This window comes from Alexandromys fortis, unplaced genomic scaffold (assembly GCF_014885135.2).
Source record: "Alexandromys fortis isolate MF-2015 unplaced genomic scaffold, M_Fortis_MF-2015_v1.1 scaffold_57, whole genome shotgun sequence".
Lineage (NCBI taxonomy): Eukaryota > Metazoa > Chordata > Mammalia > Rodentia > Cricetidae > Alexandromys > Alexandromys fortis.
The window spans coordinates 2,674,801-2,746,889 of record NW_026067941.1 but is presented as its reverse complement, the minus strand read 5'-3'; the positions used below and the strand labels follow the sequence as shown (position 1 = coordinate 2,746,889).

At 44.7% G+C, this 72,089-nt stretch overlaps 1 protein-coding gene across 1 annotated transcript; it reads left to right on the top strand.

Annotated features, from left to right (window-relative positions):
• The first annotated feature begins 31,269 nt into the window (after positions 1–31,269).
• Positions 31,270–54,375, top strand: Slc35b4 (solute carrier family 35 member B4). Its single transcript, XM_050148034.1, has 10 exons — positions 31,270–31,565; positions 38,681–38,794; positions 42,446–42,548; positions 43,661–43,710; positions 46,401–46,482; positions 46,699–46,759; positions 48,551–48,660; positions 49,787–49,862; positions 50,809–50,884; positions 51,625–54,375. Exons 1-10 carry the CDS (start codon positions 31,489–31,491, stop codon positions 51,869–51,871), a joined length of 996 nt encoding a protein of 331 aa, XP_050003991.1. The 5' UTR covers positions 31,270–31,488; the 3' UTR covers positions 51,872–54,375.
• Positions 54,376–72,089: the final 17,714 nt, after the last annotated feature.

Here is a 72,089-nt window from a genome sequence, read left to right as displayed (position 1 = left end):
ATAATACATAAAAATCAAACAAGCCTTTGCAAAATGGCAGAGGCTAGAGGCGGCACCCTTGTCCCCCTCCCCCATCCATGTAAAAACACCTACGAGAAAGCAGGCTCCTCCAAGATCCCTACTCTACCAGTGCCTTGCTCCTCGGGCCCCAGCCTCTGGAGCAGAGAGTGGTGCCCTTGTGTTGGTCACAAGCCCTTCAGGCTACAGCACGTTTCCAAAGCAGCCCACAGGGCCCAAGTCAGCCAGTGGGGAAGTTGACTCGGGGTAGGAGCTTTGCTGTAGCGGCCTTCCAAGCTTTGTTCTGATCTATAAAGGCCTCCTTCTCCTCCCCCTCATCCTCCTCCTCCTTTTAAGGAAGGTTGAACCCTGTGAGCTTCAGAAAACACAAAACAATACCATTCTCCATCTGCACCGTGCCTGGGAGTGGGCATCAGACAAAACAAAAGCCAGGTCCCCCGCTCTTTACACCAAGAGTGTCCATTTCCTTCTCACTAAATATTATTTCCTTCAAAGGCTTTTGCTAAATTACCAGCCACTTTACAGCCTAAACACGCCCTGTTGTAGTGTGTGTATTGTACTTAGCCATAAAATGTTTTGAGGTTTCTTGGTTTGGGAATAGGTATAAAATTACAGTCTATTATTATCATAAATTCCCTTTCATCACTACTGGTTATATTTCTTAGCTCTAACCGAAATAACTCTTAGTCTGCTGACTGTTTGCTGCCTTCAGATACAGGAGGATGGGCCCCCAGTTCCACCCCATCATCTTTTGCTGAGCTCTCTCTGTTCGGTTCTTTTAATCTCTCGCCATAAATCAAGTTGTCTTTCTCCATCACTCTTGCTGCTTCTCCCCAAACACTCAGCCCATTTGTCTGTACCTGGCTGGTAATTAGGAGCGCAGAGCGGAGTGCAGCCTTCCAGGTGGAGTCTCGGCAGAGTCATCCAGTGCTGCTGAGAAGATCCATTTCCGTTGCCTCTTGGGCCCCACATCTCACTCCAGACAGAACCAAACTGCAGACAGCACAAAGGAGAACAACAGAGGTTACCAAAGCCCAGCAAATGGGTATGGGAGGAGGAGGAGACAAAGCCAGGTTGCATCTTATTTAGACGCCAGAATAGTTGCAGGGACACAGAGGGAAGGGGTTAATTCCCTCCTCCATCTTCGGGGACAAGTGGTGCACGCAAACCATCATTTTGTCTATCTCGTGTAATGGTGCAGATTATGTACCTGAGTCATCAACTGTCATCCCTCCAACAGGTGGGTCTAAGGGCACACACGTCGAATGCCACAGAGGAGACATTGTCTGTTCAGTGTTATATGTGTGAGGCTCAGTTTCCCAGGGGTTCGCTCTTTCTAGAAGTAACGAGGGGACTCCCTTCATGGTCAAATAATAGGGCTGGCAAGATGGCTCAGCAGGTTAAGGCACCTGCGACTAGGCTTAGTGGCCTGAGTTCAATTCCCGGAACCCACACGGTAGGAGATCTCATTCCCACAAGTTGCCGTTTGACCTCACCATGAAAGCCTTGGCAAGGGTGTGTGCATGCACAAGAACATTCACACACACATTCACAGTCATACATACTCACACACACATATGCACTCACACACTCAAAAGATGTAAAGAAAGTATAAAGCAGCCAGTTAGTAGTCAAAGTGAGTGTCTCAGCTTGTCATCACGCTGAGGTCACAACCAGCAACTTGTGTTCTCTCTCCTTCCCTCCCTCTCTTTTCATTTGTATTTTTTTTTTTGAGACAGTCTTGTTATGTAGCCCAGGTTAGTCTCAAACTCAGTCTTTTGAGTGCCAGGCTCTATAATTATTCTTTCTACACTTGATCTTAGCCAACAGACTGAGAAGCAATCAAATTACTCTTTGTTACCTGCATTTCTCCCTTTCTCCATGATCCCTCACACACACCCCACCCTTGCTCCTGTCACAAAAAAGGGGCACTTTCCTAGCTCCTCACCCACAGAGACCTGGAATTAATTCATTTTCTCATTAGCAGCTTTAAGAAAGGAGAAAACCACACCAGGTAGATAGTTTGAGTGGATTTGAATCTGTCTCAGCTCTCTGGCAATTTTGCCAGCTCAGTGTTTGCCTGTCCTGGTACTTTTCTATTGTTGTGATAAAACACCATGACCAAGGCAACGTATAGGAGAAAGTGTTTATTAATAGAGCTTACAGTTTCAAAAGGCGACCGTGACCATCCTGGAGGGGAGCATGCAGGCAAGCAGGCATGGTGCTGGAGCAGTGGCTGAGAGCTTCCATGTGATCCACAAGCAAGAAGCAGAAAAGGACTAATTGGGCCTGGCACGAGCTTTTGAAACCTCAAAGCCCACCCCCAGTGACACGCCTCCTCCATCAAGGCCACACCTCCTGATCCTTCCCAAACAGTTCCACCAACTGGTGGCCAAGCATTCAAACATATGAGCCTAGGGAAGCCATTCTCATTCAGACCACCACACTGCCCTCGTTAAATGCCTGCTCCTGCATTATCCACCATATCTTGCTGTAGAGTCGGCAGGCGACAGACATTAGGGAGGAAGCCCCCAAAAGTACATTGGCAATGCTTCTGAATCATAAAACCCTGGGCCTGTCACTTGGTGCTCCTATTAGCTATGTGATTCGGTAGGTTATGTAACCACCTGTGCCTCTGTTTTGTCAAGGACGGATGAGAGGCCATGTCAAACTCCTGACTAAGAGCAAGCATTTAGACTTTGCTGGTTCTCTTCCCCTGCAAGGCAAACTCACACTGACAATGGGTTCTGGTAAACCTTGCAATCTCTCAAGCTCGTGGAGTTCCTATAACCATCCCTACATAGAGAACATCAGCATATGGGAGAGAATTCAAAGAATGCTGTTAGTCTAATCCATTAGCAAGACAGCATAGAAGTTCATAACCCAGCTTTGATCTGCAATTTGGAGGGAAAAAAATTTCCAAATACTTCTGGGATCATTTCTCCCCCTTGATGTGATATTGGAGTTTAACTCCCATTAACCATAACAGGCATAATGAGTCGGCAGCCAGGGGCAACGCACCCTCTAGTGCCTAATGAACACAAAATAAAACATTTCCTTTTATCTTCAACATCTACCCGAGTGATTTGAATAATGATATTCATATCTGTAATGCACAAGACCCTTCCATCAGCTCAGTATTGTCACTCAGGCTCCTATGGAATGCTGATAAGCATGGAGATCTTTCTGTGCTGATGTGGGCGTATGGACGGTACTGCTGCAGAGGAAAGCCTAGCAGCCAGGTCAGGGAGGCACAGGGGAGGTGAAGGACATTCTGCCGTCTTGCCACATTACCTTGCATCTTGCTCCTGAAGTCAATGGTACTGGGCAACCTGAAGTAAGAAACTCGAAATGGGGCACAAGTCACCTCTAGCAGAGCAGGAACACTGCCGCCTGATTGGGTGGCAGCGGGGCTGTGGTAATAATGAAAGCCATTTGCTCAGACTCGAGGATCTGCTGCGGATCCAGCTGGGATGCACAGATAGTTTGAGGAGTTGGTAAAGGAGGAACATTGTGCAAGGGTCAAGCTACACTGCAGTTCCCAGCGAAGGAGGGGAGAAATCTCAGTAGTCGTGTATGTTGCTGTTCTCATTGCTAAGATAAAGTGCCTATGGCAAGCAGCACTTACGGCTTCGGGAGATGGCTCTTGTCGTGCAATTGTAAGAACTGGAGTTCAGACCTCCAGCATCTGTCTGCCTAAAGCCAGTCAGGCATGGCTGCACACCCGGAATCTCAGTGCTTGGGAGGCAGAAACAGTCCCTGGAGCAAGCTGTGGGCTGAACTAGCCTAGCTGGTGAGCTCTGGGCTCAGCAAGAGAAAGTGAAAAGCATTCAGTGAAGAGACCGACATCATCCTTTAGCCTCCACACTCACACACACACACACACACGCATGCATACATACATGTGCATGCACACGTCCATGTGCCCACATACACATGCCCACATACATGTGCACACACACGCACATGTCTATGTGTCCGCATACATGTAAACACACGTGCACGTGTCCATGTGTCCGCATACAATGCACACATGCATAGTCCATGTGCCCACATACAGGGCACACATACATGTGCACACATATGTGTGCAATTCGCGCACACACATGTCCAGTGCCCACTACATACGAAAAAGCAGCAACTTAAGAGAGCATTTATTTTGGCTTGAGTTTAAGAGTGGACACGGTCCATCACCGCAGAGAAGCCATGAAGCAGGTGTGTAAGGTGACTAGTGATGCTGCATCTGTAGTCAAGATGACAGGATAGAGCAAACAAACATGGAAGCCCTTCCTCCACTGACTTACCTCCTCTATCAAGGCTTTTAAGGATGCTTCAACCCTGCACAACACCTCCACCAAGTAGAGGCCACGCCACGTTTTCAAACACGCAAGCCTGATGGAGACATTTCACATCCAAACCACAGCAGCGAAGCTGTCCCTCTCCCACACAGTCTCTGTGAGGTTCCAGAGCCGTGAGTCTTGTGTCTTCCAAACCTTTCTATCCCCACCTCTGAGCGAGTCTGGTACTGGAGAGTAGACAGGAGTGAGGCACTCACGGTGCTCTTGTAAAACACTTTCTATTGTACCATCTCACTTATCCCCTGCCACAAATCTGGGAGAGAGGTGGGGTGCTATACTCCATCACGAATAAAGAAACTGCAGGGCATGGTCACACATACACACTCATACACACACACACACACACACACACACACACACACACACACACCTGTAATCCCAGCAATTCAAGGTAGAGACAGAAGGCAGAAGGATCAGGAGTTCCAGGTCATCCTCAGCTACATGGTGAATTTGAGGCTAGCCTGGGCTACAAGAGATTCTGCCTCAAGCAAAACAAGAAACCAAAAAACAACAAAGAACTTGGATTTGGTTTCAAGAGTTTTAAAACTTGACCCAGTGTCTCCCAGTAAATATCCCAGCTGAGTCGTGAACCCAGCTCTATCTGGCACCGGAGTTTATGATCTGATGCCTGAGAACAGATTTGCTTAACAACACTGGCATAGGGTTAGGTGACTTGGGCAAAGGGTGTGGGACTTTTACACATTTCTATGAACCTCTCACAGCCCAGGAGTGCAAGCCGCAAGGACCTAAGACACTGGACCCTTAAAGTCATCAGTGATTAATCTCAGACAGTGGCTACAAGTTCTTTGTCTCATCGAAATGAAATTTAAAAAGTGAACAATCCTTGTGGGAGTGTTCGAAGTGAAAAGCAGGTTTTATTAAGAGTTACTACAGAAAAGTGAGAATTTGGAAAAAAAAAAGAAAGAAGAAAGGGAGGGAGGAAAAAAGAAAGAAAGAAAGAAAGAAAGAAAGAAAGACAGACAAAGAGAAACTCCTGAGAGTAGAAGGTGTTTCCAAGAGTGGGAAAATTAATTTCCTTTGTCTGGGGGTTTTATAGATCAACAGCAGAAACTAGGCAGAAACTGGCTAATCACTATGGAAGTCAGTTAATTCTCTGGACTATTCTGGACTAAGTCAAAGGATGGTCACAAGATCTATGAATGATACCCTGGCCCGATCAAGGAAATGACCCTGTTGTCCATGTGCAGCCGCACATTTGGGAAGGGCTGTAGCCTCCCTCTGTCCACCTCCAGCTCCAGCCCGACAGCCAGCCTTGACTTGGCTGTTAGTCACTTGGCCATTTACTACCCTTGGTTTTGTAGGTATCTCAGGGGCTGTGAATCACACAAAGCTGTCTTCCCTCACACAGGATCCGATTGTAGGTTTACCATGGGAGAGAGTTAAGCCTATAGAGCTTCAGGTTGGGTGGTGGGGTGGGGTTGTGGTTTTACTGTTGAGGTCATTAGCTCTTCCTCTCTGGGGCACCTGTGCTCTCTTCCCTCAGGCAGGTGCAAGCTCACTAGAAGCCATTCTTATTTACAGCTTAGTCTGTCACTATGAGCTTCATTAGCAAGGGTATATGACCACAGTGCCTTGAATATCCTCTTTCAAGGCTTCCAAACGGACTGCTAGCTATCCTTGGTCCAGTAGTCTGTTTCTCCTCCTACTTTCTAACTCGATTATCCCATACCCAACTACTAACTCTTTGTCATTTGAACCCAAACATGCCCTTCGGGCTGCAACATCTATTTCACTGTGTCAACAACCTGTAGTTTTCACCATGGGCCCCTTTCCTTTCTTACCTACAGGGATTGGATGACTGTTTCTTAGCAGTGTTATTTAGGAGACTTCTAAGAAAATGCGACCACGGTTAGGAGAATCAATTTAAAAATAATGAAACGTCGGGAGACAAGCAATGGTAAGAAGCAATTCCCAACCCTAGGCCCAAAGGGACAAAAAACAAAAGGACAGAGCACGATGCTGTCATGAGCGGAGCCTTCTATTGGTAATTATGTCTGCAGGTAGACGGATGCAGCCATTACCAGAGCCACGGCCTCAGTTCAGGGAGCAGGGAATAAAGACCGCAGGCTCTCTTTCTGCCATCTTACTTCTCGGCTCAGGCCTTCTATACTCCAAACTCACCAAGAAGCCAGAAAGCAAGCCAGTCTGGTGATGTGTGGATGCTCAGAACAAAACAGTCAAGGATGGGCTATGGGTTTGGGGAGAGCAGGCCACGCTGTTGTCAGTGAACAAGGGAAGCCTCTGCTCCACTGGGCAGTGGTTTTTATTAATTAGCTCTGGTTTTTTCTAAACCTACTACCCGCTTTGGGAGTTGGGAAAAGAACGAGACAAGGGCTGTGTTCGGGACTAACTACTAACAGTCCTGTGTAGTCGCTCTTTTCAGAGAGCACTCTGATCCTTGGAAACAGCACCTCCCACTCCACAGCCTTGTCCCACCTGTGAAGTGTGGCCTCCTCAAGGCAAGACAAAACTGAGCAACAAACACCCACAGAGGAATAATAATGGCATCAAAAACATCATCCGCCTCCAAGTGATGGGGAAATGCGTGCTTCTCATTTCATCTGATGGTTTCTGTATTATCATTATATTCCCTGGGGCGGGGGGCACGCGCATCCAAAAACAATCAATAAAAAGAATCTCCTGTGAGTGACCTTGGCTTAGCCATCAATCTCTCTGAGCTTCTCATCTGTGTGTGTGTGTGTGTGTGTGTGTGTGTGTGTGTAACAGCCGTGACTTTTGAGTAATGATGCCCCTTGGTGGGTGTCTGCAAGGGCGTCCAGGCTTCCTGCACTGGGGTAACTGTACTGAACTTGCTGGTTCTTTTGGGGTCCTCCAGACTGTCTTGTTAAGACTTAGCTCCTTGGGAGCATCTCCCTTTCCTCAGGTGACACTTCTACCTCTCCACAGAACTGCTCCTGCCTAGGTGGGGCTCCCCAGGTTGCCTCATGAAACTATGGGTGTTCCCGGCAAGGAAGAGACCAAGAATGAATCTAGAGAAGCTGAAAGATTTGATAGTAAATAGATGCTAAAATGTTTCTTTTTGATTTTTGGAAATACACACACACACACACACACACGCACTCGCGCACACACACACATTTTAGCTGATGCGTCATCATTGTAATTATTTATGAGAAATGTGATGACTTCATGTGTACACTACAGAGTCAGTCAAACTTATTAACATAGCTATCACCACACCAAGTTACTGTTTTCCCAGGTTTTTATTTATTTTGTATTTAATGGGCTATCACATTGCACATATTTATAAGATATGCTGTGATAATTTTGTACACGCATACACACCTATCAGATTAGAGTAGTTTGTGTGTCCATTACCTGAAACATTTCATCACCTTTTTATGATGAGAATATTAAACTTTTATTCTTTTAACAAATTTGAAATACATAATAATTCCGTAATTATTAACAGGCATTACAACAGGCAACTAAGACTTATTCTTTTGTTCTAGCGGAAAGTTTGCACCCTTTGATCAGCATCTCCCCTTCCCCACCCCCTCCCCTGCTCCCCAGCCTCTGTGAAGCTTTCTAGTTTCTGCGAATTTTCATTTTTAATAAAAATCCCAACCACCACACCGAGGCCTCGTGGGAGTCAGAGTCGATATTAATTCTGAGCCCTTTTCATTTGTGGAGAACTGCTTTCCTCCACCCTCCCTCGAAGAACAAGAGGAAGGGAGAACGAGGTGGGGTTGCCTGGTGCCCGCTGGTCTCTCTGTCATGAGGAGCAGCTTCCACCAAAAGGCTTGGGTATGCTGATCTCTGTCCAGAGCACCATGGTGTAGCCCCCAGCAAGCAAACCACGCAAGGACAGCAGCTAGAAGCACTGCATGCGGAAAAACAAAAGCCTGACAACACATCAGGGTTTCCGGGTGGGCTGGTTTCCGGGTGGGAGGGTTTCCCGTATCCAGACCTGAGCTGGATCCAGAACGCACTCACCACTGAGCCCGGAGTTATTTATTTCTGATAAGCCATCCCTCAGAATAAGACACGGCTAGGTGAGAAAAATCAAGCCAGGCTGTGTGGTTCAGACTCTGGCTCAAGCTCTGCCTGCCCGGGAGTGTGCTATTCAAAACTAGAGTTCCTTATCGCCTTCGTACAATCAAAATTATATATATTCATAGTGCGGGGGTAGAGTAATATGAGACCACAATGTGAAATATACAACACAGTGCCAAACATGAGACTGCTATTCAACACACATCAGTCAGATTAAAGCATTCTGGCATATAATAAAGGAATGTGTTAGCACAGGGAAGTATTGAATACCATGTGCCAGGCAGTGGTCTAAGCATAACAGGTGCACGCAAAATCATTTGCGTTCTAGCATCTACTACTGAATGGAAGAGACTGTCAATACAAACTAAATATGTAAAAGAGACTGGAGCTGGAGAAATAGCTCACTGGGTTAAGAGCATTTGCTGCTCTTACAGAGGACCTGGGTTAGGTTCCCAGTACCCATATGGCAGCTCACAACAGCCTCCGATTTCAATTCCAGGAGATCTGACGCCCTCTTCTGGCTTCTAAAGGCCCTGCACACCTGTTGCACTTAGATGCTACTGAAATATTCATATACAGAAAAATAAAATGAATAAAATGCTTTTAAAAGATCGTTGATGTCATTTTGGAGGATACAGAGCATCTTTGGGTGCTCAGGAAAGACTTTCCTGGGGGAAGGCAGTGAACACAGAATTAAAAAAAAGATGAAGCCGTGGACACACCTCTAGGAAGAGTATTCCAGGCTGAGATGATTCAAAGGCCCTGGGGCAAGGCTGAGCTGTCACAAAAGGAGCCCAGCAGGGTTTGAGAGCAGTTTTCTAAGAGTCGAAGATGGGTACTAGGGGAGAGGGACCAGGGACCAGGGACCAGGGACCAGACCGCAAGCTGGAGGACAGGGAGGAGTCTAGCCAGGGTCATGGGTGACGAGCTCATTGATGAAGCCACGGGCCTCTTGGGTCAGCAATTGAATGTAGTCTCTGGAATCAAAGAGACTTAGATCTTCGAGGGTTTCACAGTCAGCCGCCACTTTGGAAAGCTGTTAATCTCTCTAAGCCTCGTGTTCCTCATCCATAAAATTGAAGCGATGCATGCATGCATAGTGCCTCCCTAAGGAACGTAAGTCGGGTAGAAGGCCCGGCATAAGGCCGGCACACCTCTTCCACTATTTCCAAGGCAATGGCCGCATGCTCCGAGCCTTTCTTTTGCCTCTCAATAAATGTGCATTACGCTCTTACCAAGTGCAGCATTGATGCACACCCCCGTTTTTCCTCTCCCGGTGCTGGCCGCGTAGGCAGACTTTTCGTGAAGTTCGCAGACACACAAAATAGCAGCAACTTTTCACCTAGAATCCAGCTGACTGACAACTCAGTTCAGACTGCAAAAGCCGAGAGGGAAACCGAATATGCCATCAAATTCCCAAGCGACCTGTCAGAAAGAGTATCACTAAAGTTATAGGTGCAAGCCATGGAGACCTCTGCTTTCTCACTTATTTTGGAGCTCAGGCTGCAGAGAGATAGAAAAGGACAACGGCCAGAGGCCGAGAGGCTGACCATAAACACAGCAACAGTATGAGACAAGACGAAATAAAAGCTACAGAAAGGGTTAGAACTTAATGATGGAGCCCAGGAATCTGACCATGGCCTTTGTTTATTTGGCTAGCAATCCAGTCACTCTACAAGCGTTTATGTGTGAGCACCTCATTTAGGCACTTCTGCTGGAAACTGGGTGCACGGAGGGGCAAAAAGTCACCCTTGTCCTCACAGAGATGTAGTGGGAAAATGATTCAGGTCAATGCTAGGCTGGGGTGAGTAGCAGCCACTAGAGGGCAGTGGCGGAGCGCAAATCAATCAACAGCCTGCAGGGAAGGATTCCTGGAGGAATGGGGGCTTGTGGTGTGGGGAGCTTGATTCAATAGCTTAGTAAGGACCAGCCCACGAATAATGGATACTCACAGCCTCTGTGTTGAGAGCACCAAGTACTCAACTGTGCTCAGTATTTGACCAAACAGCGCATGCATGGGTGTCGTTCAAGGTGATTTCAATACAATGACTTTCAGTTCTAAAATGGATTCATTATCTGGAAATTCTTCCTCGGTTCACACGAGCCATTTCCTAGTGATATTCGGTCCTTAAAGAACCATTCATAGTCTATACTTTTCAAGGTATATGATGTGCAATATTTTTGTTGCGCATAAATATATTCAACTATTACTTGTTTGGTTTTAATTTTTTAAATAAATATTTTGAACATCTATTTTATTATTTTGTATGTATGAGTGCTTTTCCAGAAGCCATGGGGCTGTCATGTAGTTTCTGAGGATTGAACCCTGCAAAACCAACAAACGCTCTTAACCACTGAGCCAAGCCTCCATTCCAAAGACTGATTTTTGGTCGTTTTCTCGAGACAGGGTTTCTCTCTGTAGCCCCGTAGCGCCAGCACTCCTAGAACTTGGTCTGTAGACCACGCTGGCTTCAGACTCACAGATATCCACCTGCTTCTGCCTCCCGAATGTTGGGGTGAAAGGTAAGAGCCACCACACCTATCTTGTGTAAAATATCTCGAACTATGCTTGGCCTTGGGAGACTTGGAAAGACTTTGGGGAGATGGCTCTGTGGGTAAAGTACTTGCCCATGCATGTAAGCCTGAGTCCAATGCCCAGAGCTCACATGAGAAACCAGATGAGGCTGTTAGGATCTGAGAAATGCCCTCTCCAGCATCTCCCTACTGAGGGACGAGAGGCAGAGACAGGAGAGATCAGCAAAGTTCGTGTGCCATCTAACATGGCTACAGAAAGGGGACAAGAGAGACTGTGTCTCAAACAAGGTAGAAGCCAGGCACTGACCCCTAGAGTTGGCCTCTTACCTCCACAAGTATATCATGGTACATGTATGTCTGAACTCACACGACCATCATATACATACCCATATGTGTATGCGCGCGTGCACGCGCGCGCGCACACACACAGGGAGAGAGAGAGAGAGAGAGAGAGAGAGAGAGAGAGAGAGAGAGAGAGAATGCTATTAACGCTTGCAATGAGTACAAACGTAAGTCAGACAATTAACTTCACTTAGTTTCATCACTAAGTTACAATAAAAAATTAAATCGACCTCTAGGTGGAGATATGGCCTTTTCTCCAGTTCATCTAGGAAGGCAGAAATACTTCCCAGGAAGGGGAGTTCATCTTAAGACAGCATACACGTTCTTCCCAGAATTTTGCCCCCTGCAGGAGTCCACATGAGCCTTCATAAGGTTTTGGTGAGTCTGCATTCCACTCTCACCTCCCTCGACCCCCCACCCACAGAGTCCTTTTTCTTCTCTTCTGTCTGTTTCTTTTGGATGCTGGCCAGAGCCTGCATGTGTTCCCGGTACTCCTGCCCCCCACACCGCGTGGCACGGTCTTCGTTGTTGTTTCTCTGTTCTTCATACTACTCCTCGGTCTCCTGCGTCAGGCAACAGCGAGAGGCTTCCCTGCCCTGGGGTTTTTCCTTTAAACACTAATAAATTATGCTCAAGCTTCCTTTTGTCTGTCCTTAAACTCTTTTATTAATGAGACCAAGAACCTCAAGAAGAGACCCTGACTATCCTAGTATCACGTGAAGGGCAAGTTGGGATTCCCCCAAATTTCTGGTGGCATACCCATTTAGGAATAACCTAAAGCAGTGGTTCTCAACCTTGCTAATGCTGCAACCCTCTAAAACAGCTCCTCATGCTGTGGTGAACCCTCGAAACATAAAATGACTTCCCTGCTACTTCATAACTGTAATTTTGCTACTGTTATGAATCACAATGTAAATATCTGATATGCAGGATATCTGATATGTGACCCCCAAAGAGGGTCTCATGGGTTGAGTGTGGCGGCTTAGATTAATGCAGACAAATTGTAATAAATATATACACAACTTTAATGGAAAAATCAGACTCACAAAACCAAGGTTCCTGCGGAGCACAGAAAACAGGAAGGGGCGCAAGGCCTTCGCACACCCAATTTATCAGTAAACATTCGCCAGAGGCAAGCCCGCCCCCTTAGAGGCTGGCCTAACCCTACAGTTGAGAACCATTTCATTAGGGAAAGACACAGTTGTTCTAACTCGTAGTAGGTCACTTCAACATAAGCTAGAGTCATTTTGAAAGAGGGAACCTCAGCTGAGAAAGTGTTCCCATCAGATTGGCTGATGGACAAGCCCGTGTTGCATTTTCTTATAGTGTTTGAAGAATAGTCCCCGTAGGCTCATATGTTTCAAGACTTGGTCCCCAGTTGATGGAACTGTTTGGGAAGGACTGTGGGGTATAGCCTTGTTCGAGGCTTTAAAACCCCCTGGCCATCCTCAATGCATTCTCTATCTCTTGCTTGTAGATCAAGACGTGAGCTCTCATGTGTTCCTGCAGCCATGCCTTTGCCATCATGGATCCTAACCATCAGAAACCGTAAGCCCACTTAAGCACTCCAATTTATAACTTGACTTGGTTGTGATGTCTCATCGCAGAGGGAGAAAAGTAACTAGTGCAGACGACGCCGGTACCAAGAAGTGGAGTATTGCTTTGACAGACCTGACCATGCCGGGTTTTTAACTGAGAACTCAAGAACAATGGCAATGGGTTTTTGATCCTACTGCATGTATTGGCTTTGTGGGAGCCTAGGCAGTTTGGATGCTCACCTTACGAGACCTGGATGGAGGTGGGTGGCCCTTGGACTTCCCACAGGGCAGGGAACCCTGATTGCTCTTTGGGCTGACGAGGGAGGGGAACTTGATTGGGGAAGGGGGGAGGGAAATTGGAGGTGGCGGTGAGGAAGAGACAGAAATCTTAAATAGATAGATAGATAGATAGATAGATAGATAGATAGATAGATAGATAGATAGATAAAATATAAAAAAGAGAAATGTGGAATATTTAGGAATTTTTTGGACCAGGAAAGTTATTGAACGTCATAAGTGGGGTGTAACAGGCCACTCTAATAGGAGCTTGAGAGACAGTTCAAAGACTGAGCTCAGTGTGGACCATGGAGACTGAACTCAGTGTGGACTATGGAGAGCCAGCTCAAGAGGCTTCAGAGGGAAAGAATTGGAGCAACTAGGATACAGATCATGGTGATATTTTGGTAACCTATGCGACTGCTTTCTACCTTCCTCCTAAGAACTTGCCTGAGGCTAAATTGAAAACTAATGGACTAATTTCTTTGGCAGAGGTTTTGAAACAACCCGACATTGACTCTGCAGCATGGTTACTTGGCAATCACTTTTATGCAGTTCTGCAATGAAAAAGCATAAATGGAAGAGCGATAAACGCAAAACACACAGTTTGAAGAGGAAAAGAACACCAGGAAATTTAGTGCTGGAGTCAAAGCCCATGCTGGAAATGTTAAGGAGATGAGGGGAGGCCTGACTGGAATTGGAATAAAGGGAGGCATGCCCTCAGGGCAAGACCCCATCCACATAAGCTCCTGCTTTGTGGAAAGAAAAGATTTAAGGAATTTTCTATTCCTAAAAAGCATCAACAAATGACAACTTCTGCAAATGTGACTGTGAGAGGCACGACTCCATCCCCAGTGGGCAGTCAATGGTGACAGTGCGGTCCACGTGGCGGTAGCTTTATGGTTATGAAGGTTACACGGGTAAAGGTGTCATGGAATCTTCCCCCATGGTTAAATAGAGCCACTGAGGCCAAGAGTGTGTTGGTGGGGGGTGTCTCTGGGTGGAGGCCCTGAGAAGCCGTTGTGTGAAGCTACTAACGTGAAGCCTAGAATATGTTGGAGACTCTAAGATGTTCGAGATACCAGAGCTGTGGGATCCCTGCCAAGGAGATCTGCAGGCAGGGAGTGGAGGCAGTCCAGGAGAGAGGAGTGTGTTGTAACCAGAGAAGCTGGGAGCAAAGAGGCATCTAAGCCCTTTGACATAGATATGGAGCTGCAGGATGTCGGAGTTTGCCCTACTAGGTTTTGGTCTTGCGTTGATCCAGTATTTGCTCCCTGTACTCCGATTCCTCCCCTTAGGGAGGAATCCACTAGTATATTCTGTGCGATTGCATGCTCAAAGTGTGCAATTTGCTTTTGATCTTCCAGGGGGTTATAATTAAGAGATTTCCTTGAGTCTGAAGAGATTTTGAACTTTGGGTTTTTAAATTGTGCTGAAATGGTGAAAGGCTGTGAGGGCTTTTGAAGCTGAACTGAATGTATTTTGCATTGTGATATGACCACAAGTCTATGGGGTTTGGGGAGTAGAATGTGATAGTTTCAGAATGGCCCCCATAGGTTCATAAGTTTGAATAACTGATCCCCACTTAGTGTAACTGTTTGGGAAGGATTAGAAAGTACGGCCTTCTTGCAGAAAGTGTGTCACTAGGGATGGGCACTGAGATTTCAAAACACTCTTATCATTTTCAGTGTGCTCTCTCGCTACCTCCTGCTTGTGGATCAGAACGTGAACTCTCAGCTCCTGCTCCAGGCACCATCTGCAGCTTGTTGCACGCTTTCCTGCCGTGGTGGGTGCTGACCCTCTGGAACCTGAAGCCAAATAATTCTTCTTTCTATAAGTTGCCTTGGTCGTGGTATCTTATCACAGCAATAAGACAGTGCCTGTGACAATGATTGATTTAGGAAAGCCCAGGTCACTGGGGATGGTGCTGCCCCTGGGATGGCACTCCTGAGTGTGTTATGGGATCCTTGGGCATATAATAAACAGTAAAGAAGCTGTGGAGACAATGTGGCTTTCCTCAAAACCGTTACACACAGAATGACCATTTGATACAGGGATCCCTTGAAAATTGAAAGCTGAGTCAGAAAGTAATATTTTCTTTCTTTTTTTCATTATCTTTTTCTTTTTTGTTTGTTTGTTTGTTTCAAGACAGGATTTCACTGTAGCTTTGGAGCTTGTCCTAGAACTAGCTCTTGTAGACCAGGCTGGCCTCCAACTCAGAGATCCACCTGCCTCTGCCTCCCGAGTGCTGGGATTAAAGGTTGCACCACCACCTTTAATCAGGAAGTGATATTAGTATCTCCATATCCATGTTCCAAACATGAATCGTAACTGCCAAATTGTAGATGCAACTCAGTTTTCCATCAGTGGATTGCATTAGTCCCTTGCCTGTTGCTATAACAAAATATCTCTGGTCTGAATAACTTGTAAATAAAATAAATGTATTTGGCTGGAGGATCCAAAAAGCATGGTCCTAGCATCCCCTTGAAGCCCCTGCAGTGTGTGACTACATGAAGAAAAACATAAGAAACCAGTAGACTATAAATGAACCAAGCACATCGGTGACTTGCTTTCTTACAGCTGCTGTGTCCCATGTGACTTCTCAAAAGAATAAGAATATGACCTTAGAGAAAAGCTCCACTCCCCCTTTAAGATGTAAACACCTCTGAACTGGTCAATCACTTCCCGGCATCACCACACCAGGGACAAAACTCCCAGCACTGATCCTTTGGGAGCAAACCCAAGCCATGGCAAAGGATGAATGGGTAAGTATACATTTACGTATAGAAAATAGATGCATAAAACAGAATACTACTCAGGGGGATAGGAATTCTGGTTCATCCTACAACATGAATGGACTTCCGAAGACATTGTGGTGAGACACTAGAAGACGATCCCATTTATATGAGATATTTAAGAGTAACCAAGTTCACAGAAGTCAAAAGTTAAATAGAGGTTTCCAGGATGTTGTAGGATAAAACCCCTGCCTTGGGACTTGACTAAGAAGCTTTCCCTCCCTCCCTCCCTCCCTTCCTCCCTCCCTCCCTCCCTCCCTCCCTATTTCCTTCCTTCCCTTTTATTTCTTTTGAGACAAAGTTTCTGAGTAGCTCTGGCTAGCCTGGCCAAAGTGACCTTGAACTCACAGAAATCCACCCATCTTTGTCTCTGAGGACTGGCGTTAAAGGCAGGTGCAAGGAAACACCCTTCTTCACCAAAACTCTGTTCCTTATCTGTAGTAATTTGAAAAGAAAACTCCACAGGTGACTGATGCCTTTGAAGAACTGAAAGTGATGAGTCACCAGGACACCAGGGCATTGCTTGAATGTGGCTTATGAAGCACTTAACGAGATGAATTCAACTTTTAAAAATAAAACCCGAGTGATATTTATAGTGTGCCTCTCCTGTGCACAGCTCCAAGTACCCCAAGATTTATGTGAGGTAGAGATGAGGAAAGCATCCTCATATGATAGATATGGAAAGCATGTTCTAAAAAAAAAAATCCAAATGACAGCTCTCTGTAGGGTTGTCAACTTGAGGCTTATCAAGCAACATCCCGCAGGAGTCATCTTACTTAATTCTTTGTCAACAACTTGGTTAAGTGGATTTTATAAATGATTCAAATATGTCTGAGTGGCTGGAATGAGAAGTGGAAATGTTTTTTTAAAACAGCCTTGCCACTTCTCCCTGCTGGCATCACGGGGGCAAAGATAATGAATTCTCCGGCCGTGCTGGGCCTCTTCCTCACTCTGTGTGTGTGCCTGTGTGTGTCTCTGTGTGTGTGTCGTGTGTGTCTGTGTATGTGTGATGTGTGTCTGTGTGTGTGCCTGTGTGTATCTCTGTGTGTGTCTGTGTCTGTGTCATGTGTGTCTCTCTGTGTGTGTCTGTGTGTCTCTGTGTGTGTCGTGTGTGTCTCTGTGTGTGTCTGTGTGTATGTCATGTGTCTCTCTGTGTGTGTCTCTGTGTGTGTGACTGTGTGTCTCTGTGTGTGTCTGTGTGTGTGTCTGTGTGTCTGTGTGTGTCGTGTGTGTCTCTCTGTGTGTGTCTGTGTGTGTGTCATGTGTGTCTGTGTGTGTGCCTGTGTGTGTCTGTGTGTGTGTCTGTGTGTCGTGTGCGTCTGTGTGTGCATGTGCATGCACGTCTCTGTGTATGTGTGGGTGTGTGTGCATGCATGAGGTGGAATACACATCTATTGAGATTGGTTGCTATCAAAAGGAGTTGCTATTCATCCAAAGATGTTAGAATTTTAAACTCAAGGGAAAGATAAGGAAAAAAAAAAAGAAAAGGAAGCATATGCCAGAGTCCATCAGTACTGGAAAAAATGAATAAATTTTGCTATGACATACAAGGAAATGTTGTACAGCAGTAAAGGATCATACTACTAACTATGTACTTATAAACCTATAGTACACGCAACTCAGTGTGTAAATACACATATATAGTTAAAACTTTCCATCTGGGTTGACAATGTTCCTTCCAAAGTCATAGACCATCTAACAAAAACCTCAACAGTGCTGAGCAGTGGTAGTACACACCATTAATCCCAGCACTCAGGAGGCAAAGACAGGAGGATCTCTTAAGTTCGAGGCCAGCCTGGTTTACAGAGTGAGTTCCAGGGCTACACAGAGAAACCCTTTCTCAAAAAATAAAAACAAAAATAAATAATAAGCAACAGTCATGAGAAGCCATCTTTTGAATTTTTGGTCAGGGTTGTCCAAGAGATTCTCAAAACATATACTATTGCTATGCTCTTGGTTACGCCCTAGAGGTAGACATAAATGTCTTTTGTTGAAGAAGACACCATGCACTTCAGACACAAGGCCAAGAGCTGAAACTGACCTGAAAGCCACCTCCCTAGGAATAGCTTTCATAACACCAGAAGGTGCTAGGCAAGCTCCCAAGGGAGGGAAACACACTACAATTCTACCCAACTATGATGCCTATGAGCCACAAAAACAACCGGTGTGGCACCATAACCCTAAGGGTAGGGTAGCTATGTACATGTCTTGGTGGTAACCAGCAGCCTAATTGGTTGGTTAATTGGACTTAACACCCTCTACTGGTACTGGAAACCTTGTCAACTACCCAGTCCTAGTGAAGTCATGGATCTTGGAGAAGAACCTACAATTGTTACTTTACTGTTGTGGGATAATCTTATTTTTTTTAATTTATTTATTATGTATACAGTGTTCTGTCTGTCTGTTTGCTTGCTGGCCAGAAGAGGACACCAGATCTCATTACAGATGGCTGTGAGCCACTATGTGGGTGCTGGGAATTGAACTCAGGACCTCTGGAAGAGCAGTCAGTGCTCTTAACCTCTGAGCCATCTCTCCAGCCCCTGAGATAATCTTTTTATACACTGAAGATGTGTCTCTGCCAAGGCACCTTCTGATTGGTTTAATAAAGGGTTGAACAGCCAATAGCTAGGCAGGAGAGGATAGGCGGGACTTCTGGGGAGAAAGCCGAACCTTGGGAAGAGGAAAGGCAAGATTTGCCAGCCAGATACATAGAAAATGGGAGGCACGGTACTGAGCAGAGGTAATGAGCCACAGCAGGATGTAGATTAATATAAACCGATTAATTTCAGTTATAAGAGCTAGGTGGGAACAAGCCCAAGCTAAGGCCATGTATTCATAATTAATAAGAAGTCTCTGTCATTATTTGGGATCTGACAATCCAAAGAAAGTCTGACTTCACTTTACTAAACCAGAGTAACCCCTAAGTACATTCTAAATATCTGTCCTTATACCCACAGACAGTATAAGTCCTCACCCTCATCAAGGAAACTTCTCTTTGCAAATGACAAACACTATTATACAAAACCACAACCAATCAAAATGCAGAGTTGTAGAGACTAGTCCCTGAGAATACATCTACAAAACACTTCCATACCTTAGGCTCAGGGGACATTGTGGAAGAGAGGGCAGAAAGAGAGTAAGAACCAGAGGATCAAGGAGTTTGCTGTGAGATTGCGTCTCCTAGGAATGTCAGATGCTACATTCATTAAAAAAAAAAAAAAAAAAATCACCAACACGACTTCCTAAACAAGAGCCACTCATCCACACACTGCTTCTCACCTTTGTCCACTGCATCCTATGACTGTGACATTCCTCGGTGGATACCCTGCTGTCCTAGCATCTCCCCATCTGTATCCCTCATCTCTCCAACATCATGCAATGACCTCTCAGGCCCTCCTTGCAGGGTATATGACCCTCACAATGCTCGCCCTACTCAGTGACTTTCTGGAACCTGGGTGGAAGCTCTTGCATCTTTCGTACTTTCAATTGTGTGCCACGAAGAGAGATGATGCTGCCAAGTTCTGCCGTCAGCTCAAGAGGTAGTGGGCCCCTCTTAGGTCACAGCTGTCGTGGCCACTGTACACTTTAGTGGCTGAATCTGAGAGAACGCTTTCCCAGATAGCTGATCTTGAGCAGAAAATCCCTTCTGTGGCATTTTCTCTTCTGGTCCTCTCACTTTAACTGGATTGGTATTTTCATAAGTTGCCACCTCCAGTGGTTGGGGAGGTCTTACCCTCAGGGCGTATTTCTTTTGTCCGAGTGGAGAGGTTTTTGTTTGGTTACTATCTTTATCAATTATAGCTATTTCCATATACACATTGTCTGCATGCTATAACTCACTCATGAATTCTTTGAAAAATTTCACACTTTTCTTTTTTCTTTTTCTTTTGATACTCCTTTCTGAATGCCCACAAGCTGGGCCTCCGCTCCAAGTCCTGTCTTCATTTTTGTCTTCTAAGCACCCATCAGCATCAACATGGCCGATTGGTCTCTGTTTATAGTGTTCTGGGGTTCTCTAGCCTCTAGCTCCTGATTCTCCCACATTCCTCTCACAAAGCAGTTCCAAAGGCATGAGAACCTCATGGCCAATCATCGCATCAATGGTTCGTTCCTTTGGATCAATTCTCTGTATCAGTTACTGTTCTTGTTACTATGACAAAATACTTGACAAACGCAGCTAAAGAAGGAGGGGCTTCTTTTGGTTCAGGGTTTTGAAAACATGTTGTTTTATGTATATTGATAAGTTACCTGCATGTTCTGTCTGTGCATCACATATATGCTTGGTGCCCTTGGCCAGAAGAGGGCATCACGCTCCCCGAGAAGGAGCCACAGAGGATTGCAAGCCACCTTGTAGGCACTGAAAACCAAATCTGGAGCTTCTGAAGGAGCAGCCAGTGCTCTTAACCAGGGAGCCATCTCTCCAGCCTCCTTGGCTCACAGTGTAAGAGAGGATGCAGCTTCTCTAGCAGAAAGAGCACAAGGACAGGAGCAGGAGGCGGCTGACCACATTGCTGTCCACAGTGAGGAAGTGGAGAGTGGGGAGGAAGCTGAGCCAGGCTCTAAAACCGCAATGCCCTCCTTCCTGCAGAGACCCTCTTCCTCCAGCGAGGCTCCAGCTCCTCCAGCTTCTGCATCAAATGGTACTGCTAGGTAGGGATCAAATGTCCAAATGATGAGACTATTGGGGACATTTCACACTTAGGTCATGACAGGGATGTGCAGAGAAGGGAGCCCCCAGCGGAGTGCAGACTGAAACGTCATACACAGGGAGGCACCGTCTGAGTGATGCACCTCACCCCAGTGGCATAAGGCTAGGGCTTCATTCCACTGCCCTTCCTTGCCAAGAAGACTAGGAGGTGACCAGAGAACGGATTTCCAGGCAGAACAGAGCAGCATGTGTCTACACACTGGTTTTGAAAGTCACTGAGACCTCAGAGAACAGAATGTTTACTCTGGGTGAAGTCCCAGTAGCACCAAGGAGAATTAACAGATGAAACCAGAGAAGCCGTCTGAGGTTGGACTGTGGCATGTCAGTATGCCAGCTACTGAGTGTAGACTTTCTTTATTAGGAGGGCCGCGAAACATTATATGGCTAGTCTTTAAAGATGTTGAAAGACATTAGTTCCCTCCCATAGTGAACCTGGGTCACTTGTTTGGAACCTGTTGGTTGTATGGATGGAATTCTCAAAAATTTAAAAACCATTTTAAAGTAGACTAAGTATATTCATTACTCTCTAAAGATTTAGCGTTAAAATGAGGAAAAGGGAAAGTGGAGTTTTTCTTTTTTTTTTTTTTTTTTGCTTAGGTTTTTTTTTGTTTTGTTTTGTTTTGTTTCTGTTTGTTTGTTTGGCTAGTTGGGCTTTTAGCATGAATGCAAGCTAAGGGGAAGTAGGAACTTACAGATCATTTTGTTGGCTTGACTACTCCCTGAACTAACCAGGGGAGGAAGAATAGAGCAGCCTCTGAGTGAGCTAATGAATAGGTTCCTGCTCCTCCAAGTACAGCCCAAAGACTAGGAGATCTGGCATTATCTAGAAGTTTGTTTGAAACGCATAAGCTGAGAGGCCAGGCAGGTACTCAGAACCCCAGGTTAGCCTCACAGACCACCCAAGACTTCCTCAGAGCCTGCCCAGCTTACCCTAGAGTTCCCCTCTCCTAGTCACCACATCCCAGGCCACAATTCTGGTGGAAGCCCCCTGTTTTACTAAAGGATACTCCGGTTCCCACAACCCCAGAGGTCTCTCAGGTCACCAGAACTCCAGCAGAGGCACTGGCATGGGCCAGAGGACTTGCTGGCCACCAGTCAGGCCAAAAGACCAGAGAGGAGACAGAAACCAATAGAAAAAAAAACACCCATCTGTCACAGATAAACTCAAAAATTGGCACCTGAACCTATAATTATCCCAAACACAGATGCCTAGAGGCCAGTGTAAGAACATTCAACAGCAGCCAGGGCAATATGTCACCACCAGAGAGCCCAGCCATCCTATTTCAGCAAGCCCTAAATATTCCAATACACCTGAAGCACAAGAAAACGACCTTAAAACCAACTTTATGAAGATGTTAGAGCTACTTAAAGAAGAAATTAATAAATTCCTTCAAGAAAGCCAAGAACACAAACAGGTAAATAAATGAATAAAGGAAATGAATAAAACTGTTCAATACTTAAAATGGAAATAGAAGCAATAAAGAAAATACAAACAGAAAATCCAGTAGATGGAAAATCTAGGTAATAGTGAAAGACCTGGATAAATCCAGACCCCCCTAGCAGGAAAAAAATAGAGCCAAAAATCTAAGCAGGGAGACAAGAATCAGAAATCTAGGATTAGCTGGTTCAGTGACTGTGTTTCAGGAACTAGCTGAAGATAAAGTTAGATTGTAATCTTGAGAATAATCTTGAGAAACAGGGAGTTGCCCCCATGTGCTCATCACTGGTATTTTCAGAATTTTCTATGACGCCCTCCCTACCCCCTTCGGATTTTTGGGCTGTGGTTTCTTCCCTTAAAAACTCCTTCTCTCAGTTATTCGGGGTCAAACTCCTCCCCTGTGTGGGTTATGAGTCTCGGCCCCAGCGCACTGGTTCCTGCCCTGTCAATAAACCTCACGTGATTGCAGCAAGGACGGTCTCTTGTGAGTTATGGTGGGGGGGGCGTGGTCATGTTATCCCGAGACTTGAGTGAGAGCCTCCCCACACCTGAGGTCTTTCAATAGAACAGGAACTACAGACACCAACAGAATATAAGAGATGGAAGAGAGAATCTTGGGTATAGAAGATATGATTTAAAAAAAAACCTGATATATCGGTCAGAAAGAATGTTAACTCTAAAAAATAATCTCTGACAGAAAACATCCAGGAAATCTGGGACACTATGAAAAAAAAAACCTAAGAATAATAAGAATAGAAGAAGGAAAATTCCAGCTCTGAGCACCAGAAAATATTTTTAACAAAATCATAGGAGAAAAATTTCCTAACCTAAAGGACATGCACACAAAGATATAAGAAACTTACTGAACACCAGTTAGATTGGATCAAAAAAGTAAGTGTTCTCACCACATAATAATCAAAACACCAAACATGTAGAACAAAGAAAGAATATTGTAAACTACAAGGGACAAAGGTCAAGTAACATATAAAGGCAGACCTGTTAGAATTACACCTGTCTTCTCAATGGAAACTCTAAAAGCCAAAAGAGCCTGGTCAGATGTTCTACAGACTCTATAAACAGGTGTTTTCTGCCCCAACTGCCTGGTCCCAAATTACCACACAGACGCTTATATAAATTATAAATACTTGGCCAATAGCTCAGGTTTATTACTAGCTAACTCTCACATTTTAAGTTAACCCATATTCTTTATTTATGCTCTTCCACATGGCAGTACCTTTATTAGCAAAGTATATTCATCTCCTGCTCCTTCTGTGTCTGGCTGGCCACCCCTGATTCCACCCTTCTCCTTCCTATCCTGCATTTGGTAGCCTTGACTATACTTTTTGCCTAGTGACTGGATAATCATCATTTTATTAAACCAATTCGAGTGACAAATCTTTACAATGTATAAGAGAATTATTCCACAGCAAGACTCTAAGAGACCACAAATGTTAGCCCAGACTATCATACCTAACAAAGATTTCAATCACCATAGACAGAGAAAACAAAGTCAAATTTAAACACTACCTATCCACAAATCCAGCCCAACAGAAGATACTAGAACAAAAGTGCCAATCCAAGAAGGTTAACTACACCTATAAAAACACAGAAAACAAATAATCTCACACCAGCAAAGTAAAGAGAGGAGACACACACACACACACACAACCACAGTAACACCAAAATAATAGGAATCAACATTCATTGGTCACTGATATCTCCCAATATTAATGGACTCAATTCCCCAACAAAAAGACAGAAACTAACAGAATGGATGTGAAAATAGGATACATTCTTCTGCTGCATACAAGAAACACACCTCGATATCAAAGATAAACTTTACCTCAGAGTAAAGATGGGAAACGGATTTTCTAAGCAAATGGACCTAAGAAACAAGTTGGTGTACCTATTTTAATATTTAACAAATTATATTTCAAACCAAAATTAATCAAAAGAAGAAAGGACACTTCGTGCTCATCAAAGGAAAGCTCCACCAAGATGGTCTTTTAATTCTTAACATCTATGCCCCAAACACAGGGGTGTCCTCATTAGTAGAGAAAACACTACTAAAGTTTAATTCACACATTGACTCTCACACACTGATTGTGGGAGACTTCAATAACCCATTCTCACTTATGGACAGGTCATCCAGATAAAAACTAAACAGAGAAATACTGGAGGATCTAACAGATGTTATAAACCAAACGGACCTAACAAATATCTACAGGACAATACCGCAAATGCAAGAGAATACACCTTCCTCTCAGAACATTCTCCAAAACTGACCACATACTCAGTCACAAAGCAAGTCTCAACAGAGACAATAAAGTTAAAATAACCCCCTGCATCCTATCTGACCACCACAGATTAAAGTAGGATTTCAACAACAATAGAAACAACAGAAAGCCTATAAACTGAACAACTCTCTATTGAATGAAAAACACAGGTCAAGACAGAAATAAGAAAGAAATTAAAGACTTCTGAGAATGCGGGGAGAATGAATTCCTAACATACCCAAACTTATGAGACACAATGAAAATGGTGCCAAGAAGAAAGTTCATAGCACTAAGTGCTTACATTAAGAAATTGGAGAGAGCTCATACTAGTAATTTAACAGCACACCTAAAAGCCATAGAATAAAAAGAAGCAACGTCACCTAAGAGTACACAGCAGGAAATAATCAAACTGAGGACTGAAGTCAATTAAATAGAAACAAAGAGAACAATACAAAGAATCAACGAAACAGAGAGTTGGTTCTATGAAAAAAAAATCAACAAATAGACAAACCCTTATCCAAACTAACTAAAAGACAAAGAGTGAATATCCAAATTAACAAAATAAAAATCAAAAAGGGGACACAATGACAGACACTGAGGAAATCTAAAAAATCATTATGTCATACTTTAAAAACATGTAGTCCACAGTATTGGAAAATCTAAAAGGAATGGATAACTTTTTGATAGATACCAAGTTAAATCAGGATCAGATAAACAATTTAAAATAGACCTTTAACCCCTAAGGAAATAGAAGCAGTCATTAAAAGCGCCCCCCCAGGGAAAAAAAACCCTCAGGGCCAGTAAGATTTTAACATAGCACTCTATCAGACTTCAAAGAAGAGCTAAAGCCAATCCTCCTCAAACTATTCCACAAAATAGAAACAGAAGGAATACGGCCATTTTTTTTTAAGGCAACCACATTTCCCTGATATCCAAATCACACAAAGATTCAATTAAGAAAGAGAATAACAGACCAATTTCTCTCATGAATGGTAAAATTACTCAATAAAATACTTACAAACCGAATCCAAGAACACATCAAGAACATCATCCACCATGATCAAGTAGGCTTCATCCCAGAGATTCAGGGATGTTTCAACACACAAAAATTAGTCAATATAATCAATCCACTATATAAATCAAACCATATGATCACCTCATTAGATGCTGAAAATGCCTCTGATAAAATCCAATACCCCTTTTGAAAGTCTTGTAAAGACTCAGGACACATGGGACATATATAAACACAACAAAGGAAATTCACAGCAAACCAATAACTAACATCAAATTAAATGGAGAGAAACTCAAAGCAGCTCCACTAAAATCAGGAACAAGACAAGGCTGTCCACTCTCTCCATATCTATTCAATGCAGTAATTGAAGTTCTAGTGGGAGCAATAAGACAAACTGAAGAAAATCTAGGGGATACAAATTGGAATGGAAGAAGTCAAAGTATTGTTATTTGAAGATGATATGATAGTATACATAAGTGACCCCAAAAATTCTATCAGGGAACTCCTATAGCTGATAAACTCCTTCAGTGAAGTGACTGGATACAAGATAAAAAAACAAAATCAGCAGCACTCCTATACACAAATGACAAATGGACTAAGAAAGAGATCAGGGAAACAACATCCTTTACAATAGCCACAAATAATATAAAATGTCTGGGTAACTCTAACCAAGCAGACTTGTATGACAAAACCTTCAAGTCATTGAAGAAAGAAATTAGAGAAGATAACAGAAGATGGAAAGATCTCCCACGCTCATGAATTGGTAGGATTAACATGGTAAAAATGGCAATCTACAAATTCAACTAAATCTCCATCAAAATTCCAACACAATTCTTTACTGACCTTGGAAGAACAATAATCAGTTTCAAATGGAAAAACAAAAAACTCAGGATAGTAAAAACAACCCTGTACAATAAAAAAAAAAAGAACATCTGGAGGTATCACCATCCCTGTTTCAAGCTCTACTGAAGAGGTATAGTAATAAAAACAACATGATCAACAGACATGCTGATCAATGGTATTGAATCAAAGATCCAGATAAATATGCACACCTATGAACACCTTCTGATAGTTCTTTTTTATAAAGAAGCTAGAAATACACAATGGAAAAAAGAAAGCATCCTCAACAAATGGTGCTGGTCTAACTGAATGTCAGCAGGTAGAAGAAATGAAAATTTGCAAATTGATTCATATCTCTCACCCTGCATGAAACCCAAGTCCAAGTAAATCAAAGACCTCAACACAATTTCAGATATACTTAACCTAATAGAAGAGAAAGTGGGGAATATCTTTGAACTCATTAGCACAAGAGACAACTTCCTGAACAGAACACAAATAGCAAAGATACTAAGATTGACAGTTAATATATAGGACCTTATGAAACTGAGAAACTTCTGTAGGCAAAAGTCAACATTAATAGGACAAAACAGGGGCTGGAGAAATGGCCCAGTGGTTAAGAACATTGCCTGTTCTTCCAAAGGTCTTGAATTCAATTCCCGGCAACCACATGGTGGCTCAGAACCATCTGTAATGAGGTCTGGTGCCCTCTTTTGGCCTGCAGACATACACACAGACAAAATAGTGTATACTTAATAAATAAATAAATATTTTAAAAAATAGGACAAAACAGTAGTCCATACAATAGGAAAAGATTTTCACTGTCCCCACAAAAAGCTAATATCTAATATATACAAAAAAAAAAACTCAAGAAAATAGACATCAACAACCAAATAATCCAATTTAAGAAATGAGGTACAGATCTAAAAAGAGAGTTCTCAACAGAGGAATCTCAAATGGCTGGGAAACAAAGAAACGTTCAACATTCTTAGCCGTCAGGGAAATGCAAACCAAGCCTACTTTGAGATTCCATCTTACACCTCAAAGAATGGCTAAGATTAAAAAAACACAAGTGTTAGCACATGCTGGCGAGGATGGAAAACAGTGGACCATTCCTCCATTACTGATGGGATTGCAAACTTGTATAGCCACTTTAGTAATTAGTATGCCCATTCCTTAGAAAATTGGCAATTGATTTACCTCAAGACCCAGCTAGACCACTCTTGGGCATATACCCAAAGGATGCTGTACCCAACCCAAGGACGCTTGCTTAATTGTGTTCATTGCAGCTTCATTCAGAATAGGTAGAAACTAAATACAACCTTGATGTCCCTCAACCAAAGAATGGAAAAAGAAAATGCCGTCCATTTACACAGTAGAGTAACATTCAGCTATTAAGAATAACAACCTCATGAAATTTGCAGGCAAACGGATAGAACTAGAAAAGATCAAACTGAGTTAGGTAAACTAGACCCAGAAATACAAACATGGTAAATACTTACAAGTAGTTATTAGCTGTTAAGTAAAGGTCGAGCCATGGAACCAGAGTGGCTCACAGAAACGAGGAGGCTCAAGGGGGCGGAGGACAGCACATGGCTCAGGGGAAGTAGTATAGATTGTGGGTGAATGGGGTGTGAGGAGTGGGGATGGGAACAGGAGGGATCTGTGTGGGTGGGAGAGACAGAGGGAGAGAGTACCGGGAGAGATGCCTAGAACTGGGGAGGGGGAGGATGGGGGTGATGCAGTGCAATGGAAATTATGAGAGTGACCTAGTGAAGTGTCCTAGTAACGAGGGATACGGAGGTGGAGCTCACCAGGCAAGGCTCCCAGCAGTCACAAAAACTTGGACTTCCAATCTGTCCTACCTACAAGACATACATGCTGGGGCGATGATGGCGCAGAACTTGTGGGAGTGGTCAACCCATGACATGTGCAACTGAAGGCCCCTGCTGAGAGAGAGCCCTTGGCTGACACTGCCTAGAGGGCCAGGAACCAGAGGCAGGGCAGCCCAGAGACCCAGGATAGAACCAAACACGACTGGCAAAAAAAAAAAAAAAAAAAAAAAAAGTCAATGAAATGCTTTGATATTCTGCTATACTCATAGATCAATGCCTAGCCTAATTGTCATCAGAGAGGGTCATCCAGTATCAAATGGGAGAAGATGCAGATACCCACAGACAAATACTAGGTAGAGCCAGGGAGCCCTGCAGAAGAGGGGGAGGAAGGGTTTAGGAGCCAGTGGGGGTCAAGGACACCATGAGAATCAATTAAGCAACAAATTGAAGCAACAAACCCAGATCCTGTATGGGTCCTAAGTAGGTTTTCTGCATATTCCTTATAGTTGTGTGTAGCTTGGTGTTCTTGTGGGACTCCTAACAGTGGGACTGGGGGTGTCTCTAACTATTTCATAGATGCTTGGGTCCCTTTCCTTCCTGCTGGGTTGAAGTTTCCAGCTGTATCACAATATGAGGATCTGTTCCCAGTCTTACTTATCTTGTTAGGCTGGTTGGTGAATATCCCTGGGAGGATTGCTCTTTTTTTTGGGGGGGGGCAGGGGAGGTGCAGAGGAGGAGTTGGTCTGGGAGGAAGGGATCGGACGGAGTAGAGGGAGGGCAAACTTCGGTTGGGGTGTATTGTGTGGGAAAAGAATAAACATTGAGCCGGGCAGTGGTGGTGCACGCCTTTAATCCCAGTACACGGGAGGCAGAAGCTGGCAGATCTCTGTGAGTTTGAGGCCAACCTGGTCTACGAGAGCTAGTTCCAGGACAGGAACCAAAAGCTACAGAGAAACCCTGTCTCAAAAACAAACAAACAAACAAAACCCCTCCCCCCAAAACAAAACAAACAAACAAAAAAGAATAAACATTGAAAGGGAGGGAGGGAGGGAAGGGAGGAGAGAGGGTTATTACTAAAAACCGGAATCTGCCAAGACCGAAACGAGGAAGGAATGCAGAGCACATGCAGACACTCTCACTTTCGCTTCCTTCAGAAGCTTAAGCCTGTTTTGGTTTGCAGCTGAAACTTAGTACGATGATCAGAACATCTCTAAGTTGCTCCCAAATTTGAGCGTGTATAGAAAGTGAAGATTTGCTCGATGTGAAAGAATCTCTAGTCGAATCAGAGAAAGGGATCAGCTCTCAAACATGCAGAGGTGTCTACAGAGGAGATGAGAAAACTGTCACTGCTCAGACAGGCTTAAATGTCTTCTATATTTCGCTGGAAGTGGGCCTGATATTTCTGGGTTTGTTTTTGTTGTTGTTCAATTGTCTCGCATGTGACTCCACTATGTAGCCAGGCTTGAGAACCACTGAGAGTTAAGTAAAGCCATGCTTTTCACCCTTGGAGTTTCAGTGACAGCTGATACCTGGTCCTACTTCCTAAGGATCTGGATTTAATCAGGCTGAGATGACACCTAAAGATGACCCGCTGATGACATTAGCCCCAGCCCTGTAAGCGCTTCTTCCTTCCCTTTCTTTAAAAGTTCTCAACCTCAGCTGCAGAGTTGACCCCCACCCAGAGTGGAGGTACTTTGAGAATAACAATGTTCAAGCACCCCAGTAAAAAAAAAAAAAGTTCATATCTGGGCTGGAGAGATGGCTCAGTGGTTTAGAGCACTGGTTGTTCTTCCAGAGGACCCAGGTTCAATTCCTAGTACCCACACGGTGGCTCACAGCCTCTGTAACTTCAGTTCTGGCTTCTCAGGGCACCAGAACACAGACATACATGCAGGCAGAACACCCACAAACAAACCTACTCATGTTAGCATTTAGCGTTTCTTCCAGCTGAAGTCTCATGGTATTTGTTACTGAGCCTCTTGGTACTTTTGTTCAATATTGAACTTTTGTTCAATAGCAATAGAAAGAATGCTTGGAGATCACCAACTGAATACGTAGCCGGTGTTTTTAGGGTCTGGATTTGTACGTTATGTCTACACCTTGTACATCTAGCAAGGCTTTTCATAGAGGCAATGCATTAACAGCCCGACTCCCTAGCTCCTATCACGAAATATTAGTACTGCTGCTCAGAACTGTACCGCTTCGAATGTCTGATTTCATCCAGCACGTGATGGGTGGCAAATTAGGAGATGGCCTTGTATACGGTTTTTTTTTTTATTTCCCATGATTCATGAACAATCTGACATTTCCCTCAAGATTCACAACACAGCTGTCAATGGTATTTCAAACTTGTGACCCAAAGACCGTATCAGAATCCTCCTGGGTGCAAAGACTAAGTGCTGCTTATTGGGGCCGGCTTCAGACTTTCTGAATCATGGTTCTTGTGTATGGTCCTGAAGTCTGCTTTTCCAATAATCACCCCCGGTAATGCCAACAGATTCTCAAGTTGTGAAGCATCTGCCTTCAAAGGGAGAACAGAAACAAGAACTAAGGTGAAAAGAGTGCCTTTTATCAGTTAAATATCTAATGAGCTCGTTTAGCTGGCAAACTGTCAGCACAAGCCAGTATGTGTTCGGTGTCTCCACAAAAACCGAAACAGAAAGCAATCGATTTTTTTTATTTTATTAATTTTTTTTTTTTTTTTTTTTTTTTGGTTTTTCGAGACAGGGTTTCTCTGTGGCTTTGGAGCCTGTCCTGGAACTAGCTCTGTAGACCAGGCTGGTCTCGAACTCACAGAGATCCGCCTGCCTCTGCCTCCCGAGTGCTGGGATTAAAGGCGTGCGCCACCACCGCCCGGCTCGAAAACAATCGATTTACAGTGATAAGTCTTTTCTACAACAGCTAGTAAGCCGGGTCTATCTTCCCCTATGGTGAGTGTGGGGTGCTGAGCTGATGTCCTAAACAGCCTATTCAATCCAAGGCTCAACCTTAAAATTTTTGACTTCACTGTTTTCCAAGAAATCTGGTTAGATAAATTTCTGCGTTCTCTTAGTTTCAGGAGCGTTGTTTCAGGTGCTAGAACACTCCAATGAGTAGTTGCAGGTCTGTAATTCCAGATCCCCGTTCAACTGGTCTGGTAATGAACACGGAACTTCATTTCCCAGAAGGCCGCGCAGCATTTGATCACGCGAGTCTTCGGGAAAACTTGCCGGTTTTTTCCACGCCTGCCGCAAAGGCGCGCGGTATGCTGGGACGTGTAGTCTGGCCAGCCCTTGGACGCCCCCTCAGATGAATGGGACCGGGGATGACTGAGAACTACAGCTCTTGGGCTGGCCGCGTTGGTGGCAGCCGCGGAAGAAGAGCGGACCGAGACGGCCCTCGGGCAACGAACAGCGGGCGGTGGTGATGTTCAATGAGGGCTTACTAGGGTAGCGATCTAGAAGGGCGCTCTGCGCGCTCGCACCCTGTGCCCCCCACCGGCCATGCGCCCGGCCTTCGCGGTGGGCCTGGTGTTCGCAGGCTGCTGCAGTAATGTGATCTTCCTAGAGCTGCTGGCCCGGTGAGTGACCCTCGCGGGCCGCGCCCGGGCTCCCGGGGATGATCTGGGTTGCTCACCCCGTCCACCTCCCCACTCCTCTGCACTGGGTACCCGCGCTGCCCGCTACTCTGCAGCCCTGGATACTGCTCCATCCCTTAGCATCTAAGTGACAGGGACACCCAGGATGCTGCTGTCGTCACCTCGATGCCACACTTTGGGAATTTGATGCTTGGAGACTTTTTTTCACTTGACTGATCCAAGGTCTTAAGGAGCTAGTGGCGAAGCCAGTTCTTCCGCCAAGCCACCCTCTCCCTATTACTCATCCAACTCCTAGCACTTTTCTCCGTCCAGTTAGTGAATGACACGTGCGTGTCCGGAGCTAAGCCTTCTCACAGGCAAAGCAGTCCAGTTTTGTACACGTTCCAAAGAAAGTTTCGTTTGTGTGTACCGACACGTCCTGCAAAGGATTTGCTTTCATTGGTCGTAGAGATGATTGTGAGGACTTTACCCAAACTCACATGCAAGTGATGTGGAAGCAGATAACTACTGGGCTGTCATCATGGTCCCTGAGCATTTAGCTTATTTCAGGCTTTAATTGAGAAGCGTGCACGTTGAAGCCTAGCTGGAGAATGACCACGGCACTTTCCCAAAGGGAACAGGCTTGGCTTTGTGTTGGTGTCTTACAAATAATGTTGGGTAATAGTGTGCAAAGTTCAGTGGGCAGAAGTTAGAGAAGAGACAGGACGCTTAGGACTGCATAGCTCAAGTTAGTAATTTCAGGTTTGGCTCCATTACCCTCTGGCAATACAGACTTTTCCAGTTCCTTCACTTCTCTGGGCCACCGTTTCCAGGCGGTTCACTAAGACCTCAGTAAGGTAATAACTAACTACACATTCTGGGTCCATTGACTCTCAGAGCAGCCCATTGTTCTAGGGTTACATTGTTTGACTGAGAGTGAAACACTGTTTCTGCAAAGTTGGGTGGCCTTTTCCCTGCTTGTAAGTGGCAGAGCAAGAAATGGCCTCAAGATGTTTGTCTAACTAAGCTCCTAGCCCAACACATTTCCCAGCTCCCCTTCATTCTTTAATCTGAGTGGTCCATAGTAAGATGTCTGGTAGAAGTGTGTTTTATTCGATACTGTTGGCTTACGTCCTTTTGAAGCAAGCGGTTTACTTCAGATCAACTCGGTGTGGGTTAGTCATTGCTGTTAGCCAGCTCGCCATTTTGCTATGCAGAGTGTTGATGAAGATCAATTGTTTGCCTTGGGAGTGGTACGGAATATGAAAATGAAAGGGAAAGTTTCCTTCAAGGGAAGGAGACTTTGGAATTTGATATATATTAATATAGTTTTAAATAAAAAGGTGATATATTCAGGCCAGCTATAGAAACAAAGTCAGATAATTGCATTGAATATGGCATTACATTAAGTGGAGATTGTGCGCACTAGCTTGTGAGCTCTCGGCTAAAGTATGTGATTTCACCCATCAAAGGTGTGAGAGCCCGTCATCCCCATGGGTTCTGCCGGGTTGAGTGAGATACTTGTGGACAGCCTGTTGCACAATGATGCTGACTTCCCCTGTCTCCCTCACAATTTTGTTTCAGGACAGACACACCTTGTCTTTTGGGGATGATCCAGGAAAGTTATGAATAAATTTACCTTTATAAAGTCTTTTCACTCCTTATAGGAAAATTTATTTGGAATTTTATTAGGATTAATTTGTAAATGAATCCGATTCCTTATTTAACCTCTTTTTCCCCTTGTAAATCTGCGTTTTGGTGTGCATTTGTGGGTTTTCCTGCATTGGTAAAGAAGTGGGCTCCGTAACGCAATGCATAGTACAGCAGCTTATTCCTGGTTTGTTTAGGCACATGATAACTTCCCATGGTAGAGCAGGAAGATTGGACCTGATTAGACCAGAGGGTATTCAAACTTCCTTATAGATAGGATCTTGAAATCTGTGACGTTAATCTTGAGGAATTACCGTAGAAAGCTCATTAGAGAACAGAAGCTGGGCTTTTTAAATGGTGCCCTTGGAGCCCATAGGTGTCACTCTAAATCAGAGGCTGATGTAACTTGTTGAGAGAAGGGATTGTTGAGCCATTTTCTTCTAATTGGAAAACAAATTCAAGTTCTTGCTGACTTTCATAGACCTCTAATTGGGACGAGTGATAATTCAGAAACCCCGTGCATCGACAGCTACACAGTAGTGAGATCTTGGCTCCCCTCTGAAGGTGCTACTGGTCAACCTTCAAAACATAACACACATGTATGTTTTATATATGTGCTGTATAAACCTTCAAAATGACACACATGTGTTGAAATAAGGAGCGGCGGGGCTGCGTCCCCAACACCCCGACGCTTGGCTAGCTTATGCCCGAAATAACAACACACAAACTGTATTCATTTAACTGCTTGGCCCATGAACTCTAACCCTTACAGGCTAATTCTCGCACCTGGACTAGCCCATTTCTAATGATGTGTGTAAGCACCCCAAGGTGCGCTTACCGGGAAGATTCTAGCCTCCATCCATGTTGTCCGGGAGCAGAGCAGAGTCTGACCTCACTTCCTCTTCCGCCCAGCATCCTATTCTGTTTATTCCACCCACCTATGTTCTAAGCTATGAGGCCAAGCAGTTGGTTTATTATAATTAACTAATTACCTTCCTCCATCACACATGTATGTTTTATATATGTGCTCTCTATATATACAGACACAGAACAAATGAAGCAGGCAAGATACTGTGTGTCTTAACATCAGGATAACAATCTGAAAGATTTTATTTTTCTCCTTTAAGTTTTCCATCAAGAACATGACTTTGAACTAAATAGGGAAGTTTTATGTCCAGGAAAGAAAGAGGTGTGAACCATCTGCCTAATTCATTCTCTTCAAAGTTGCTTTTTTTTTAGATTGAAATTTGGGTTTTTGCCAAAGAAAATCCCAAGTAAGAGAAGCTGTCTTCAGTTGCTGGTTATAAGTCTTAAAGAGAAGGAAAAGACCCAGGGAAAACGTTTCAGGTTTTTCTTTGGAAACTTTAAAGTGAATTATTCCAGTTGACAGAACACCCACCCCCCCTGCCCCAGCTGAGCCAGCAGCGTGTCCCTAAAATGCTCTCTGCACTAGCTTAAAGAAGCATTGGTCATAGGATCATGGTAATACATAGGGAGGCTTAGGCATCCCATGGAAAGAGAAAAAGTAGAATTATCAAAGGACCTGATGGGAGGGAGAACAGGAAAGGGATTCCGTGATTCCTGGGTGGGGGGATTTCTTTTTGATAATATATCAACCTTGTTCATTTGCCCTGAAGGCCTACTTCATGGAGTACCATGTGACCTTCATGTCTTTAGTGATAAAATATGGATAAAGGGAAAACAGCAAAGATCATCTGAAGGATACAATTGTAAATTTTTAAATTTTAAAAATCTTTTACACAAATATTGATATCCGAGAGCACATTTGCTTAACGTGAGGCCTCCCCACCCTCGCTGACTTGCTTGAGGGAAGGCCGGACTCTGCGTCCCAAGAGTGTGAGCGCACAGGTGAAGCAAAACGGTCCACCTTCTGAACATTTCACGTGGACTGTGTTCTTGCTGCCCATGGTTCATGCTTGGCTCCCGTGTGCTTTTTTTTTTTTTTTTCTTCTCTTGAGGACGGAGATCCAGGTCATTCCCACCAGGAACTCTTCCTGATTCTCTGCAGAGTGGCTTCTCAGTAAGGACCCTGTAAGCTTTGGCCTAGGCCTTTAGTAGAAAATGGCAGGGAAGGCTAGAGAAGTGTTGGTCCTTCAGCATGGGGCCTGCCACTTGACACATGCCTTCCCACTGAATTCTCATGGCAGCAATATATAGTTTCCATCTTATACAGGAAAGGGAAAGGGTGTCCGATGTGATTTTCAGAAGGATAACTGCTGGACCGAGGAGCTCCCTCACTGGCTAAAGTGCTTGTTGCGCAAGAGTGAAGGCCGGAGTTCAGATCCCCAGATCACATGAAATACCTGTAATTACAGCCCGGAAAGGCAGTGACAGGTGAACCCCAGAGCAAGCTGGCTATCTCTGTGAGCTCTGGCCTTGATTGAAAGAGCCATTAAGGGTGATTCTGGACATCAGCCTTGGCACCTCAGGCTTCCACATGTGCGTGTACACAAGCACACCCCCACACATGTGCACACTCACGTGCACACACACATACATGTACACACATACACGCACACCTGTGCCCAGAGATGCACGCACACACACAGGGGCACAGGGGAAGGGCAGCTGCACTGGACTGATGACTCTCAGTGTGTAGGCTTGTCTTCATCCTGGTTAAGTTATGTGGCTGCCACTGTTAGGTGCTTTTCTGGACGCTGTTCGTTCACACAGCAATAAACCAGTGAGACAAGCACTCGCTGTTCCCATTTTAAAGAAAATTGGATTTAGGAGTTGATTGGCTGCCACATCACACAGTGAGTGGCAGAGATGCTCTTGCATGTCAGTAGGAAACTGTGGGGGCACCGTCGTTCTCAGCGCTGGGCTGCAAGGCTGCAACGAACACGGAATACACATACTCTTGCATGCAGAAGCACAGGAGTGCCTTTTCCCACAGGGATGGAATAGGGGACCTTTAAGAGCATAGATTCCCAGGGCCCCAGCCCAAGACAGTGAGATCAGTACTAGGAGAAGGGTGAACCTCTTCTCCTCATTGTTCATTCATTCATTCACAGTCCTGGAGATTGAACTCAGCGCTTCCTGCATATAGGCAAGTATTCTGTAATGTCACTAAGCTATCTCCCTAGCCCCTCTACTTTTTTTTCCCTTTTAATTTTTAGCCAAAGTCTCCCTGAATAATGCCTCGCCCACCCACACTGCTAGGCTTCCATGCATGCACTGCCGTGCTCAGCCTGATCCATGGTTTCTGAAGACCAGCCAGGACAGAGGGGACCAGCACCGCTAGGAAGATCCGGAGTTAAAGTTCTGCTCTCTTGTATGACTAATGGTTTGAATTAGATTCTTGAATGAGGTGAATGTCTTACACGATTGTTTATGGATTCCTACAAAGTTTAGCCTTTTCCCTTGAACCCAAGAAAGACAAATTGAACTGCATCTAGAGTCATAGTTTTCAAGAAACCTTCACAGGCTTAAGTACAGCCCTGTGTCGCTTTGAGCCGGTGAGCCTCGCTCTGTGGGAGCGCTGTGTTCCTTGGCCATTTCTATGCTTGTGGGGTTTACGGATTTGCACTGGGAATATAGCTCAGTGGTAGAGTGCTTGCCTAGTTTGCTGACTGGTTATATGTGTCAACTTGACATAAACTAGAGTCATCAGAGTGGAGGGAGCCTCAATTGAGAAATGCCTCCCTAAGATTGAGCTGTAGGCAGCCTCTGTACGGCATTTTCTTAATTAGTGATTGAGGGGGGAGGGCTCAGCCCATTGGGTGGAGTTTCTCCTGGCTTGGTGGTCCTGGGCTTTTTAAGAAAGTAGGCCATGGGGAGCAAGGCAGTAAGCAGTATTCCTCTACAACCTCTGCATCAGCTCCTGCTTCCAGGTTCGTGCCCTGTCTGAGTTCCTGCCCCGACTTCCTTCAGTGAGAAGCAATGATGTGGAAACGTAAGCCCAATAGAGCCTTCCCTTCCGAGCTGCTTTGGTCTTGATGTTTCATGCGGCAACAGTAACCCTAACTAAGACACTAGCATGGTCAACACCCCAGCGCCATTAGTCTTTAGTATTCACAGCACCAGTAGGGAATGGAGTTGGCTTTAATAAATAGCCCTGTATTAATAGTATTAATATAAAGCTGCTTTTAAAAGCCGGTTCAGTGGGGTCAGGTGGGTGGGAACGATGAAAAGATAGACTCTGAAGCCAGCTAACTAGTCTTAGGGGGTAGTTTTGATGCACACTTGGGATGTCTTCAATTGCGGCGAACTCCCTGACCAGCAGGAAAGAACAGCCACCACACGAGGATTCTTCCCAAATCACGCTTTATTGGAGCCTCTTGGTTAAAGGGAGAGCAGAAAGCAAGGGGCCCCCAGTTCTGAGCTGTAGCTGCTTATATAGGGAGTCTGCCTAGCAACCTTTGATACTTCCACTGCTTCTCTGGAGACCCACTGGCCAGAAAGAAAACAAACATCCTTGTCAATTACAGACCACAAGGAAGTTCCCCTGCTGGTCAGGGGGAGTGTGGGCAGCTAGATCACAACAACTCACCCTGTTTTCTGGTGGAAGAACTGCAACCTTTATTATGGTATCAAGCGAGGCCGGGGCCAAATGCCATCTTGTAATGGCAGCCACTCAAATCGACTCCCAGCATTCAATGATAGAACAGAGCTGGGGAGTGGTTCAAGAAAACTGTTTCTAGTTTCACAAGACTAATTTTCAGAATGCCTCAGGAGGGATGTCAGAGATAACTTTCATACTATGGAGTGCCTTCCTAATAGTCACCGTGGAAGACTCCTGCTCTTCCATAGATCGCTGAAGAGGACCTGTTGAGTTCCAGGAATAGCTCTTGACTAGCTAATGTCTTAAAGAGCCACATAAGGGTTGTGGAGAACCGCCGTGTGCTACAGTAGTATTTCTCAGTCATTTTTAGCTTACTATCCCCTCCCCAGAACCCATTTTCGACAGTTTTCCTTAATCATACTTCCATAGATACAACATTATGTTGATTTGTGTGCTGATATGTATCTCTATAAAATAGCAAGCCTCCTTCCCATCCCCAGAACTATTTATTGCTTTCTGGGGACACTGTCTAAAGTCACTCCCCTACCATCAAGTGACCAGTAGAAATAGGTGAACATTCCAGGAGAAGTCCAGCATGGTTTTATCCTTGACTAAAGACCTTTTGAGTGTGTGTGGGGTGTGTATGTGAGTTTACTAGGAGATTTCCTGCAGCTAACTAGGAAAGCCATCTCATGTTTCTGTCAGTGAGAGAAATTCTAAGGCAGGGCCTGCTACTCCAGGAAACCCAGACAGTAGAGTTAGGCATTCCCTGTGACACACAGTGTCAAAGTGTGTGACCCATGGCATGTGAGAGCCAATATGAGGAAGGACCGAGGCTGCAGAAATCTATCCTGCTATTCTGGTGCCGTAAATATAACAGGCTGTGGTGCATTTTATCTGAGTTTGTGCCTTGTGTTTTTCATTTCTGCTCTTCATTATCCAGGAAGCACCCAGGATGTGGGAACATCGTGACATTTGCACAGTTCTTATTTATTGCGGTGGAAGGCTTCTTTTTTGAAGCTGACTTGGGAAGGAAGCCACCAGCTATCCCATTAAGGTATGGCACATTGAAGACCTTGAAGGTGGAGCCTGGACAGAAAGTATGAGGCACGTGTTCCTCAAGTTTAGGTTATGGGCGACAGTGGCGCCATTAGTTTTATGGATTGCATTGTTATGCTCTAGAAACCTATTTTTAGAATAAAATCCCTGCCGTAAATAGCAGTGACGGCAATAAGTGTGTGTGTGCATGGTAGGGTCAGAAGGATGCGGGTGATCACGTTCTCACAGTCGTGTCTTCGACCTCTGTGTTTAGAGTTATTGATTATGCTAAGAGTGGTATCATTAAACACTGTGAAAACAACTGACTCTTGGAAATGAAGAAGCAGTGAGTATACAGCCCGGCAAATTCCCGGATGTCACCGAATTGGTGCTCACAAATGGGTAATTTTATGTTGTGTGAATTTTGCTTCAATGATTGACAAGCTAAGAAAAAATTGTTAATGCCAGACTCTGTTCCATCAGTCCGGGTTTGCCGTAAGTATCTTCACACAGGGCCAAATACGATTTTATGTTGGAAAGGCTGGAGCTAGAGGTGTCCTCCCCATGGCAAGGGTTTAAGTGGTGTCACTCAGTTCCTTTGGGAGTGACATTCCCAAGGAAATGTCCCCAAGTGCTCAAGCTCATCCTTGTCCTCCACTGCCTTCCAAAGTAGTTTGCTGAGGTTATTAATATTGTACCTTAGTTTTTTTTTGTTAATGTAATACTAAATATTTTAATTTCTTACTATTGGGTTTAGTATTCCCATAAACTTTTCTGTTCCTGCAAGCCAGCATGTGCATCATGGCAGTAATCCCACCATTTAAAAAAAAAAAAAAAAAAACTCAAGCCCGGTGGTGGTGGTGCACACCTTTAATCCCAGCACTCGGGAGGCAGAGAGGCTGGCGGATCTCTGTGAGTTCGAGGCCAGCCTGGTCTACAAGAGCTAGTTCCAGGACAGGAACCAAAGCTACAGAGAAACCCTGTCTCAACCCCCCCCCCCCCCCCCCCCAAAAAAAAACCCTCCTTTCCCTTATCTGCTTTTATGGATCAGGGTATTTGGTGAAAACATAATGTACACACACACAGAGCACCCTTGCTAGCTCACCTCTGTCTCCTTCTTCCATTTCAGACTCTATTTTTTTTTTCTTTTTTAGACAGGGTCCTCTCACTATGTAACCCTGACTAAGCTGAAACTTACTTTGTAGACCATGCTTGCCTCAAACTCAGAGCTCACCTACCCCTGCCTCCCAAGTACTAGAATTAAAGGTGTGTACCAACATGCCTGGCCTACCTCTGCCACCTTATTATTGCACCCTTTCCCTCATGTTGTCCCTCATGATCTGTCCTAATTGTCATATCCCCATCAGGTCCCCTTACAGTGACTATTTTATGTTCTGCATGTGAATTAATAATCAAAGTTTTGCTCAGGCCCTTCATCCCCCACAAACAATTTGTAGTACATGCTATCTGTCTTAGTAGCTACAAGGAAGAATTAATTAGCCTGGAAGATTTTGTTAAACTCTTTTTTCCAATGGCATCTGTCAGGGACCAGCCTCCACAAAAATACCATTCTCCAGAGTAGAGGCGTGGGGATCTATAAATATTAAAGAATACGAAGATGTGAACGAAAATAATAAAACACAGAAACATATAGGATACTATTGGGAGGGAATTTTTTAGTGAGTACTGAAAATTTGCCTGTGTTTAATTTCCAACTGGTTATCGTACCTCTGACCCCAAAAGGCAGGGGATAAAACAAAAGATTGCATCAACAGACAAATTGAAAGTCAAGGCTACATTCTCCGCTCACACCCCGGAGCCCTAGACTCAAGCCCCAGACCAAACCCTCCTTAGGCAAACCGTTCCCTGGGTGGGATCCCATTTCCATAAAGGGAACTGGAACTGAGTTGGAACCTTAGACTTTCATTTTAGCTGGGAACCAACTACTTCCCCGTTTCAGGAGCTGGAGGTCTGGCAATTAGCCACACCTGGTGACAATAGCCTTGAGAGAGCAGATCTAGGTGGGGCCTTTGTTTGAGGTAGAAGTAAGATAACCTTGAAGAGCTGGAAACAAGTCCCCAACTCTCTTACCTCTGGCCTCTTTGTGCCCCCACAGGCGTCTCCTCAGGCAGTCAGGCAGGCTTCTCCTGAGAAAATTTGACAAGCCTTGTAAAGTGACTAGAAGTTGTGAGGCAGCCGCTACTAGTGGTCTTCATGCCTGTAGCACTGTGCTCTGTGTTAGTTGTCAAGTTACTTAGACTCTTAATGCAGCCTTGGCGCTGTCTGTCCAGCTCTCTATCTAACCAGAAACAAAGAGAAGATGATGTGGGGGTCACTGTTTTTTTATTCTTCTTAGACACAAAACTGTTTAGAAATCTGTGCCCAAGGTCAAATATTTTATGAACAATATAAAACCATTGTTTACGTCTGCTCTAGATTGTCTAGGCATTTATTTAAAAATTTTTTAAAAATATTTTTGAGTGAATCATGAAATTGCTGTTATCTAATCCTTTTTGACTTGCAAAAACATGAATATGGTTTAGCTTAATATTTATGAAAGACATCTTGAATATTTTCTAGATCAAGATGAAAACATACAAATATAAAAATTTTTAATCCATTTCCTTATTCATAGTATTCATTCACTTACTCATTTATATGTGTCTTTTCTAAGTCTAGATTATAGGATTTTTTTTTTAAGACAGAATCTCATTTTGCTGGATGTGGAACTGAGGATGACCTTGAATCCCTGATTCTTCTGTCTCTAAGTGCCAGGATTATTGGTGTCCGGCCAAGATGCCCACTTTATATGTCATTGGGGGATCGAACCCAGGGCCTCATCCGTGCTAGTCAAGTTATTCTTGCCAGTTGAGCTACATACATCCTTAGCCCTAGGGTTTCTTTTATTTCAATTTTTATTATTATTTTAAGACTTATGAATTCTCAAGTGACAAAGTCTCTGGCTAGTCTTGGTGGCACATGTCTTTAATCCCAGCACTCAGAAGGCAGAGGCAGCACACGCTGGTCTATATAGTCCGTTCCAGGCCATTCAGGGCTACAGAGAAAGACCTTGTCTTAGGAAGAAAAAAAAAAAAAGAAAAGAAAAGAATGAGAGAAAGGAAACAAGACTCTAATTTTAAGTATAAGTCCCAAAAATCAAGGGCTATCCTTGATTTTAGAGTTACTGGTTCAGCGTATGAAATAATTTTCACAGTGGCTAGGTTAAACATGACAAATCTTTGAAATTTGTTTTTTTTCAAAATTAAGAAAAATAATACTGTATAAATATACACAGGAAGCACTAAGGAAATTAACCACTTTCAGATTCTCTAGAGACCTATGAAAAGTATCTACAAAGAACTAGTACATTAAAAGAATTATCTGTCCACATAAAATGTCTTACTATGGATTAAGTTTGTAAATCCTAATTATAATTCCCTTGAAAAACATTCAAGCGTTTGTTTATACACATTCAGAAATTTGAATTTTCCCCATGCTGGTCTGACTCAGTGAAGTATGCATAGATATCCTTACTATTTGACTTTATGTGATAATGGTTCTCTATACTCAATTAACAGAGAGGAAGGAAGTCGGGTGACTTTTAAACCAGGTATATGTATTTCTATATCAAAATTTCTTGAAAAGTGTCTTGTGTTCTCTCTCCTTGCAGGTACTATGCCATCATGGTAACCATGTTCTTCACTGTCAGCGTGATGAACAACTATGCCCTGAATCTGAACATCGCCATGCCCCTGCATATGATATTCAGATCAGTAAGTGCCAGCTCTCACGTGTGTCCTCTGAAGAGCATGGTGAGGTGGGCAGACCGAGCATGGGACAGAAACAGCCAGTCTTATAGGAAGTCAAGTCTAGGGCATAATGATAGGCTTGCTTTGAGACTTTGAACAGGATGGGAAAGTGGTAAGTGAATGGCTTCCTATTATTTATCTGAGGTCTAATATATGACTAATAAAAGTAAAATTACGATTTCTCTGGGAAATAGATTTACTTCCTATTTCCCTCATCTGGCTTATTTTGAGCTCACACTTACTACTGAAGCTTTTCTTTACCCTCACCCCTGCCTTGCAGCTTTCGCTTTGTAGTTCAGGCTGGCTTGGAACTCTCCATCCTCAGCCTCAGCCTCCTGAGTGCTGGGTTTAAGGGCTTGTCCCATCACACGTGGCAGGACAAGGTTGACAAAGGGGATTTCTCTCAAATTGTAACCCATCTTCTTTACTTCTGTGTGATAAGCTCTCTCTTAGCTGGTGTATAAATAAGAGCAGAGTGTTCCCAGAGCGGGCATGCCATCAAGGAGTACGTAGGTGGAGTTGCAGCGGCAGACTGCAAAAACGGGTGGGGGTGGAAATGACATTATCTTGTTGCCTGAGATTTTTGTGAGATTAAGTGTCCTATGCCTACAGGGCTTGCATGAGATAACCGTAACTATTGGGGCGACCTACAAAGCACCAACACCGTAGCCCTTCCATAAACTCTTGTTGATTGACACCTTTCTAGGGAAGGGGGAGATCCCTGCATGACTTCTTTCATTATGGAGGTGGGAAAAACTCAGTAGAAGTTCTCTACATACATTGTAATCTAATATACATGAAATAGGTGGAGAATTGATGGAAGTAGCTCTAAAGTATCATCTAGCCCTATTAGTCATGCTTTTGTTAGGACCAATTCATCAGAACTGATCTTTTTTCCCACTGTATCTTGCACTGAATTTTTTTTTTTATTTCTCATGACAGATTTTTTTGGCCTCTATTCTTTGCCTTAGTGACTGTTCATCCTCCCGTGTTTCCCCATGTCTGTTTTCTTACTCATCGGGAGTTCTGTTTTCTTCCCTGGTGCACTGAAACAGTCACCCCGTCTTCTTTTACAGGGCTCCCTGATTGCCAACATGATCCTAGGAATTATCATTTTGAAGAAAAGGTAACCACACACCTCCGTGTTTTGTATATGGATGTGATATTCCAGGTCACCTCTGCGGACTGGGCACCTTTCTTTTCCCACAGTGGGTGAAAGGCTGCTCTAGCTCATCAGCCTTTCTCTGAGTTCTTTCTCTCAGAATCATGGGTAATGATGACTTTCCTAAGGCAGCTGAGCAGGCCAGCGGCTTTTCCTGTGGCTTCCTGTGGGGCCAGGCAGCTCTTGTTACCGCTGGATCTTCAGTGCCTTGCCAACCTGTGAAAGCAGTTGACATGAAATTTACTGTGCAGTATGATCACCACCAGTAGCCACATGTGACTCTACGTGTGGACTTACATTTTCTAAGTGAAATAAGATGAAATATTTTCTCACTTTTACTAGGCACATTTTAAATGCTAAGTCGCCACATGTGGCAAGTGGCGACCATACTGGAGAACGCGGCTATGGAGCATTTCCAGGGAGTGGTCACGGAAGGTCTGTGGGTTGTGCTAGAAAGTGCTTTGTTGTTTATTTTTATTCTTGGCATTCCTGGGGCTAGATCCCAGGGTCTCGTACATGCTGCGAGCTTTCTTATTAACCTGCATATTCAGCACACATGAGGTACTCATCAGTGTACTGTATGTAATGAACTGGGGAATAATTTTATGTGTGAAGAGAGTTTCCGGTATAGGCCCAGATAGACATGAAGAAGGAGCAGAAGGCTTGGGGTTATTCTTTGTAACTGCTGCCAGCGGGGTGGTTGTGGTAGGACTGGGGTGGGAAATGGCAGGAACCGCCTGGAATGCTTTTCCAAAGTACCCACCTCTCACTTGAGTCTCAGCCCTTACCACTGAGGGGAAAGGGACATGAGGGAGAGACAGGATTTCTCAGGGGAAGGTCATCTTCATTATTAAAACCAAAGTAGTGCCATTGATGCTGTGTTTTCAATTGTCCGGTTTCTGGTCTCGGGATTAGGGCTCCCTTGGTGTGGGAAGAATCTGCCAATTCAGGGAGGGAACCTAAAGGAGTTTTGTTTTTGAGATTGTTTTTTGAGACAGAGTCTCGTTAAATAGCCCTGGCTGGCCTGAAACTAGATATGTAGACCAGGCTGGCTTTGCACCCACAGAGAGTCATCAGCCTCTGTCTCCCAAGTGCTGGATTAAAAGCCTGTAGTGCCATACTGTTTGGCTAGAGCCTAACAGTTTTTAAGCAGTAAGGGCTGTATCAAAACAAGGACAGCTGTCCCATCTTGCTAGACTCCTTGTGTGTCCCCTTTATCTCTGGAGGCTGTGGAGCCCAGTGCTGCTCCTTGTGAGTCTCCTCGGCCCTCTCTGCCTTTGTGCAGACTTTAAATGGCCAGATGTTTTGTTGAAGATGAAAACTGTACTTGGTTGCTAGACTTAGACTTCACCTTAGAGACCTGGGTTTCTTCCTAAGCTTTGATGTGTGTGTGTGTGTGTGTGTGTGTGTTATGACAACTGTCCTTTAAATTTATTAATTATAATTCACACTGTCAGGGGCTCTGCTCAATACCTGTTTTCCTTAAGAGTTTTGTTGGAATCTGTTACCTTGGGTCTGAGCCTTTGACCATCCGTAGAACAGAAATTTCTCTAACTTTTCTATATTTATTTATTCTTCACCTCCCTCCTTTCCTGCCTTTATCCCTCCCTCCATGGAGTCCACGATCACACTGGGGGCCTAGGAAAATGTCCTGCTGCTAATCTCTGATTCAATTTTACCTTCTTATTTTTTGAACAAAGTCCTTTGGAGAATTTAAAGACCATCTATATTTTTCTTAACCATTATTTTGGCTTAATTTTTAAACTACTCAACTTGATGTTTCTGCTGCACTTTTGCTACACAAGGTCTTATTAGCATCTACTAACTATATGCATTATGGTAATTTCATACATACATACAAATGCATTTTGATTATATTCATCCCCAAACCCTCTTGCCCTTCTCCCACTCCTGCCGAGCCTCTGTTCTTCCCAGCTAGTCCCCCTTCCCTTTGGTACCCCACTTCTCTGTAGTAGGCCTCTCCTGCATCCTTCTCTCAGTGCTTCAGCCAGTCAGATCAGCTCTGATGAGGTATTGTCATCAAAAGATACAGTGCCCTTGGGAAGAAAGGAAGTGATGATTCGTTCTGCAAGTTTAATTTCTTTTCATCCTTCCTGGGGCCTTTCCCTTGATTACCAAGGCTCTGAGGGGGATCATAATGATACCATTTTAGTTAATGGAAATGTCACTATGATGCTGCCCTTGGCTCTACAAATTGCATTTTCCTCCCTTTATCCCACTGTGCCGACATTTGACAAAATCATTTAAGTTATTCAGACTGTTTTTAAAGAAATACCTTCCCTGAAGAATGGACATTATTCCCCAAGTTTTAACTCTTGTCATTTGTACCTGATAATCTGTTGTTCCTCTTGAATGGTGTGCGTGTTAGGACATAATTCTGGGCTCCTAGGATCGGAGAAGCCACAGGTGCGAGTGCACTGGCTTCTGGAGAGCCGAGTTCAGTGTCATGTGCCATCTGGTATATGTACGTCTTCTGGTTTTGTTTACTTTTTCAGTTTCTGTAACAACCTACTGGTTGACACTGTTGACACTACAGAGAGACTGCAGAGGTTTATGTTTGAACCACAGGCTGCCCGACTGTACGTCCCCTTCCGTGGTCCCTCTCCTAAGGCGTTCTTATCCTTGTTTTACAGATACAGTATGTTCAAGTACACCTCCATTGCCCTGGTGTCTGCAGGGATATTTATTTGCACGTTTATGTCTGCAAAGCAGGTGGTAAGATTCGGCTTCAGATCATTTGTTTTCTCTGCCTGTCATCGGGCCCCATTACCAGGTACCTGTAAAGAAAGAAAGGGATCAGAGTGCTTGTGTAATACAGGAACTCAGCTCTGCGAGAGTGGAAAGAAGTGGACAGCAGAAATGTGCCCCTTGCATCTCGGATGTTGTTTGTGGTTCTGGTCCCTGTTCCTAGTATATTTTCTTATTTCCTAGACTTCCCAGTCCAGCTTGAGTGAGAAGGATGGATTCCAGGCATTTGCATGGTGGTTACTAGGCAAGTACAGTAGTTACAAAAAGCTAATTACCTCTGTCTGCACTTTTCTTTGCTGAGTTTTCTCCTGTGGGACATGTTTCTTGGCAAGAACTTGAGACTAAACAAATTATGCTAAGGAGGAGAGTGACACCTGGGACCAATATGTCTCTGAACCTTAGTGTTCAAAAAATTAAAAGAGGGCCATGCTGTATGTGGGTCCATGTTTCCATGGCTGTCACTGGCACAGGGAAAGTCTGCCGTTCTCCTTAGGAGCACCGTGTGGAGTCTTCTGTTTCTTGGTGGCCGGTCCGCTGTCGAGAAGGGCGAGTTAGAACTCTTGGTTGGGTTTCCCAGGGACACAAGAGCTTATTTTCTTCTTAAGTTCACTGCTCCATATGGCAGTGTTCCCAAGTCAACTCTCGGGAGAATTTTTAAAAACACAAGTATCTCTATGTGGAATTAATTAGACAGCTCCTGCAGAGCCTCGTCCTCGCTTGGATTTGGAGGGAAATGTTTGCAGGAGTAACAGGAGTAGATTCACACTGTTTGGGTGGAAGAAAGTAGCAGCGAAACCTTGTGTCCCCTTATCTTGGCTTTGGACTTTAACCCTTTAGCTTGCTGAAAAGGTCTCTGCACTATGGGGAAAATACTTACCCAATGGGAAAATTCTCCAAGATATGAACATACTACTCATAGGGAAAAATTAATGTCCAGCAATTTCATACCCTCGTAATATAGCAGTCAAAGAAAACCAAGCACAACAGCCTTTCATTTGTGACTCACCGTATTGGCAGGATGGTAAATGGCGCTGCCACTCTGTGAGGGCACAGTGACAGCCATTTTCATAAAAGCCGTTGGCAGAGGGAAATCGATTGCCTTTCTCCAAAATTATTGTGTATTGAGCTTTTTTAAAGGTCTTAAAGTTTTTTTTTTAAATGCTTGACTCAGCAGCAGCTCCATATATGAAAATTTATCCTAAGGAAATAATTAACATTTTAGGTATTTGTGTTGATCGATTTCAGTGAAATAACTGGAAATCTAACTGCTCTCATTGCAAGACATTTAAGTGTGATACAGCCACAAGATAGGGTCACACGTTGAAAACACATTTAATCCGGGGCATAAAGGAAAGGTTCAGAAGAGCCTCCTGAGAAAAGCACGGTATAACAGACATACGGACAGGTATCATCCTCTTTTTAAAACTGTTGCTGCCTTTCAATCCATGGCTGTCCTGTCAGGAATTGCAACTCCTCTGCCATCAGCAGCGGTTAGGCCACAGGAGCTGCAGCCTGAGGGAATAGAATTCCCTCAAGCTCAGACTCTTTCAAAGCTAAAGGGAACTTAACCAAATCTCTGTCCCCCTGAAGAACTCAGGATTCAGAGGTTGAGGTGGTGGAAGCCTGCTCCTCAGAGAGGCTGAAGAGCAAGCAGTCACCTCCTCTCCTTGCTTCTCTCCAGAAGCCCTCACGCTGCTCCTCAGCCCTCCACCTGCCCCTCCCTACCACTCTGTCAGCTAGTTGCTGACGCGGCCTCCTGGCCGCAGATGAATTTTATTTACTCAAACGCGTCTTTGCACCATTAAATAAATGTCCCAGAACATAAACAAAAGTAATACACCTTAAAATAATATTCTACAACAGACAGTCTTACCCTGTCTTAGTATACAGAAATACACATAAGGGTGTGGAAGTGGGAAACTGGAGAGGATTTCATGGTGGCATTGACCCTATGTGATACAGAACTGTCAATAATACTGTCTCCTTAAGAAAATATGTCAAAAGGCATCTTGTAACTGCCCTTTGTTCTTTTTAGGCATTGGAGCCCTGACCTTTGCCCTGCTGATGTCAGCGAGGATGGGCATATTCCAAGAGACCCTATACAAACAATTTGGGAAGCACTCCAAGGAGGCATTATTTTATAATGTAAGCAACTTTTTGAACCCTGCGAAGGTGAAGATTTCTGATTTATGCTGTGCTATGCCGAATGAAATCTTAATGTAATTGACAGATTGTGTTTTTGTCAGTAGCCAACCTTTAGACCAGTAACGGAAGTGCTTTAGGCAGGGGGATAATGTGCGTTTGGAGTGAGTTATTCATATGAGATGATCATGATCAACCACATAAAACATTGAAGGGTCAAGGAACCAAGGCCCACAGAGATCCTTTAGTAAAATTGTTAAGATCAATATGGAGAGCCCAAGGCAAGAGGTCAGGAGTGTGGGCATCAGTGGGGCAGCCCTGGGGTTGGGTCTTGGGGGCCTGAGTTCCTTCCCCAAGGGGTTTTACTCATATGAGAGTTCAGTTCACGGCCTGTCCCTGAGCTGCTTCATGTTAAGGGGTGACCCACACTCTCCCCTGTAGCTCTCCTCTGCCCACCCCCTCCTTTATTGCTATTGAAATATGCCCAGAGAGCTGCCCCCCAAGGCTGGGGTGAGATGGTGAGACCGGTCCCTCTGTGTGCAGTTAATCCGAACGGGCAGTTTGACACGTTAACTTGGAGCTAGAGTTTGTGGCTAGGGAGTTTTAGAATGTAAGCCTCTCATTTGGCTCGTATCTGCCACTGAGAGCCAGGTCAGGCATGGTGACGGCTCAGCAAGGGTCACGATCTCACGTTGTGCTGCTGTAGTGAGGAGGATGGTAGTCATCGGGTTCCTTACGTGTCCTCCTCCTCTTTAGTCTCATCTCATTGTTTGTTTCTCCTTGACCTGAGATTGTCTTCAGTCTCTTGTATGAGTTTCTAAATTTTTTGAAATCTTTGTGGCCCTTGTAATTTTCAAATCCAGTATGGAGCAAGTCCTTTCAGACAAAATGTGCTGAAGCCCCACTTTCCCTTGTGGAGGGGAGGATCCTACTTCTTCGACTTTCTCATTGGTGACCATCAGACTCCATAAGATGTCACGCCATGTGATGTCAAGGGCACACAGGCCCTGACACGTCTACCTTCGGGGGCTAACTTGCTTGTTGGACGGCTCCGAGTCATTATGAAGCTACCCTAACTGTTCTGGAATAGCTTCATCTTTACCTTCATGAGATCCCTTTCTTCCCACAGCACGCCCTTCCACTTCCTGGTTTCATCTTCTTGGCCTCTGATATTTATGATCATGTCATTCTGTTCAATAAGTCTGGTAAGTCTGGGGTCACGTGGCCGTGTTGCCTGCCAGTTTCTGAGGCAAAGCTTCCGTTTTGCATTTGGCTCGAGTACAGCTTTCACTCATGTTTGTCTGAACCTTTGCACCTTCCGGGTGTCCGCATGCTGCTTTGAGTCAGTGGTTGCAGCAGCAAGGGCCTTGATGGCTCTTTCCTATGCCCTGCAAAGGAAGGCGGTCCTTTCATCTTGAGAATGCAGACAAGTAGTAGCAGCCCTGGAGCCAGTTAGGTGGCAGCCGGCTGTCTCTGTGTCTCTTCTGCCATGAAAGGCAGAGCTGCTCGCAGATCTAAGCTGCCTCGGCACCAAGCAAGAGGGAGCAAAATGAGGACAGGCCTTGCTTCCTAGCTAGCTACAGGTTATATAATTGAGATAAATTCATCACAAAATTAAATTAAACAAAAGAATGTATGAAGGTAAGCTGCTGCTTTTTAGAGGGGCTACTGGGGAACTGGGTGCTAGACGGTCATGTATCCAGTCTGATCGTCAAGAGTGTTTCATAGATAGGTAAACACTTAAGAGAAACCGTCCTCGAATCAGGACTTTATGGTGCACACCCCGCAGGTAGTAGGTGCATTACATTGTACTGTGTTGAGCCTGCTCTGCATATGCAATGTTGTGTCTGTCATTTGACCTAAAACTGTGTAAAAGTCGGTGGTATGTAAAGACCCGCAAGGCCCTGACTTAGAAAGCGCCATTTCTCGTTATTTCCACCGTAGTTGTGAAGAACCCGGAGTCCCACAGAGCTCTGACTCTTACTTAGCATAGACCGGAATCAAGATGAATAAAGGGATGTATGGGTCAACTTTTTTAAGGGAAATAATACCGCTGTTCCTATTGCTGTTGTTACCTGGATAGCCTTGTTCAAAAGATGAAAGGTTTACGTGTTCAGCTGGCATGACCGCTTCCTCTCTTCACCTCTGCAGAACTCTACCAAGTTCCAGTCCTCAGTGTGGCTGTGCCCATCATGTGGTTCTACCTCCTCATGAACGTTGTGACTCAGTATCCTTTTGCGGGCTCTTTTATTCATGTCTCCGTGTTGTTTTCGCAGAGGAATGGTCGTTCTAACAATGGAGGGGACCTGAGTTTGGGTTTCCCTTGACTTCTGTAGTGAGCTGCAGACGGGTAGATCCACTCTGGAAACTTCTTTGTAGACAGGAAAGAGGCTGTAGTGATGCAGCTCAGGTAGGTCCCGCAGGGAAACAGGACTCCACGGATGGTTTAGAGCCAGTCATGCCAGGAGACGAAATGAGCTGAGATTCTCTAAGTTCCTGGTGTCCTAAGATACTGTTCATTATTTCATGACTATTAAAAGTCGCTGCAAAGTTCTGAAACAAACTTCAGATTAAGACTCATTTAAAAGTAATTATATTAATAGAAGGATCTTTCCATTCTAAAAGTTGTGATGTCTTTAAAATATTGAAACAAACTAAGGTTGCCTGCCTCCTTCTGAAATCACCACCTAGGCTTGCTATACAGAGCCCCACTTTGAAGGAGAGAATGGAGGCCCGAGGACGAGACGGAATAAAGGTGAGCAGGACCACCTTCGTGAAACTGTAATGAAAGTCCATAGTAATGGGCTGTTAGGAAGGGCAGGGCTGGACTCTTTCAGGAAGTTCTACTGAGGAGGATTCTCAGAGTGGCTCTTCGTGTTCTCTCAGCATGTCAGGGTGAAGGCGGGAGTCGCACCTAAAGCTCCCTCCCTGACTGTTTACAGAGAACAGCCTTAACCAGTCCTCCAGATATGTGTGCATCCGGGGTGTGTTCATCCTGACAACAGAGTGCACCTCGCTCACTGTCACGCTGGTTGTGACTCTGCGCAAGTTTGTGAGCCTCATCTTTTCCATCCTGTACTTCCAGAACCCGTTCACCCTGTGGCACTGTCTGGGCACCTTGTTTGTGTTCATTGGGACCTTAATGTACACAGAGGTGTGGAAGAACCTAGGGACCACAAAAAGTCAGCTGCCAAAGGATGACAAGAAGGACTGAGGTCTGCCGGGGACAGACAGAGCAGTGTTACGTGGTAGAGGCCTCGGATGCAGATCTGGTCATCATTTCACTTTGGTTAATGCGAGATTACCACAGTATTAAACCCAGCTGGCCAGAGCATCTGGGAAGGATGAGACGCATCTGCTTTTCCTGGCCGCCAGACAGCGTTTGTAGACTTCGCATAGGCATCCCTGAGACAGAATAAACAACACAGACAAGGCTACCAGGCAGACTCTCGGGTAGCCTCTGCATTTGCTTTTCTGTTTGTATGCCAGAACATCAGAAACACACTTGTTGAATTCCAGGTCCTCCGAGCCACTGGGTTTCCACCCTTGTTGCTACTGATGGTGTTATTGTGACAGCCATTACCCTTCTGTAGCTGTGTACCTCTTTCCCCATCACCCCTCCACACTTCAGCACTTTACAGTGTAGCCCATGTTCCAGGCACAGTCGGGCACTGAGTGATATGGTGGGCATGTGACAAATTAGACCCCGGGGATGATGCGGCTGAACTCCCTCCAGTGCGCTGGGAAAGAGGCGGAGCCCTGGTGATGTATGAGCTGGCTGCTGCTGATGCTGGAGTATCACTTTATTATTTTAATCAGTGCAAGGACCACATGCTTCCTGTACCTGCTGCTTTCTGCTCTTAGAGCGGTCCCGCAGCGCTCGTGGCATACTAGAAAGGAAGAAAGGTTGGGAGTGGACTGAGAAGAGGGAGCCCTTTCCATCCATCTCCTCTATGAAGCTCCTCAGCCAGTTACAGACATGGTGACGGAAGCATGGCCCGGCACAGCTCACTCCATCAGCGCTCTGAGAGACAGTTGTCCCGTGAAGCCACACACACTCATTTTTCAGGTGTGTCTGGGACAAGCTTTAAGGCCCGGTATTTAGAAGGCACCTCTTCCTGTCACTCTTGAGAGCCGCCACCTGTCAAATCACTGATGAGTAGATGGATACATAGGTGTGAGTGTGATGTATGAATCAGGTCAAAGCCCACTACCAGAGTGAGGTCTTGTTTTCCCGTAGATTATCAGACTGTTCCTGATGGGTGTGGGTAGGAGGCTGCATGTGAGCAGAACATGTTTACATACAGAAACACGCCTCCTTCTGCTGATTGTTCTGAAGGTCTGGTTTTCCTGTCATGGATAATCTTGAGAATGAGTAACCCTGTCAGATAGCACGTGTGTGTGTGTGTGTGTGTGTGTGTGTGTGTGTGTGTGCCCTCAGCTGGACTGTATGCGACTGAAGAGTGTGTTGTTTCAGTTCCTCTTTTCTCCACTTAGACCGAGACCCTCATTAACCTTACTTAGCTGTCGGCTCCTCGGCAAGCAGCTAAACTTGCTGTTTCTCTTGCGTATAGACAAAGGCCTTTCATCCTTTTGCTGTGTGTAGACTGTGCTCTTAAACTGAGACATGGCTCTCCATGTCTCTTAGACTCACTGTAGTTCTTGATCCCATTGTCTGAAGATTCTTTGATGGGTCTGAACGGCAGCAGTAAAGAGAAGTGCCCCAATCCTCCGGGGCCCTGGGGAAGGCAGTTAAAATGGCCTTGCTTTTTTGTTACATTAAATACAGGTACTGATTCTCCACCTAAGTCCCCAGGTTTACAGACTGATTTGTTGTTCCAGCCGTTGACAACTTCCCAGTGCTGGTAATGCTCTATTCACAAAGACGCCGAATTAGATGCGAACCCCATTCATGGACCCAGAAACTCCTTGTCTGCTTTGAAATATGTGGTGTCGCTTGGCCCAGCCGTGCTATAAATACCAAGTGTTAAATGTCCCCTTAAAAGGCTGGAATAAAGTGGTCTCTCCTTCCTGTGTAACAGGAGAATCTGCCCCTGAGGCTCCATTCTGATTACTCCTAACAGGACCGAACCTTCAGCTTCCCTGCACTCTCCTGTCCATCCCGTGAGAATGATGCAGTTTGTAGTTACCTGAGACTGGCTGATGTAGACAGGATTGAACCATTTCAGAATGTCTGTCCCTCTTAATAGGAATACTTTGTGAGTCTTATTAAAGGAGATGTAGGGACAAATAAGAGGTCAGAGCACTCACAAAACAAAATGTTCAGCTGGAAGGACAGAGCACACAAGGGCCCCAGCCTGCTTCCTCCTACATGCTAATTAGATAGAAGAAAATGGATTTAACAGACACTGCTAATACTTTGTAGAATTGCTTTTGTAAAGTGTTTTTTGTTTTAATTTTCATTGTATATTTTCATTGCACATGGGTCCTGTAGGGGGACATTTTCATACGACTGAGCACATCCTCCCCCTCTGACCCCCCTTCCCCCTGCTGTCCGCCCGTGAGGCCCCTTTCTTCCTCTGTACAGTTTTGCTTCTGCCTTCAGATCACATGTACATCCATGATTTTCTGTCTCTACACAAAGTCTAGGAACTGCAAATGAGAGAACAGTCTGATGTCTGTCTTTCCTACCCTGGCTGGATTTGCTTACTGGGATTCATCTCCAAATCCATTCATAAAATCATTCTTTAAAAAGCTGTTCCTCTGGTCTGGCTCCTTTTTCCATGCAGATTGTAACAATTTTAAAGGGGCAAATAAGCCATCTTATCAAGGCTTCACTGGATGTAGAGATATGTCTACTAAACGTCCTTTTCTTTCAGCTTCAGAAACATCATGTAGTTTCAGAAACTCAATGCAGAGCTTAAGACAGAAGCGTACTGTAGAGCAAGAGTCAGCCAGCACAGGACGCTAGCCAGGAAATGTACTGTTTCTGTGTGCCCACGTAACAGCCTGACTGGTGTGTTTGCTGAGGTGGCGGGAGGGGACGGTGGGTGCTTGAGTTTATTTAATCCCTGCGTCTCCTTTAACCAACATTCTGTTGTAAATGCTATCTTTATCACTGTTATTAGAAACGTTTCAGTTTTTGAACTTTTTTCTTGCAGTACTGAGGATCAAACCCAGGGTTCCATACATATTGTGGATTCTTTTATTTTCTTTTCATCCAGCTAAAACAACCAACAACACACTAGCCAGACGTATAGTTCAGTAGGTGGTGGGGTTTGGTGTGTGTTTCCTTTTCCCTTCTTCCCGCCTAGTTGACCAAAGCACAGCACTGCAGTTCCCTGCCAGGGTGGTCGGTGTCCCCGTAGCTCCCTCTTCTGGTCTGGGAGAAGCACATGATAGTTGCAAGGGTTCTCAACCTTTGTACCCCTCTTCCTCCCTTCTGGGGCCAGGCTTTTGTTTTTGCAGTTTTCTTCCTAGCTGTACCCCGGTCCCTTACTGCACCTGCATTCCCTTTGCTCTTTCCTACTGAGCAATACCTGTCATTCTTGCTCATGCCTCTGTTCTTTGGGGCCTCTTGCTATCTTTTTAGGAGTTTTATAGGGTGTTTATATCTGTCCAGCATGTTTTATATAGTGTTCCTGTAAGCACTGCTGTAAAAGTGCAGTGTGTAGGGAACATGGCAGTGTTTAAAGTTTAAAGTGTGAACACGGAAGCTTTGTCTGAACTGTCTGCATATTCTTTTCCAGCCCAAGAGCAGAGAATCCCTGCTACCTGTCCCTTCTTACTTGACTCCTTTTAGCCTAGAGATGGGGAAGGGGAAATGCCAAGTCAGGGATAATTCTAAATCAGCGAATTAGCTGCGGGTGGTGGAAATGATGTCGGAGAAGCAGTTTGAGTGAACCTGAGCAGGTGAGACACTTGCGCTCGGAGAAACCACATTGTAAAGATCTGAAACTAAGGTCCTCTCTGAGGCTAGAAGTAGATAGAATTAGGAGGAGTTCTGCTCCTGCTAGATCAACAAAGCGTTTTGGTCTCAGTTGGCTTTCTGCTGAAGTTGACCAAATCTTGTCTGTGGCAGTTCTTGCTAACATTGAGAGAACTGCCCGCGTAGACGAAATGCGCTCATTTTCCCTATTGGTTGGTGTAGTGTTTGGAAATAAGTATGAACAATATTTAAGTACATATTCAAGTCTTGGAATATATTTGCTATGACCAGAGAGCTGGGGTGGGAGACCGATGCCTCTCAACTTTATAGTGTATTCTCTCTTTCTAGAAGTTGCCTCCCTGTAGACATTCTAGGAATGGAAGGGGCTGGGGAGCATGCATAATTCATTTCTGAACTGCCAGCGCCTGGCACAGTGTCTGACATGTGTTACATGAGGAAATGAATGCTTGCCAAGGCCTCCTCCTCACTTCATAACGGTTCCTCACAACTGTTCCCAGTTCTCATTAGCTGGCTAGTAAGAAAGCCAAGCAAGGGGACATACCCCAGTGACTCCAGCCATGAGAAGGAACGGGGGCTGTTATTGCAGATGGGTGTAGAGTGTTACCCTGCTTTCGGCTGCCTTGATGCCGGGTGGTAGGAGGGATGAGACTGGTGTGTGCATTGCCATGGAGAATTGATGCTCAGGAAGACGCTTACCAGGAGCTCGTTACAGACTCCTAAGGGTTTTGAAGTGGCTTCCTGGTGACCGCCACACTCCCATCTCACAGCCACTGAAGTCTGTTGCTGCCTGCTGCCTGGAGAGCTGTGTGTATTTGTCTACACTGAGTGTCACAGGCCTTTGCCCGGAGTTTTGCCTGCAGAATCACCAGCAAGAGGCAAGCAGCAAAAGAGCCAGAGACAAGAAAGGCCTGGTCTGCACTTGAACACATGATGCCTTTGACGATTGAGTTAATTTACATCTTTTCTGGTGGAAGGTAGACTCCTCAAGCAAAGTGGGAGGCGGCCTTATTTCCCAGCCACACAGATAGCCTCTGGGCTTCCTTCACGATGGCGAGCGTTTATGTGCTGTTTGCCTTCTTTCCAGAGAATGGCCTCAGCCTCCCCAAAAAGGGTGATTTGAAAAGTAACAAATTATGGAAGTGAGGATCTCATTCATTTAGCCTTCGAGCGCTTCATTGAGTATTTCATTTTAAGAACAAAGACCCGAGAAGGAGGGAGCCCGTAGCAGCCGTGTGTGTAGAACAGCCAGAAGACATCAGTGAGCATTCAGACTCGGAGCTGTGTAAATATCAGACATCACTGCCATCCTTATGAGATATTCGAGCAGTTAGGGAGGAAAGGAAGGTTCTTTGAATAAAATGCTTTGCTGCACTGAATGTGTCTGTTTACCGTCGTTTCTTATAAAGAGCCATTTTTCACCTCTGAAAAAAACTCATCAGACATCTGGTTTTTATCTTGGATTTGCAATCATTGTTTCTTAATAAAAGTGATAAATCCCTGCAGGTGCAACCAATCACCATTGCCTTCAGGGGCTTGTGTGTGGTTCAAGAGCGCTCCCTTCTTTCCTTGCATGTGGTGGGACGTTCCACTGTGGGCCATTGTCAGCAGCTGATGTCGTACAGCTGGACCAGGAAGAGGCCCCTTCCTAGGCTACTGCCAGATTCTGCTTCCCAAGTTTAAAGTAGACTGGCCAACCTTTGGGATCCTAGAAGATTGTGGTAGCATCTGCGGCCAATCTCTCCAAAATGTTGATTTTTATAATTCTGTGTGACCAGCCCCCTTTCTCTACAAACTGCATGACTTTTACATAAATCTTTTACACAGAAGTCACACATGCACCAGGTGGCTTGCCATTAGGTCTGTTGGTAGTCGGGCTGTGCAGTAACATGCGTGTGCAAACAAAACTGCAAGATGCTGCTAGAAACGGAGCGTTAAGGATCCCTCCTCTTCACAGCTGTCATGGGTCTCTGTCAGGCAGAAGTGTGGTGGGGGGGAGGTGTAAGTAGTCCCCAGCCTACAGTTTTGAACTGGAATGACCCCGGAGTCCCCACATGCTAACATCACACAGGCATAAAACATGTTGGACTCTATAGAATGTTCTGATCTGCAGGCCTGAGAAGAGGCAGCTCTCGAGATGGTAGGTTATGGTTTGGTTGAGCCCTTGAGTAACCCGTGTGTTTTCATGAGCAGAGTGCTCTTCTACATGGTGCCCTGAGGTTCTGGTACCAGCAGCAAAACAGTTGTGCAGCCCGCACAGATCTCTACCCCAGATGCCACTCGCTGGGGAGAGTCACGTGACAGCGCTTGGGAAGATGTCACAGAGATCGGCTTCCTAGGTCCCCCTTCTTACACGATCATTCAAGCACCTATCAAAAAGAGTGCTTATCACTGAGTTTTCTGTTCGTGTCACAAAGTCTCTTTCCCAGAAAAAAAAACAAACACGTGACTATTCAGGATTTGTCAACAGCCAAAGCTTTTAGCGATGTTCTTTATCTGCAAATTAATGTAGTCATCTCGTCATTAAATTGAAGCTATTTTAGGTGTGATTGTTTCCTAATCAGCACTAGCATATGGCTCTGTTACCACACATGGCTGTGAAGCACACATGCGCTCGGAAGTCAAGTGAGCTCATAATGATAATCGCTGGAATTTATCACGGTGAATGAAGTGGATTGCACAAACACACATCTGTGTGGGGTTCCCAGAATCTCTAACATTGGATTTTGATAGTTATATAATGCAACCCCCATGGGAAGCCAGCAGTGAAAGGGAAATTAGTTTTGTTTGACACACCAGGAGCCTGAGGTAACACCCAACTTACCTCAACTGTCCCTGTGTTAGAGCTGGGTTTTGAGCTGTTAGACTCCAGAAGCTGGGCTTTGTGTACTCTGCCACCTCTAAAGTCCCAGGAATGAGAGATTCCTGTCTGCCTCTACTCGCCGGTATAAATCTCCATGTGCTAAATGCCGGCAATGCACCTCAACTCTTCCCAGAGGATCGGCTTTGCTGCTCCCAGACCTCATGCCCTGTTCTCTAGTACAAACAAGAAAAGGAAGACCTCAGAAATCTGGTCACAAGACAGACCAGGGCTGGTTCCTCGGGGTTCACACCAGAAGGTTCATCTCTCCTGGTGCTCAAGCACATAACTTAACCAACACTGTCAGATGTGAAGCAGAACGTAATTACATCACAGCTTTTACAATGATTTGCTTAAGTCTCCGTAGTTCACAGAATGTTTAATGTGTGTGTTAACTGTTCTTTTCATCTCTCCCGGTTCTGTTCCAGAAAGCATTTTAATTAGCTTATCTCATCTACCTGGCTAAGAGCCATCCCCGAAGTAGACTTTGATAACGAATCTTCACCCGTTCTACGGGGATCATTACGAGAGTTTTAGGCTTTCATGATTCAGGATCTTTGGCACTGATGAAGTGTACTGCATTCCCCTTTATCCACTAGGTTGCCTCAACCCTCCATTAAATGAGAATTAGTGCTAGAGTGCTGCCCAGGCCTAGCTCTAGACAACGCCGGCCTCTGCAGATGCATTTGCATATGCAATTCTCTCAGGAAATGAAAACTGTCGTCCTTTTATAAAAATTGCATCAGCATTGCATGGAGCTGCATAGAACAGAAACCTCAGTTTAGCCCCTTAACCCAGCACTTTACTCTTTACAAGGATGGATGGGTTGGGGTTGGCACTATCCCCCTGCCCCAGGAAATGGCAGAAATCGCTGTAAAATGGCACGGCTACAGCAGGTAGATCCAGACACCAGAGAGCAAGCCAATGGCTTCTGCTTTGTCCTCCACCCACATCTTAGGAGTGCTGTTCGTCTTTATTCCTGTCCCTGTTTATGTGAGAAGGAACCCTGACAGAAGCAGCTTAGGGGAAAAAGAGTGTATGCTGGCTCCACGTAGCAGGTCTCTATCATAGCAGAGAAGTCATAGTGGGAGGAGCTCAGAGACGCTGATCCCATCTGTAATAGCAAGGAATGTGTGTTGTTTTCTCCACTTGAGCAGTCCTGGACCCGGCCAGGGAATGGTACCACTCACAGTGGGCAGCTGTGCTCACCTCAGTACAGCCAAGCTAATCCCTCCCAGGCCTATCCAGGGGTGATTCTAGATTCTAGAAACTGACAACACTTGCCATCACATCAGAGGAATTCATCCAAGATTTCTGCTGGGAAAGATGGAAAAATGCAGATTCCAAGGATCCCAAACTCTCTGTTACAGGGAGAGATTAGATAGAGAAGTAAGGTTGAACTTCCCACCCGTGATGCTACACCCTTCATCCCTGCAGAGAATGTCTGAATGATAACACTTAACTTCTAGACCGATCAGTTAACAGCATGCTTCTGCCTACTCTGCTGCCATGGCTTGGCTATGTCCCCCAAAGTTTCACACGCTGGAATTTTGCCCCCTACTGTGGCAACATTGAGGTGGTAGACTGTGGTTTGGATGTGAAGTGTTCTCTTCAAAAGCTTGCGTTGGAGGCGTTGTCACCAACATAACATTCAGAGGTAGGGCTTGGGGGGTTAATTAGAAAACAAGGGCTCTTAGCTAATCAGTGGACCTAACACAAAGATAGAGTCATAATCTGATGATATTATTAGGAAATAATAGCCACTAGAAAGTGTGACCTAGTTTGGAGGAAGCCAGCCATTGAGGGCATGCCTTCAGAGTCTCCCCAATGGCTTCCTGTCCACTGGGAAGTCAGCGGCTCTGCTTCACCATGCTTCCTCCACCCTGGTGTTTGTTTGCCTCCTCCTAGACATCGCTTTGATGGAAGTCAGCACCCTGGCATTGAGACCTCTGAAACCTGGAACCAAGTGTTTCTTTCCCTTAGCAATTATTCCCAGGTGTTTTATTGCAGTGACAGATTGCTTATGTGCTGGACCATAAAAAGTGGGACCCAGTGACAAGCGTTAGTTTCTTGTGAGGGTCTGCCTCAGAACAATTAGCTCGACAGGCTTTTTATAAAAAGAGCGAGTCTGGATCTTGAATCACTCAGGGTCTGTGATTTCTTTTGTTGGACCCTGAAGTCCAGTCACCTAGGAGAAGTCGCCCCAAGAGACCACTTTCACGCCACAGTTGATGTAAAAGCAAGAGGATTTAATTAATTCTGTTGCGACAGGATCCTTCAGCATTCGAGAAGCCAAGAGACCCCGAATGCCTGTCACAAGCCATTTTTTAAAGCAAAAAGCCATAGAAACAGGCGGGAGGGGGGGGGAACTCAGGGTTGTTCTTCAACTATTATCAAAGGGCTATTAACAATGATGGTCTAAGCCAGGGCTGGAGCACAGTTGCCAGATCAGGTGAGGTAAGAGGAAACATTTGAGGGTTACTTTGACCCCTTCCCAGGGATTAAGTCAAAACATCAGGAACCGAGTCAATACCAAGGGTTATCTTGCCCCTATTTCAATAACTGAGTTCTATTTGGAGAATATTCACAAGGACTCAGGGAGATGGAAAATCCCCAACATTCCAGTATGTGCATGTGAAGTTGTTAGGTCCTTGGTTTCCAGGGGAGGGGAGGAGCACTAATGCTGAGAGGCCTCAGAGTTGTCCTAGAGTTTTTCACTTTTACATTTCCCCACTACATTTGGACAGAAATGAGGCCCTGCCTGGACATCTGTTATACTTGACCTTTCAGAACCATGAGCCACATAAACTTGCCCCCCATCACTGCTACCTGGCTGCCCCTCAGGCAAAGGGACATGCTGTCATCCCCCCAAGGATCCAAAGTCCCCAACTCACCAAGTCTAGTTGGTTATCTTCTAAATTCAGAGAAATTGGAAGGTAACCACACTTCTTATATGAGATGGGGTGGGGGGAAGTACAGATTGTGGAAATACAATCAATTTATGAGGCATAACATCTATAGTTCCAAGACTTCCCTTTAAGTAACTCCTCATGCGGCCATCACTAGTGCTGATGATGCTCTTACGCCACTCAGCTGTTACTGCCAGCCAGCTCCTTGGGTGTCATGAGTCTTGCCCTTGTAGAATGACCCAACCCTTCCCTCTTGAAGTCTGACCCTGTCCTGCTTAGAGCAGAGGAGGGGGTCTTCATTAGCTCTTAGCTCTGGACATGGAAGCACTATGGAGTCCCTGTGGATCACCTCCACTTTCAAATCTTCATGATGCAACAGGAAGCCTGTCTTCCCTAGACTGCTGCCTCAGTTTCCCCAGCAGCTACCGTAATCCCCCCTCTGTTGTTTCAGTGGTGGGAAAAAGCAAACGCATGCATGTGGCGAGAGTGAACCGCTGCAGTCTGCTCACCCCATGACTTGTTTCTTTGGGATGACAACTTTAAGCTGAGCAGCCCTTCAGGTTGTAGACACAAGAAACAAAGTGTCCCGTGTGTGTTTGTTATTGGGGATAACAGTGAGGTGCTTTGGCATCTCCTTGTTTTCCACCTGTGAGTGAAAAGGCCCAGTCTATAGACTGCAGTTCAGACATACACCACATCTTGTAGGTTTTCATTCATTTTACACTGTGTATGTTGAGAAGGATTTCAGTCAACCAAGATGTATCAGCTTACCTGGATCCTTTTTCTTTGGCAGACATATGGTCAGTTTCAGATGTCTGTTGCTGGTTTACTATGACTTGAATGGCATAAGGAGATTTAGCTACCTCCATCTGCCTATGATGTCTTCCTTAGACACTGACACATGCAAATGCCACGCACGTACATTTGCGGTGGTTTTGCTGCAAATTCCAAGAGCTAATTTTTTTCTTTCTCTTTTGAAGGCTCCCCAGACTCCCCCTCCCCTCTTTGGTAAATGTGTTAAATCTTGGAAAAGATGTTATCAAAGGGAGAAAAACAGGTGGGCAAGAAAGAGATGAAAACACCCTGACAGTTCACTTCTGTTTTGCAGCTGTGAGAGCCGTTGTTGGAATTGTTACCTCCCTTACCGAGATAATTAATTCTCTTTTTTCAAAAAGAGAAGGCACGTCTCCTTCCTTCAATCAGTGTCAACAGCCAATTACTCTCTTTCATCACCCGGAGTGGAATAACACAAATGTTATCAAGGAAGAAAACAGTTGGCCCGACAAGATTAGCAATTCACTTTGTCTTAATCTTCTAATCACATGGTATGCAGCAGTTTACAATAATATGCACCCAAATTTGCTAGTAGATCATTCTAGAAAGGCCCCGTGGAAATCCCCCATCGCATCCTCTGCATTTGGTGCAGAAGAGCATGTCTTCCTGTAAGAGACATGAGATGAATTGAGACCAGCTCCTCCTCACAGAGTTTCCCTCATCCACTACCCTCAGCAGAAGGCTGTTAATTATGTAAAGAGAGTCATACCCAATAGAATATATAACTGGGAATGGCTTTTAGGGGGAACAGAAAAATCAAAGGCAGCTGATGGTGACAGAAGGTTTGTCACCAGCAATAAGATTAGCATTTTGCTGTCATCTTCTGGGAAACAAAAGGCTTCTAGTCTTTATGAAGGTCAGGCATTTGTTGTGCCGTTTGGAATTTGTCCCAAAAGTCTTTGGGAAGCCCAACTTTGTTATTGGTACTCAAAAATCACACTCCTCACCCAAGGTGTGAGTATGGTGTTGGATTATGACAGAAATGACACTTGTAATTGACAGGGGAAAACTGAAAAAACTAGCCCCGTTTCTAGCAGGGTGGCGATATTGTCAGACTCCGTCTTTGCCAGCTTCTTTAGCTCCTTTAAGCAGGGGCGGGGAGACGAACAGTGTGATGCTCAGAAGATGAACGAAGGGCTCTGTCCATTCTTGGTTACCGGGTACCTTGAAGCCTGGTAACCCTGCAGCTCCAGCGGCTGCCCCTCAACACATGGCATTGACTTTCTCCTTGTGTGTTGTTACTCCTAGAATTTCGTCCCGGTGTACAAACTCTTTGGCCATAGAAGCACAAAGGACTTGAAGTGGGGCAGTTAATGCCAAACAAAGGGCTTTCAAGGAAGAGCAGGGGAGGAAGCCAAAGTGGAATCAAGGAAGGAATGGGGGCTTGGTTCAGCGCTTTCTAATGGTCCACCCGACATTAGAGTCCCCCCTCCATGGAGGAGGTGATACCCTCTGTGGTATATACCACATCAGGTACCCTGGCCATTGATGCTGCATCCATTCCCATCCCTTGACTTGAAACCTGAAGGGGAATTTCTGCTCCCTGGGTGGCCACAGAACCTTCAACCAATCTTAGAAGATCCCGGAAAGCAGAATAATCATACTATTCCTTCAAACCCTGCCGTTGAGGAACCCAGAAGGCATTCCCAACTTGCCAAAACATTATAATTCCTCCCAGGGTATCTCTAGGAAGCTATTTGTGGAAGCTGTCGAGGGAAAAAATGGACATTGCCTCAAGGCAGGAGGGCTTGTGACCCTATGGATACATATCTCAGGCAAGTATGATGACTGGGTCCCACGGTGACCTCAACTGAAATCACCCACACAGCAAGATCACAATATTTTCTAATAAAAATAACCTCAAGTCCCCAAAGCATCCTTAAGTAGCCTAAATGTAGCCATGGTTGATAATTTATGGAAGGCAGCAATGCTGAGCATGGCGCTTGACAATCTCCCGCCAAGAGCGGATGAAAGTGTCTGTCGCAAAGTAAACAGAACTCCGCATACCTCTGCAGATGCTGCATGCTGAGGCCACAAATACGCTTCACGGTGACAGCCACAAGCCTTCCGAGTGCTGATAGGAAATATGTTATGTACCTCCTTCACTTCTGATGCCCAGAATGCCCTCGAGGTATGATGCCAACCTTCTGTTTTGCAAACCAGGAAAATATGATAAACAAAATTTCAGAATACATGGTGCAGTAGCCCATTACTGACGATGTGCTATGAAGGATTAAGAATTCATGGTGGTTTGAAAGAAAATGGCCCCCAAAGGGAGTGGCACTGTTAGTAGGCGTGGCCTTGTTGGAGGAAATGTTTCACTATAGGGGCGGGCTTCGAGGTCTCTTTCGCGTAAGCTTCCCCCAGTGTGACTTTCAGTCGACTTCCTGTTGCCTGCAAGCTGTAGGACTCTCAACTGTTTCTCCAGCACCACATCTGCCTGCACACCGCCATGCTCCCTGTCATGATGACAGTGGACTGAGCCTCTGAAACTGTAACCCACCACCTCAATTCAATGTTTTCTTTCTAAGAGTTGCCATGGTGATGGTGGCTCTTCACAGCAATAAAATCCCCAACTAACTGTTCCTATTTATGCCCATCATGGTGGTGCATGCCTTTAATTCCAGCACTCAGGAGGCAGAGGCTGGCAGATCTCTGAGTTCAAGGCCAGACTTGTCTGCAAGAGTTCCAGGACAGCCAGGGCTGTTAGGTAGAGCATCCCTGTCTCAAAAAGCAAACAAAAAATTGTTTCTATTTTTAAAGCTGGCAGTATGCACCTGCGACTCTAAGGCTAGGTGATGGTGGTGGGGCTAACAAATGGCAAGATCCAGGCTCAGTGAGACCCTGTCTCAAAAAGTTGGGTGGAGAATGACGATACCTGAAGTCAACTTCTGTCCTCCCATGTATGCACGTGTGTACACACCCACACAGAGAGGAGAGAGAGGGAGGGGGAAAGACACGGAATTACTATTTCTAAGTATGCTATCCTAATTAATTGATTGATTTCTAGAGACTCCTAAGCCAAAAATAGTATCAAGATGAACATATCTGCTACCGATGCCTCAGCATATATTTGGTATATTTCTTTCTGGCTTTTTTTTTTCTTTTTTGAGACATAGTTTCTCTGTGTAACAACCCTGGCTATCCTGGAACTTGCTTTTTAAACCAGGCTGGTCTCGAACTCACAGAGATATGCCTACCTCTGCCTCCCAAGTGCTGGGATTAAAGGCATGCACCACCACCACCACCCAGTGTTCTTTTTAGCTCCCCCACCACCACACACACCTTTATACCATATGCCAATCTGAGGATCCGATTAAATAGATAGTTCTCAGCTGTTTCATTCACTTACAACGGCTTTGTATATACTTCTTTTGTTCTTCAGAACCCGTTTTAATGAGTGTGACAGTCTAGTATGTGGGGGTTTCATGGTTACTTAAGTAAATCCACTCATGTAATGTCTATCTTTTAAGGATCCCATGAAAATCTTCATTCTAAATCCATCTGCACTGATCAGAGTTCTTTCTTAGAAAATATGGCTTGAAGTGGATGTCCTGGTCCACAGAGTATGAAGATTTTCAGATTTCTAAAGACACAGGGTCAACATTTTGTGGGTCTATGCATCACATAATCAATCAGTCAACTATTTCTGGGCAAACTACTATATACAAAGTGCTGGGCACGAGGAATGTGTTGGCCAGCAGGCTCCCTTGATCTCACAGGATTTATCCTTGAGACTTTCAACCTGAGAACAAGAATTTTTGTAAATTCGGAGTTAAATTTCATGCAGAATTGAGACTGTCATAAGGAAAAAGGAGGAAGAAAAGGCAAGCTCTGCCTCCCATCATGCCATGCATGCACATGAGTCCCACACACGCATGGCCCTACAGTGCGCTAAGCAATGTGGCAGCCATCAGCACCCATAAGCTGTGCCTTATGTTCAGTTAGTTAAGGTCATTGAGGAATATAGAAACCAAATTGACTCCAAATGGTTCCTAAAGGGAGAAATAAAAAACAATTACTCATTTCCCAACTTAAAAAAAATGAAAGGGAATAATTCACATACCAAAGGACTGGGTTTTTTTGTTTTGTTTTGTTTCTTTGTTTTTTTGTTTTTAGCAAGTTATCTAAAAAAGGAAGGTTAGGAATGGGACCCTTAGGAGGAAGAGCGAGCCTCCTAGGGATGCCTGTATGATGTGATGGGTTGAGCTGACGTGGATGGGGTTTCTTCCTGTTCCAAGTCTGTTGAGAAGAGCAACAAGAGAGAGAGGAAGAGGGAGGGAGACATAAGGATAACATATCCACGTACTATACCCATGCAGCCTTCACACTCAGCATCTACGTAGAACTTCTAAAGCCAACAAAGAAGCAATTCATCTTTTTAAGGAAAAAAAAAGAATATAAAAGACATGGACAGTATGTCATGAGACATATTTCACAGAATAAAAAAAAAATCAGCGGTCAAAAACCATGAAAGGACTCTCAGTCTCAGGAACAGGGGGATGTGTCCAGAAATCAGATGATACAGTACATCACGTGTGTCGTACTGGCTGAAATTGAAAAGCCAGAACATACTAAATATGGACAAGGATTGTATCTGTTAAAGCTGTTTGCAATTTGCTAATATGGAGTTGGAAAATAATCTGACACTTTAAGATAGAAAACTCTTTCCAACCGTAAGTATCACCCCTGACCATATGATAGAGAAACTGGACACATGAGACTGTTCATAATTGAGCTGATTATTTTGATTTTATTTATTTAAATTGTGTGCATGTGTGCGCACGCTTGGGGGGGGGCTCACACGTGCATGCATAGATGCCTGTGGCGGTCAGAGCAGGGTGTCAGAGTCCCCTGGAGCTGGAGTTACAGGTGGTTGTGAGCCACCTCATCTAGGTGCTAGGCCCAGAACTCCACTGGAAAGACCACAATTGCATTAACAAGAGCATAAGGGCAAAAATGCAAAAGTAATGAGATAACTATAATTTCATCTATCATCAAAGCTGAACACCAAAATCTTACTACTGAGTCTGAAAATACAGTCTCAGGAGAACGATGGCGTTTTTCTAAAGCTTGAAACTTGGCCACATCAGGTGATGCCTCTCTGACTCCAAGTGTGGCCGCCTCCTGCTTCTGGACTTACATGTTAACGAGGGGAAGCTCAGTTTACAAGACCAACAATGAAAATAAGTGGGAGGCGATGAAATAAGTCTGGAGACGAATGAGGTGGGGAGGGTATAAGGTGGGATGGTGGCAGATCTCAAGACAGGTTATAAATAAATTGATCAGAGAGGATCTGAGACCGGGAGGCGTGACCAAAGCCTGAAAAGGGAGCGAGCCCTACAGTATCTGGGTGAGGGGTGTCTGTAGCATTACGAGTGTGTAAACTTGATTCCACGCTCAATTTCTGGCACCGTACAATGAAGTAAGCCACCTCACTCGCCTGAGGTTAGTGTCCATTCCTGTCTTCCCCCTCATTTGTAAACCATGTTTTGTACAGAATCTTTGAATTTCCTAGAAAAGGCAAGGATTGTTATTCTTGGGTGTTTTATTGGTTTTCTTTCTTTCCTTCTTTATTTTTCTCTTTTTTTCTTCTTATCTTTCTCAGAAAACCAAGTGTGTGGAGTACACATCTGTGATCCCAGCACCTGGACTTTATTTTATGTACGTGAATGTTTTACCTGCATGTATGTATGTGCACCACATGCATGCCTGGTTCCCTGTAGGGGTCAGAAAAGGGTGTTGGACTCCCTGGAACTGGAGTTAAGGATAGTTAGGAGCTATACTATGTGGATGCTGAGAGCTGGACCAGAGAGTACTCTACAAGAGAAACAAATGCTCTCATTCCCCTGCCATCTCTCCAGCCTCCCCCCCACCCCCATTAAAGACAGGGTCTCACATACCCCATTGGCCTCCAGCTTACTATATAGCAGAGAATGAAAGACCTTGAACTCATCCACCTGGCTCCATTCCCCTGTGCTGGGATTACAGGTGTGATCCACCGCCCATGGTTTACGTGTGCTGGGGTTGGAATCCGAGCTGTGCATGTGCTAGTCAATCATTCTATCCAGTACATTCCCAACCCATAATACTCTTTTGGTAACTTAGTGGCCCAAGTAAAGTCTGTATTTTGCAAACCTCACAGCTACATCAGGCATTTTGCTATGATTTATAACTATTGCAATTTCAGAGAAAATAGATTAGATAGCTGTACCTAAGTTCAATGACCCAGTAAATATAAAATTTAAATATTCTACTGTGGCCATTGAGAATATTTTTGGCTTGACAATCGGTCGGAAGTACTGTGTCTTCTGGGAGTTGAGGCATTAGAAACATGCATTAGGATAATAGAGTTTTCACGAGAACCTTATAAACTAGGGTGAAAATTAGATTTGGGGCTTTAGTGGCTGGGATTCTAATTTAACATGCTGTGGAACTCACCTCATCAAATGGCTGAACTAATCTCTCATGCCAACAACTGGCTGGGTTCATAAAATACCCGAAGCTGTTTGCATGCTAATAAATAAGAGAAGATATAAAAACCGCAGACCTCTCTCCTTCCAGGGCAAGCTGCATGTGACCCTAATGGAGCCACTTGGATTTGATGGAGGCATTCTAATTAGCGGATCACCTTGTGGTCATGTTTCACAGTTCCGGTTTAACAAGGCTGCCGTGTGTACTTTGAAAGCAGCGTTCCCGAGACCTCTCCGATGCTGAGCTGATTACGGTATGGAGGAGATTTCATCATCTTCCGATACAGCTCCCTGTGCCAGCAATATGGCCAAGGACTGATCTGTTTTCACTAATCACACACTTCAGGGAAGCGTCAACACCGGGAACACTTGAGAAAAAGCATCAGAAATGTAACATGCTGTTTGCATTCCCAAGTACACGGGCCGTGTCTCATCCATCATGTCGCGGGAAGCCTTTGTTAAGCCGTGAAGTGTCTGACGGGCTTGGTGTGGTTCAGGGGAAGAGGGTGATTCTTGGGAACCCTCTCACCTTTGTTCCTGCCGTGGCCTCTACGTGGGCCCTGTGCTGTGAGATTCCTGAGGCCTTCTCTGAGTTGCTGTTCTGTCTCAGCTAAGGCCTGGTTTCAAGTCTTCCCATTTTCCTTCCAGGTTTCAGTCTGTTTCACTAGGGAGACAATGTTCTATACAGGGAAACAGGTAACAAATGCTTTTTAGGTAGATGTCTGTGTCCTCGGGGTTTTCCTTGCTTTATTTTAGTCCTTCTTTTTCTTGTTCCTATTCGTTCATTCAAACATTTTTTTATGTTTCATATTCATTCATTCGTAAACTTAAACTATTTAATTTTAAGGGCTATTTTTTAAGATTTGTGATTACATATCTTAATGCAATTCTTTAAAAATACTGATTTTGAACTTGGGAAGTTAATGTTTTCACCTGATCCGTTGTTTGGAAATTTTCTCTTTTGTGATACTGTTTTTTTTATAATTGAGGATTTTTACTTTTTATTTCTTTGTTTGAAATTCTTATTTTTCAACTCTCAACTATCTTATTTATCCTTGTGGAAGTTATTTACTTTCTCACATATGTGAACAAACTATGGCTCCATATGAGCCATGAGAAGAGTGATATAAACTCTTCTCTGCATGTTTCAAGAGTGAAATGGAAGCCTTGGTAATAGTCTTGCTGGCACAACAGGCAGGCCTCCATGGTTGGTGGAAAGAAACGTGTATTCATAAGAAATGGCTACAAATGGGGTCCCAGCAGGTTCTCAGGGCCTTTGACTCTGCTCCTGGTAGAGGAATGGAGTCTCTCCTGCTACCGGCAACTTCCTGACTCTCCATCATTACTGGGACCTGAGAAAGAAGGCTAATGAGAGAACTAGCCATAGGAAGGCTTCTTGCTCCTGCTGACAACCTTCTCTTCTCTTGGCCATCCCTGGACCTTCGGCGGGCAGCTCTAGCCCTCATGCATTGCCAGGACGTTGGAGGGATCCACTTGCCTGCCCTAACATACCTCAGCCGCCTCTGACGGACAGCTGGCTCCTTAGGATACGTATCCCCACCATACTCCATCAAATCTAGGATCTTATACTATACACCATCATTTCATAGTCTACCAAGAAAGAGAAACAATGCTGTCAGTTCAACCATGGCAAGCCGTCAATTTTAAAATGTGCCCCGATTTTACGGATATTAAAATGTGACAAATGTGTCTCTGAGAATCAGCAGGGAAATGCTTCTTTCCTTTCCACTTCATACCACTTGGTTATTAATTCTATTTCAAGACCCAGTCACAGAGGGTTGGGGCTTGGAGCCGGAGGCCTACCTGCTATTGTTTGATCTGATTCATTACATTTCCCCCCAATCTTCCCCCAACCCCTGGTCCTAGTGAAGGAAATAGCCATCAATCCCCATGACCCAGCCTAACAACTGAAGAAGCAAAGAGCCAAGGAGACGGGATAAATCAAATCTGGCTGGTGCGGGATTTGAACTCAGGAATTCTGACAGCAGCTTCGCACAGTGATACAAATCATTGCATCACTGCAGACTCAGACACAGCCTCTCTAAATAATGGCACTGGTGGAGGTGCGAGGAGATGCACGATGTTTTTATTACACAGTCTACACTGGAGGACGTGATAAATGGCTTTCCTGCTCAGAACCTATGGGCCGCCTAAGCTACCAAAACTGTGGTACCCATATTCATTCAATGTCTGCTTTGGGAAAGCTGGGAGGGAAATGCCTCAAGTCATTCTCAATCATCCTTATAGAAGCAGGGTTGCTTCTACACCCACTTTCTGTTTCTAGCTTATGGTCACTTTATTTCCTTCCTTGCTAGTAGCTTCTTTGAGCAAACTGAATTTGCCTCTTTAAGTGTCATTAGACCCTTCTGGAAAATGGCAGATAAGGATGTACATTCATACACACACACACACACACACACACACACATTTGAAAACTCAGTCCTTTCTAGAAATTGGAGTGTAGACATCTAGAGTCACATGGCAGCATGTGAATGCATGCTTGTTCTATCCCCGAGTTACTGATTTTTCCACTCAACACAGTATTCTAGGTATAACAGGAAGAAAACATATCCTGATAATAGAAAAAAATGTGTTTAAACCTGTCCTGCTGGAACAGAGAGTCCAGGTGGAGTTCTTTGGTTCTATAGAAGTGCTTTCTGAAATGCCCCTCTTTCTCCACTCTCTGCTCTAGTTGTAGACAATGAAGGCTGAGAAGATAGCTCAGAAGGTCAAGTGATTACCAAGAAAGAATGAGGCCCCGTGTCAGGATTCCCAGCACCATGTAAAAATCCAGGCATAACAAGGGCATGACCACTGAGGGAGCAGCCCTGAGCCAGAGACCTCTGCAGGACTGGGCCCAAGCCAGGGACATCTATGGGAATAGGTGTGAGTCAGTGACCTCCACTGGAGCAGGCCCAAGGCAGTGATCTCGGCAGGAGCAGTCCCAAATGACCTCTGGAATTGCAGAATGACATCCAGGAACACCCAACAACCTCCAAATGACCGGAATCATGACCCTGACTGCACCATGGGATCTGAGCCTTGGATCCACCGGCACCTGCAAGACTGATCACCAGAGACACAGCCCCAGCAACTCCAATCAGAGGAAAAAATGGGCAGACAGGAAAGAACACACTCGACACCACAAAGAGCAACACGACACAGACAAAACTTAGTGGTTTTACAGCAGCAAGACTTGAACACCCAAATATAGAAGAAGCAGAAGAAAATGGCCTAAAAAATTACTTTGGGAGAATGTTTGAGACCCCTGAAGAGGAAATTGAAAAGTTCCCTCAAAGAAATGGAGGAAAAAAAATGGAAGAAATAGACAAATCCCTTAAAGAAAATCAAGAAAAAGCAATCAAACAATGAAAGAAACAATTCAAGAGTTGGCTCTTCAAAAAAAATTGACAAAATAGAGAAACTTT

Excerpts from the sequence above, each read along its gene's own strand:
- Slc35b4 (XM_050148034.1), top strand. The coding sequence starts at position 31,489 with ATGCGCCCGGCCTTCGCGGTGGGCCTGGTGTTCGCAGGCTGCTGCAGT. Across the intron at positions 42,549-43,660 it reads TGCATATGATATTCAGATCA|GGCTCCCTGATTGCCAACAT; the intron begins GTAAGTGCCAGC and ends CTTCTTTTACAG. Across the intron at positions 43,711-46,400 it reads ATTATCATTTTGAAGAAAAG|ATACAGTATGTTCAAGTACA; the intron begins GTAACCACACAC and ends CTTGTTTTACAG.